Below are 72,089 nucleotides of genomic sequence, written 5' to 3'. Positions count from 1 at the left end.
CTCATGCCATGCTCAATGAAAAAGACTTGCCAGATTTTTATTGGGCTGAAGCAGTTGCTACAGTAGTCTACATAATGAACAGGACTCCCACTGCAACAATACATGGAATGACTCCAGAGGAGAGGTATACTGGTAGGAAACTAGATATTTCTCATTTGAAAATTTTTTGTTGCATTGCCTATGTACATGTGCCACATGAGTTGAGATCCAAGTTGGATCCAAAAGCTGAGATGTGCATCTTTATTGGTTACTCTCTGCAGCAAAAAGGGTATAGATGTTAAACCCTTCTACTCGCAAGTTTACAGTGAGCAGAGATGTTGTTTTTTATGAGATGAGTAGCTGGTATAAACCAGTAAATGTGATTGATGATGTAGATGCACAAAATTGTAATGCTGCACAAAATTCTCAGCAACAGTCACAAAATATTAGTGGACCTGGAGCATCCTCTAGCAGTGGTTCACATTCTTCACCATGGACAAGCAGATTGAGATCAGGAGAATCTTCTCAAAGCAATGCAGATAGTGGTATGCAGGTATCACGAAAAGGAAAAGAGAAGGTTGATCAGCCCATGTTTGATGTGAATGCAGGTCACTCTTATGTGGATGGTGAAGCCAGTGGCTCAGAACAGAGCATTTGTTACACCTGGAGTAAGGAAGACCATGGATGTTTTGAGAGCACCTGGGAGTGAACCTACTTTGCGCAGGTTTACGAGAGCTAGGTATCCTGTGGATAGGCTGAAATATGATGGATTTACAGCCATTCACTATGCATATATGGTCAAAGTGATACAGGAACCAGAACCCACTTCTTTTGAGCAAGTCATGGGAAAAGAAAAATGGGAGAAAGCCATGGATGAAGAAATGGATGCCTTGGAAGCAAATGCTACATGGGAATTGGTACCTTTGCCTAAAGGTAAAAATGCAATTGGCTGTAAGTGGGTTTATAAGGTGAAACACAATGCAGATGGTTCTGTGAACAGATACAAGGCAAGATTAGTAGTCAAGGGGTATGCACAAACATATGGCATTGACTATGAAGAAACATTCAGTCCGGTTGCAAGGATGGCAACCGTAAGAGCAGTCATTGCTATGGCTGCATCAAAGGGATGGTCTTTACATCAGATGGATGTAAAGAATGCCTTCTTGCATGGTGATTTGCAAGAAGAGGTCTATATGGAGCAGCCACCAGGTTATGTGCATGTTGTTCATCCTGAGTTTGTTTGCAGGTTGAAAAAAGCCTTGTATGGCTTGAAGCAAGCACCTAGAGCATGGTCTGACAAGATAGGACAGTATCTTGTCACTATTGGCTTTCAGATTTCCAAGGCAGATTTCTCACTTTATGTGAGAAAAACAGAGAAAGGTATTATGCTACTTGTCATTTATGTTGATGATTTGATTATGACAGGTGACAGTGATGAAGATATGCTTCATGTGAAAATGCTATTGAAGCAGAAGTTTGAGATGAAGGATTTGGGAGAGCTACGTTATTTCTTGGGTGTTGAGGTGATTAGATCACCAAGTGGGATACAGCACTTGCAAAGGCAGTATGGATTTGACATGCTGTCCAAATATGGGATGACAGGCTGTAAGCCTATTTCAGTTCCTTTGGAGCAGAATGTGAAGCTGAGCACAGATGCAGGTGAGCTTCTAGAAGACCCTACTATGTACAAACGCATAGTAGGAAGTTTGATTTATATGACTATTACCAGGCCAGATTTGAGCTATGCTGTTGGATTGGTAAGTCAGTTTATGCAGGCTCCAAGGAAGCCACATTTGGATGCGGCTAGACGCATACTCAGGTATGTGAAGTCCACATTGCAGTATGGACTATTTTATGAGACTGGGATTCAGATACAGTTGCATGGATACACTAATGCTGATTGGGCTGGTAGTATTTCTGATAGACGATCTATCAGTGGATATGTGTTCTCTTTTGGGAGTGCTGCAGTCACTTGGAGCAGCAAGAAACAGCCTACAGTTGCCTTGTCGAGCACAGAGGCTGAGTACAGGGGTGCAGCAATGGCTGCATGTGAGGTAGCTTGGTTGCATAAGCTACTTTATGATATGCATCTGTCTACAGATGGGCCAGTTATCATTTATTGTGACAACATGAGTAGTATACACTTGGCAAATAACCCAGTCTATCATGCTAGAACAAAGCACATTGAGGTGCATTATCGCTATGTGTGAGAGAGGGTTTTACTAGGTCTTATTGATCTAGTTTATGTCAGCACAGAGGATTAGGTAGCTGACATATTCACGAAGGCATTGGGCGCAGAGAAGCTGTGCAAGTTCAGAGACCTGCTTGGTGTGCAGGAATTGGGATTGAGCTCGAGGGGGAGTGTTGAGATATCGAGCTCCACTCGTGATACGCCAGGGCGACCGTTGTGTATTTATGTCACCGACTTGTCAGTTGCAGACGCGATTGGTACACCGCCCATGAATAATAGCTACATGATAGCTATCCTTATCTACTCTAGTTCATGGCTCAGTTAGTATGCCACCTTAGTTAGTTGAGTTTGGTTTGAGACCCATATATAGGGTTCTTCTATTTCTTTGTACTAGAGTTCTTTTGGCTTACACAACTAAGAAGACAAAAATTGTTTTCAGCCTCCACCCTTGTGTGTATTCCCCCATTGTGCAAGCAAGAAAGCTTCAAGTGAGACTCCTTCCTTCTCTCCCACAATCTTGACAGACCTCTCCAAAAGGCCTCAATGTCTCCTTGAGAAAAGAAAATAGTAAAATCGCACCATTAATTGTGAAAGCGCTCACGAACCCTTGTAGAAGAGTACCAGGCTCACTCCTGTGCAAATTGTATGCACTAGTTGGGAATGGGATAAGTTAGAATGGTAGGAAATAGGAAAAGAGGACCTAGAGGCTAATGGCCGGCCGTGCAAAAAGTGGGAATGACTGCCCAAAAAGTAGGGCATGTATATAAAGTTCAAAAGTGAATGAGAAGCTCATTCTTGTGTGTGGCCAAAGCTTCTTCTTCTTCTTGTCTTGTTCTTGCCTTCTTGCTTGTGCTTGAGTGAGGGATTGAGGGAGTGTGAGGGAGTGAGTGTGTGAGAGTGAGGAATCGTGGAGAGGAAGCTCCCCATCTTCTCTTCTTCCCTTCTCTTCTCTTCTCTCGTGCAGCTATGGAGGATGGAGCTTAACGGAGAGGGCTTGAGGTTGCTTGAGCTTGCCGCAAGGATCCTGGAGCTACGGGAGTGCAAGAGAGAGGAGGGAACTCGATTGAACATCAAGGTAAGCTCACTACACCCGTAAGGTAGGCATTGCGCGTTGGCTATGTGAGAGGTAGCCATGGCCACTCGGCTTGAAACGCATGATCAATAAGCAGCCTGTAGGTCTCGGGGTAGAGCTCCGTAGCTCCCCTCCATCCATCAACCCAACATTCTATTTGTTGTTGCCACCAACAATTGACTACCATAGTCTATCTTGGTTGCATACACACCATGTGAACTCCATAGGACATGTATCTTGCGATTGTATCTAGCCTCCCTAGACATTTCAACACCTTGTTTAGCTTGTATTCCCCAATTAAGTAGGGCTAATATTAATCTCTTGTTTGGATTCTATTTCACACTTAAACACAACAAATCATAACATGTTCCAACATTGCTATGTGGAATATAGTTTCCCTTTAGTTCTTACATTGTCCATGGCCACCAAGCCTAACTCCTTTAGCAATAGGACTCCATCAACCCCACCTCTGATTTCTTGGGTAGGCTGCATTCACATGTGTGGCCAAAGGTTTTGAACTAGAGTATGTGTATTCTCCTAGATCTATGAATTCTTTAAATTGTAAACTTTCCTACCATGCACCCAAATCACACCATTAACTCATCTGTATGTCATCCCTTAGTATGACCTAGAATAAAGTATTTTAAGTTGGCTACTACAAAAAGTTCAAACTTCCTTTTCAAGATGTGTTGTATAATCAACGTGGATGGAGCACAAGATGAGAAGATGCTTACAAAGTTCACGTTGTCTAGATCCTTGCAATAATGAACAATGTTGAGGTCCTCTTAAAAAAGCCAAAGGTGAAAATCATAGAATGACATGCTTAAGCTAGTACACTCCCAAGTGGCTTCTAGTTCAAACAAACACAACAAATCATACAATGTTCCAGCATTGCTATGCGGGTTACAATTTCCCTTTGGTTCCTATTTTGTCTATGGCTAAAACCTAGCTCCTTTACTAGTAGGACTCGATTAACCCCAACTTTCTTGGTCAAGAACCTAAGCACATTCCCTATCACCCTTATTTTGTTATCGATGATTTGCCTTTTGAGCAGCAAAAGAGTTTAGGTTTGTAGCAACTCACAACATGTGAGGCATTTGAATGAGAGAGATTGTCAAGGGAGCATACATAAGCAGTGGTGCAAATTTGTCCCTATATTCATTTTAACTTGATTCCTATTGATTCAATACATGAGCAACTTTCCATCATAGGCTTGCAATTTAGAGGGACATCATTGACCCTATTCTATCCGTCATGTATATGCATCAGTAACATAGTCAACATGACCTCTCTACTTGACAAATGTCTCTTGCTCTAGTGTAAAGACCAATCACGCAAGTATAATGATCAAATGTTAGCTCAATATCATACTATTCTTTATTTTCTTAAAATATTAATGGCCCTCATTGAAAAGGTTGGCATAACTACATTTGGTTATAGAATAGGTTAAAGTCATAGAATCTAGGATAGTGCCTCACTCTTGCATATCCTCATAACACAATTTAGCCATATTAACCTCATGACTTTTTCCATAAGTCTTTATCATTGCAATCCATGACATAAAATCTTGAAACAATAGTCTATTGAAAACTTCACATGCATCTTTCACATAGCCACATTTTCCATACTTGTCTATAAGCATATCCCTCACAACATGCTCCTTATCTAGTCCTATTCTTGTTGCAATGTGAGCATGGATTTGTTGACCTGTCCCAAGACCTCTTACTATGGCATATACTTTTCAAGCATTAGATAAAAATGGCCAAATCCATTAAGAGCAGAAAAGAAGAGTGGGTTGCCTCTTACCCATTGCCTCTTACCCACCCAGCCTCCAAACCTCACTAAGATAGCTAATTTATTAAAATTATTAAAAAAGACTTCCAAAAGCTACTTTGACTTTAATTCATTATATACATATAAGCATGTGACAAAGGGGGTCCATGCTTGCAAGCTTTTAAGATCCAAATGACACCATGATATGGACAATGACTTGTGTACAAGGGTGAGGTGTCCTCTAATGATGGTGATAGATCCCAAATCTTGGTGATGCAGGTGGAACCCAAGTGTAGTTGGAGGTTAGTCCTTTGAAAAAATATATGCACCCACTCAACCCCTAGGTGTAATCTATTTCCATCTTCACTAAGATAACCCATCCCTTTTACCCTTTACATTGACATCCCTCCTAAGAACTTGTTTCCCCATTTGTTAGAGTTATCATAAACGAGAAGCAATGTAGCATACCTAGTGCTTGAAGAGTAAACTCAAAGTGATAAGATGTAGGGTTTAAGCTATGGGTAAGGCTCTTGATAGGGGTTTTGGCCAAATTTTATGGTAGAAATCCGGTTTGTAAAAAACTCGAATCATTAGTCCTCCCCTTAGGCTAGAGGCATTCATGCCTCTAGCTTACTAATGATGGTCCAATAGAGCAGGGAGGACTGCACCCCCTCATTGGTGGCTGTTTGTCAAATGAATGCTCTAAAGTGTCCCTAATTCTTTGAAAATAAGGCTTGAGTTTCCATCCATTTACCCTTGTCTTGTGAACCCTCCCATCTATGTCACCTAGCTTATAGGTGCCATTTGGATAACTCCTTATGACCATGAATGGCCCTTCCCACTTAAATACAAGTTTAGCATCCTTTCTGTTATCAAAGTGGTTATCATAGCATAGCACAAGTGATCCTTCCCTTATGTGCTTGCTAGCTAGCTTCTTATTAAATGTCTTCCTCCTCTCTTCATCAGCCTGCATAGAATAGTATTGGACTGTTGCTTCTCCTGTCTAACTCCAACCTCTCTAGATCCAAGATCCTTCCCTCTAACTTCTTATCTTGATTTTTCTCTCGACTAGCTACTAAAACACATAAGCTCGCCGGTTCTACTTCTATAGGAAGCAAATTCTCTTGGCCATAAACGAGGTGAAATGGAGTATAGCCAAGTGAGGTTCTGAATGAAGTCCTGTAGGCCCAAAGAGCTGCACTCAATTTTTTACCCCAGTGCTTGGGGTGCATGTGTACTTGCTTGGTAATTATCTTACAAATCAGCCCATTCACCTTTTTGAACAAACTATTACACTATGGGTAGTAGGGAGTAGAATGCCTGCGTTGGATTTTTAGCCTTTCCATTAGCTCCCCCACTAGATTAGCCCTAAAACCAGGACCCCAGTCAGATATAATTTCTAAAGGTGTGCCAAGCCTACAACAAATTTTTTCAAACACAAATTTTCCCACTTCTTGGGCTATGATCCTATTAGTTACTAAAGCCTCAGCCCACCTCATCATGTAGTCCACACCCATTATGATGTATTTCTTGCAAGACTGAGTTCGTGGGAGTGGCCCTATTGCATAAATCCCCCATTTCTCAAATGGGGCCATATGTAGTTATGGGATTTTGTTCCTCATGCATTAGCTTCCTTGGTCCTCGGTCTTTTGGCAAGCATCACAAGTGCGGCACCAATGTTGCACATCTCGATGCAGACTAGGCCACACAAAACCGGCTTGGAGAATCTTTCTGCTGGTTATTTCTTGAGCAAAATGTCTGCCACAAACCCCCTCATGGAAGCTCTTAATTACAACCATAATCTCCTTTGCTGTTAGCACCCTTCTAAGCATTGCATCCTTTCCTTTGAAATACAACACATCATTTATTAAGTGGTATTTAGTGGCCTTAGTAGCCAGCCACCTTTTCTCACTCTTACTCATATGTGTAGGTGCCTCACCATGCTCAAGAAAATAAAGCAAATCTTATAGTTGAAACTTACCCTGAAACAAGGGGAGCTTTACTGCAATGATGCCGACCATTACCTCTTTCAATTTTTTAGCCTGCTAGAGCATCTGCATCGCCATTTGTGCACCTTGGCACAAAATAGATTTGGGCTTTCTGTAGCTTCCTCATGAGAGTTTTAGCTTCTCTCATTTTCATGGCTAAGTTATCATTTTTACAAGCCCAGATTCCTTTCATTTGCTTAACAATTAGCATAGAATCCCCAAAAACATTAAGTCGAGTAACACCATGTGAGAGACACCGCCTCAAACTTAAAAGCAAGGCTTGATATTCTGCCTCATTGTTAGAATGGACATCCTCCAAGCTGATACCTTCTCCATAAAGTTTGTCACCTTCAGGACTGAACACCACTATTCTTGCTACCGTTCTGTCTTTAATACGCTTGTAGGCCCCATCAAAGTAGAGGGTAGGCCATGGGCATTCTCCACCTGTGGCTGGTCCTCAAGAGGAGGTGTCCCCTCTTTTATCTTTCCCTTCTCTTTTTCCTTCTTTTGATGGCATCTATGGGTCAACAAATTAGCTAGGCAAGCCCGAGTAGAGTCCTCCACCTTGAAGGTGTAGTTAAACTCTTGGAGTTCTATCACCCACTTAGCGATTTTGGTTGAAACATCCATGTGCTGTAAGGCATAGGAAAAATACTATTCTGTCATGATCACTGTGAATGGCCTAGGGAGAAGATAAGGACAAAACTTACTTACAACAAACATTAGATACAAAACCATCACCTCCACCATCTTGTATCCTCGTTCTGATGTTGTCATTACTCTGCTAGAAAAGTAAACCGGCCTCATCAAGCAAGTTTTAGCATCCTTTTGTATTAGTGTTGCCCCTAGAGCATCTTCCCCAAAACTTGGGTTGACAAAAAACTCTTGATACCAGCAAGACTGTAAAATTATGGAAAGGGTGCTGAGAGGCTTCTTCACCTCATAAAAGCACATTTTGCTTTCGTCACTCCACAGGAGCTCCTCAGAGTGGGTCAACTATTGCAATGGAAACACTAATTGGGAGAGGAGATGAATGAACCACCCCATATTTCACCTTCTGAATGAAAGAGGTTAGTTGCTTCACAGAAGATGGTGACGGCACCGCCAATAGGGCCTTAATTTTGTTTGGATCTGCTTCAATGCCCCTCTCACTTACGACATGCCCTAACAAAGTTACACTACTTTCACCAATATGACACTGATCATGGTTTAGCTGCCCCCCATTTGTGTGAGGCAGTTAAAACCTTCCTCCACCTTCCCTAGATGTAGAGCCTTAGAACTATAAATACAAAAATCATCAATAAAGACCTTGATAGACTTACCAAAAAATGGCTAGAAGACATAATTCATGAATCATTGGAAGGTAGCTGAGGCATTTGTTAATCCAAATGGCATTAGTTTGTAAGAAAAACACCCCCAAGGTGTGATGAAGGTGATCTTCTGTTGATCCTCCTTAGCTATTCAGATCTAAAAATAACTTGAATACCCATCACAAACAATGTATCTCTCATACCCGGCCACCTCGTTGAGTATTTCATCCTAAAAGGGAAGAGGAAAGTGATCTCTCTTTGTTGTAGCATTTAGCGACTTGTAGTCCACACAAATACGCCATTTGCCATTCTTCTTGGGTATCACCACTACATGTGAAACCCACTCTGAGTCCCCTACTAGATAGATGAAGCCTGCCTTCAAAAGTTGCTCCACCTCAGTGAGAGTAGAGTGTTTTGTTGAATTACTCCCAACCGTCGTAGCTATTGCACCACTGGCCTTGCTCCATCTTTTAGATTAATGTGATGTTGTACTGCCGTCACACCTTTGATGTATTCATAATCAGAAATAAAATGTGTAGAGTGTTTTATCACCACTTCCATGTAGGCTGCCTTCTCCTCAGCTGATAGATCCTTAGCCAATATTTTTTCTAACCCCTCCTTCTCAACCTTTGGAAGATGCTACATAATTTCACTACTAGAAGGCCCTTTCAATGTAATACCCATCACTTCTAGAGAATTTTCTTCCTCATCATTAGAAGACTTGCCCCCTATCGTAGATGACCAATCCTCGTTGGAACTCCATTCATTAGCGGTGGTCTCTAACGCAAGATCCTCCTGTCGGCCCTCCTTCGTGTTGTAGATAGTGCTCTTCCATTTTTTTTGCAGCCCTTTTTGTGGCCTTAGCTCTAAATCCCCTATCTTCCAATCTTGTCTAGCTTTCATTCCCATTAGCCATGGTCGCCCAAGAATGATATGATAGCCGTCCCTTGTCATTGGCATCAGTGTCAAGCTTCAATTGCACTCCGCACACCTCTACCTTAACTTTATTTATAACTCCCAAATAATTTACTACTACATTGTTAGCCTTTTTGGCCCCAAATTCAGTAGTTTCACTTACCTCTAATCCCAAACAATGCATCAACTTTTTCGTCATGACACAAATCTCTGCACCTCCATCCACATATGTCTTTGATACTCTCTACCCATTGATTTCGGCTTCCACTAGAGGCACAATATCTTTCATCTTTCTAGCTTGATTGCATTCATCTGTCTATTCTTCATGGGTCTAATGCTTACCATCTTTGACCATTGCCGTCGCACTATTGGAGATAGATGCAATAATTGTGGCCATGAAATTTTTGACCCTTAATTCCTCACATCAGCAAGTAAATCATAAGCTCTAGTACCTTTACCCAGTGAAAAATCATCTAACTCAATGCATCAACATGAGTGAGCCCTCCTCTTTTTACTGCCGTATGTCTTTGAAGCCTCAGAAGACTTTTCCTCTTCTTCCATATTTTCAACCTCCTCTGGTGGTGTAGGCTCCATCTTCAATGATCATCCTAACGTCACGATTCTCTGGCAGGTGGACAGGCAAGGGCGGCATCTTTGCAAGTGGTCGAGGATGCTGGAGAACTTGAACCGGTGGTGGAGGCCCTGGATTCGATGGAACAAGCCTCTCTCTAGGTGGTGTCACTTTTTGTCCCCTCCTTCTTGGTTAGAATCCATTTCCTAGCAGACACCTAGGATGAGGGCAAAATTACATACCCTGGCCAGTCTCCCCACAATTATAGCAAACATACTCTCTTTCTTATCTCCTTGGGCCCCGATTGCCTTCATTTGCGAGGAGAGGAGGCCGTACTCCTTGCACTAAATTCAATGAAAGGCTTTCAAGTTGATTAGTAATCCATTGTAGGAGCTCTTGCTGTGGCATCTCTGGTTTTGATGGGGCCTCTGCTATTTCTCTAGGCCTTGGCATGGTTGGTAAAACCTACATGGGCTCAACTCCCCCCTTCAACTGGGCTTGATACTTCAATTTCCTACCTTTCTCCCTAGCACAAGTAACTGATTCTTCATAGGATGTGGAAAACTTGCCCTTGACCTTCTCCCTTAGTAGAGGGTAGAGTCTGACCAAAAAACGATCTTTCTTAAGGCAATCACATACTCTCTCTCCCTGGCTATGGAGACTGTTCATTTATCCCACAATTTTATAAACATGCCTTCATATGCTTGGTACTCCCCTGGTAAGGTTTGGCGAAGATCTAGGAGTTGTCTCCAAATATCTTCATGAAGCTTTGTATCTTGGTACTCGTGCAAGAGCGATCTTGAGATCCTCCCAATTACCCCTCGTAACCTCCATGAGGGATTGATACCACACTGGAGCATCACCCTTTAGAACTAAAGAAAAGGCCCGTACTTTGGTTGCTTCATCATCCCGGCCTATGATTAGGACTACCATTTCTAAGTCATCTAGAAAGTCTAGAGCTTTCTCTCCTTTATGCCCAAAAAAGCTTTGAAAAACCGTGATAGGAAGATGTTAATCTAGCTCAATACAAAACAAAGATGAACACATCTAGGCCCAAGTCATATCTTATTAAGGGTAGAATAAATGGGCTCACAGATACATTAATCTCAGCAAGACGACGAGGGCCCAATAAGTCTCTTATGATATTTTGGAACCTGAAGCTTTGTGCTAGCTATTATGTGCACGGTTTGCCTAGCAAGAGGACAGATAGGTTCATACAAGTCCCTATGGTCATGGGATACACTTAGAATAGAATGAATATGTGCACATTAAAGGAGATGCTATAATCCAAAAGAGAGAATATTATGGGGTCAAAGGACAACAAGATCTCTCTCAACCTCTCAACTCCAAAATAGAAGACCAACCTTTGTTGAAAATGTATCTTCCTACTAATGCACACATCCACCCTAATGTTTTGAACCGATTGAAAGTTATAGAAAATAGGATTATTCATTTATACATTAACTACAAATTTCCACTATAAACTTTCATGAAGCATATCATTGAAGCTCTAGCCTCTTAGATCCCACCATTCAAGAGATGCAAAGGATTTGCTCAACTTTGGTGTGCCCATCATCACCCTTGTAAAGTTCATAGGCTTCGATAGCTAACTTCTCAATTACTTTGAGCATTCTTGCTAGTAGGAGTTGAAGCGCATCACCATATGTAGCCTCTTGCCAACACCGCACATCATTGATGTGTAACTTCTCCTCCAAAAACTTGTTAATCCCCAAATTTGAAAGCATATTCACCACTTCAAGACGAGGCTCCTTAGGGATTGTCTTTACACTAGACACAAAGCACTCAAAACAATGCCTTGACCTAGAGACTTGATGAGAGTAAGATTTCTCTTGAATTAAAGAAGGGTATGTGTAATTAACTTGCTTGACCCGCATACGTGCCGTTTGCTATGATAAAGACTTTTCTTCTCTTGAGCTTATTTTAGAGACCATGGTGGTACTCTTGAGAAATGAATCCCTTGATGAATAGGGTTTGATGAAGATTCCTCCTTAGTGATCCCTTGACAAACACTCATTGAAGAAGAGGACAACTCCTTAGATATTTCTTCCTTCATAGAAATTGTAGAGCGTAACTTGAGAAGTCCTTAGTGAGGGCACCAAAATGAGAGTTGAAAAGATGAGTGGGTTTCTTCTTATCCACCTAGCCTCCAATCCTCACTAAGAGAGCTAAAAAAGGGCACCACCTAGCCAAAGGGAGGATGGGCTAGGACATCCCTTTCCTGAGTGAGTGGAAAGAACCAAAACACAACTTCACAAGTGAGAATTTGTAGCCCATCTTAAGATAAATGAAGATGATGGAAGGTTAAGAGAGGTGATGGCTCCTAATTTCTCCCATGAACATATATATAACATGAGGAAATAAGGATTCCCCACCAATATAGCATATAAAAATTCTTACTTAATAAGTTTAAGTATGAATGTAAATGGAAAATTAGAAGAGAGTACATATGATCTAGACACAATATGATCTAGACATCATATTAGAATATTAGAGAGAGGAAGAGAGATGAGAAAAGAGGGAGACAAGAGGGGAAGAGATAGATGAAGCTTGCCATTATGTATTCATGGAATGCTACATAAAAAAAGAGACTCACTCATAGCTTACCTAAAAGAGATGGACTAGCATAAGGGTGTTGCATAATATGCTCTTACTAGCTCCCCTTTGGCTTGGCAATCTAGAATGCTCTCATATGCTTGTGTTAACCTCAGTTCGAGATGGTAGAAACATGAAGCAAAAAGTAAAAAAATGATAGAAAAAGAGCAAAGGTACAAGGGTGGTCCCTAAAGCTAAGCTGAGGCAAAAAGCACAATTTTAAATGGAAGACGCCTCAAAAAACTCTAAAAACTCTTGTAAAGGAGCATTAGGCTTCCTCCTGTGCCATTTGTAAAAGAATGGACGGGTGTAGGCTTAAGGCATGAAGCAAGAAGAGAAAAATAGGAAAAAGGACATTGGCACAACGGTTAGTCATGTAAAAAGGGATGGGTGCCCATGGGATTTTGGGGTTTGTATATAAAGTTCAAAAAGTGAATGGAAGCTCATTCTTGTGTGTGGCCAAAAGTGGCTCTCCTCTTCTTCTTCTTCTTCTTCTTCTTGCTTGCTTGAGAGAGGGAGTGTGAGAGTGTGAGGAAGTAAGTGTGTGAGGGTGAGGGACCGTGGAGGAGAAGCTCTCCATCTTCTCTTCTCTTCTCGCGGAAATGGAGCTTGCAGCATGGAGCTTGAGGATGAAGCTCCCTTGAAGCTTGTACTTGGATCATGGAGCTATCAAAGTGCTCAGGACAGGAGGTAACTCGATCGGGCATGGAGGTAAGCTCACTACACCCATAGAGATGGATGGCGCATTGGCTATGTGAGAGGTAGCCATTAGTGCTCGGCTTGGAACTCTTGAAGTAATAAGTGGTCCATGGGTCTTGGCAGTTGAGCGAGAGCTCCCACATTTTGGTTCCTTTACCAAGACCAATGGATTCAAGATTGAGCACATGCACACCTCATATCGAGCATTGAAGTAAGGGATTCATCCTCAAACCGAAGCTTGAGATAGGTAGGAAGTTTGGGCTTTTGATCTTTGATACAAGTATTTTGGTTATTTTGGTTATTCGATGATTGGGAAAGAAGGAAAAATCATTTCAGTTATTTGATTTTGACTCTTGTTGCGGATTAAGAAATCAGATTGGAGAGACGTAGGGTTTACTGCCATAAAATAGGACAAAACATGCACAAATCGGGGTAAACAGGAAAAAAGAGTGGTTGGAATGATTAATGCTGGCAAGGGAGTGATTGGGGATAGCAAGACCTTGCTCGGGAAGGGGTTTAAGGGCCAGGAGACCATAGAAGAGCTCATCTTTCACCCTAGCAGTGAGAGAGAGTGTGTGTGTGAGAGGGAGAGAGTTTCCATTGGTGATTCAATTTGATATTGCCATTTAGGAGTTATTCGCATGCTTTAGGTATATCAAAACCTTCTTGCTATGTATTTATTGTGATATAGAAGTCGATGTGCCTCGTGATTGCTTGGATCATTGGATTCAACGAGATCATCCTCGGCACGGCAATCGACGCATGCGACTCGGCCCGTTGATTGAGTGGCTTTGTTTTGGGTCAAGTCCCAAAATCAACCTCGGCCCTCCTGCATTTAGCCATTTCGACCCATCCGAATAGACAACTCAACCCTCTTAACTTGGCCATTTCCACTTGGCCCGTCCAAGTCGGCCCACTTAGACCAACTTGATATTCGGCCCAACTTGGCACTCGGCCCCTCAGACCATTCGACCCACTAACCTAATTTGGCCCTCAGCCACGTCTATTCAGCCCATCCAAGCCCACCACTCGGCCCCTGTAATTCAGACGAGTTGGGCCAAGTCAAACTTTTGCAAATTTTGTGGAAGTTCGAGCTAAATCCCAATAGCGCCAACCTTTGTGAGCCATCCCAACACCCATAACTCGATTTTGGCACAAGGAATAGGAAAATTTGCAAGACATAGCTGCTTAGTAACTTGGTTATCGAGAGAGTCAACGCCTTAACAGTAGCTAGTGGAGGCATAGACCCCGAACAAACCTAACCGAGTAAGAGGCGCAGCAAGAAACCCTAAAATCTACCAAGAGAGCTAGAAATTGATCAAACAAGCCTATCAGGCCTAAGACGAGATGAGAGTGTGCAAGCCGCTTAGACACTTGCTCTTCGCACTCACCTTAACTTCCGGCACTTAAAGTACACCTAAGAACAGCTGAAAGCCTGATTGACCACAAGTGCACGGAAAAGAACACACTCACTAAGTGGAGGTAATTTGAGGATTGTATGCAATAATTAAGGAACTAACTCAAATAAAGAATGTGAAGGAACCCACTAATAAGAGAAGATCCCAAGACATAGATGGAAAATCGGAGCCCAGCATAGAGCTAAGCAAACAACAACAGAGACATGGATCTACCCAACCTCCTTAACCTTATATCGACTGCTTGGTGGAGCACGAGAACGCAACCATGTCAGAAGAAAGTTCAGACTGCAAGCAAAATGAGGAACTTAACTTAGGATTTTTCCAAAAGTGATCCAGCAGTTGGTGAGTAGCTATGATTCTCACGCTCGATATGAGCACCGTGGTAGGATAGTAGAAGCCATCATAGCTAACCTAGACAGAATGCAAAGATGCGAGAGATACAACGAGTGCTAAACCTAGCAGGCAGGAATCGAACTAACCATGAGAGAGCGCTAAAAGGAGACTTGACGCTAAGTGAGCTTCTCTCATGAAGCAATTGCTAGACAACACAGTAGCAAAACAAAGCGCTACAGCATTAGCTACATCACTACTAGTAGGGTTAGGGGTGAGCCAAGGCTCCAAGATCTAGGCTAAGATACCAATTGTCGCTAAGAAGCTTGATAAGTACCAGCCCCAAGACGATCCATATAGCTTTATAGAGTAGTTCTCGAGTAGGTCTGCAAGGCCAACGGTCTCACCGGCTTGACTCAACACTCTCAAGCATTCACGCTTTGCTAAGGCGACAAGGATCGAACTTGGTACACAAGTCTAGATGCGGCAAAGCGAGAAAACTTTGATGGACTCAAAAACCTCTTCATTAAGAGATTTTCCGAGCCTGGATACTCTAACAACCTACTAGTAAGACTTTTGAATGTCAAGCAGAAGGAAAAAGAGGACATCTGCGACTATGTGACCCACATAAGGAGTCTCTTCAAGAGAATCTCGATGGGAAAATGACCGTTGATCGAAAAAGGAGAAGTGTCGATGGTATTCATCAGTGGAATACGAAATGAGAAGCTTTATAAAGCCTTGGGAGGCAACTCGAGCTTGCAGTGAGATGCACTAGCTAGGGTGTTCGAATAGGCCATTTGAGTAGACGACCAATTGAAGGAGAGGAGCTCTAGGAACTTGAACCAAGAAGATACCAACTCTAGAAATTTGGAGAGAGCTTCAGCATCCAACAAGTGATCAGGAGTAAGTATCCAAGATAAGGGAAAGGCTGCGGACACCAACCAGGAATTGATTGCCATGAAAATGGAAATAGCCAAGATGTAGGAAATGCTAAGATGACAATGCGACCTCATGTCCAATGCGTGTACCATGGCGGGAACCACTTGCCAGCCGAGTGTCAAGACCCCAGGTCACAACCTTGTGCTAATTATGGTAGGTTTTGTCATGACGTTGCACATTGTAGATTTCCTAGAAGACTTTCGTATTCACAATTGTACGGTCAACCTTACCTAGTGAATAGGTCACAACAATTCTTCGAAAGGGGAGCCCCATTGGCCCTTCTTGCACCAAATGATGTTAAGCTAGTTGTTCCTAGAATGGATACAAATCCTACTAGAATACCCAGACCACCTGGTCCCTATGTGACACATGCACCAAGTGACACTATAATCCACTATGTGGAAGAGCCAAATGAGGAAGAGCCTTACGTATACCCTTACGTCTCACACAACAATGAGGGCAATGCAGTCCTTATGGACTATCGACCAGTACCAGTGATGGCGTTAGGTAGGGAACGAGGTAGAGGCCTAGGAGGGCAGACCCAAGATCCAATCGGACTTGCAATCACCCGGGACACATCTCATCATGCTGTCCTGAAAGGGAGAAATAAATAGAGACAAGGCTGACCTAAGGTGTCCTGAGTGTGGAATCACTCATCTCTTCATTGATTGCCCAAAGTGAAAACCATCCTTGAGTTCAGCTAACGTGCCATCAATCCCATTGGGGTTGTTCGGTGTCGAGAATCTTGATGGGGAGGCTACACCTATCCCATTGCATGTCATGACCCGTGCACAAACAAAGCAGGCCGACATGCCAAGTCCTAGCAATCTTGACGTAGCCTTGATAGGGAAGAAGAGCCATAGGCAAAGGAAGAAGAGACCCGAAGCTAAAGTCATGCTCAAGAGTGAGAGTGCCACAATGCTACTTGCTGAAAAGAAAGTCATTGATGCTAAGGCAAAGACATCAGCCCCAAAGACAGCTGAAAAGGGAAGTGCTAAGGTGGGGGGGTATCCCAACCTGAAGAACTAACTAGAGGCCATCGAGAAGGTGAAGGAGTGGGTAAAGGAGGCCCAGGAACACCTGAAAGATGCGAAGCCCATCTTAGAGGATGAGATCGAGGATCTCTCCAGCATTAGCATGCCAGTCTCACCCCCTCCACTGAAACTGAGAGATGCGGTTATGTCACAAGCAGTACCGCTTAGGCAAAGCCTTAATGCTATGGGCCAACAACCCAGTCATGGCCACTGGCCAGAACAATTTGGAACAGGAGAAACACGAGTAGCCAATGACCTCTTACCACTCTAGTGACCACCCTTGTGATGCTAAGCTTGGGAGATCTGCTTAGGCAGCATCCGACCCTATGGCAAGATTTGAAGCAGTGGGTTGAAGGGTCACAAGAGTAAGTTGCTGCAGACCTACAAGAACATGATGCAAAGACACAGATACCAAGTTTGATGTTGCACTCTATGCCTAAATCCTTGCATGTCAATGCTTTTTGGGAAGGCACCGAGATGCATGCGTTCTTGTCTTCGCCCTAGGTGACACAACAAGGAAAGGGATTGTAGACACAAGGGCGGGAGTTAGTATACTAAGCCACGTAGTGCTCCAGACTTGGGGGACTTGAGGCAATCCACCTATCGAGACTGCTAGGTTCAATGTCACATTAGCTAACAAAATGAAAGTGAAGCCATTTGGGGTACTAAAAAACTAGCTTGTGAAAATCGCCGAAGTCCCATTCTCAATTGACTTTATAGTCATGAAGGGAGTAGACTACGATATCCTATTGGGCCGGCCCTGAATGCACAATGCCAGAGAGATCGAAGATTGGGGGAATGTTCTCATCTTCTTAGGCAATAGAATAGAAGCCGTAAGGGTAGAAATGGACTCCTGGAAAACTGCAGCAACACCATCTCCACGATGCTTAAGGGTGATACCAGATCAAGAAATCCTAGGGGCCCCTAACTAAGTATATCCCATGTCCTAAAGATGAGCGAGACTGGATGCATGTCCTTGCTACCATCAACTTGCCGTTCTTGAACAATGAGGAGTACGAACAGGCCATTAAAATGATCAAGGAGTCCAAGGGTGCACCCTCAATACCAATCTGCATGATGGTAGGAAATCTTCGCAGAAGACTCAAACTGTCACTTTCCAAGTGTCAACCAACAGAAGGGAGCTCCAAGAGATTTTAGAGTATTTGATCGGCAAGCTAGCGGGCATTTCAATAGCAAATTTCAAGCCACTCCAAGATCTCTTAAATGAACCAAGGTGGTAATGGACCAGGGTGCATGACCTAAACCTCAAGTACAATTGGGCCCTAGTCCCTGATCAAACACACGAGACGTGCCAAGACATAGGAGACGATGAGCAGTTAGACGAAGATACTTCCGATGACAAATACAAGGACTGTCACTTCTTCAGTGAGATGAGAGTGAGGGTGAGATAGATACCATAGAATACGACACCGAAGGATGAGAGATAGAACATATACGGGCAGACTCCATGCCATAGAGAAAGAACACCTTCAGGATAGAGCAAAGGGTCATGCGCATGGATTGTGACCACGCTTGGTTGGAACATATAAGAGCCATAGATCTTGAACAAATAGGCCTAACCCAACCAAGTACCACGCTAGTGCTTAGAACAAAGTCACCCTCTGAGCCGTGACCATCGGGGGAGACTACCTCCTCTACTGAAGATGAGGAGTTCGATTCCGAGTCGAAAGTGAGTTCAGATAGCAACTCAGAAATATAGAGGCCTCCCAAGACTAGATGTACCAAGGGGGACCTGCCCATCCACCTAAGGCACAGATGGTTGAAAGAAAAAAGGGCAAAACAATCTAAGGACGCAAGAATGGATGAACAATGAAAACCACATGACCTCCCTAAGAGATTTACAAAGTTTAAAAAGGGTGATAGGGTAGCGATCCTACTAGGTGCCAAACATTAATTCCAAACAAGTGAACCCATCGAGGGACCTACCAAGGTCAAGGAGGTGAACCTAGCCTAGGAAGGGGAGATACCCCAACCTGTCTTTATTGTCGATGACCTAATAGAGGAAGAGGAGACAAGTCTCATTGCCCTCTTACGAGAGTATATAGACGTGTTTGCTTGGTCCTTAGAAGAACTCAAGGGGGTAGATCCAAGTGTAGTGACTCATAACATACCCATGATGCCAGATGCAACATCGACCAAAGCAACGACCATACCCTGTGAATCCAAAACATGCTCATGCGGTCAAGGAAGAGATCGACAAGCTAATGAGAGTGGGATTCATCTATGAAATTGAGCACACAAATTGGGTATCACCCATAGTCGTTATAATGAAGAAAAACGGAAAGATTAGGGTGTGCGTCAATTACAAGAAGGTGAATGCTACCACTAAGAGGGATAACTACCCATTGTTGTACACCGAGCACATGCTCAAGAGAGTGGCGAGGAAAGAGGCCTACAATTTTCTAGACGGCTTCTCTGGATACAATCAAGTGCAGGTGCATCCTAACGATAAGCATGAGACTACATTCGCCACTGAGTGGGGTGTCTTTGCCTACATAGTCATGCCCTTCGGGTTGACTAACACTCCAGCCACTTTTCAATGCCTTATGTGCACTATATTTAAAGACATACTTAGGAAAGAATTAGAAGTCCTTGTAGATGCCTTGTGTGTTCACTCGACCTCGAGAGAAAACTTAGACAGACTCTGAGTGATCTTTGAACAATGTCACCTATATCGTCTCTCTAAATCCCTTAAAGTGCAAGTTCTGGGTAAAGCACGGATGCATCCTAGGGCATGTGGTGTCGAAGAACGGCATTGCCCATAGACTTTTCAAAATTCAAGGTCATTCTTGATCTTTGTTAACCCCAACACGAAGAAAACAAAAGGAAATAAAGAAGATGCAGGGCAAAGGCAGAAAAAAGGTAGCTCGACTGAAGAAAGAAGAGGAGAAAAGGCCAAAAGCGCAAGGGCAACCTTAAAAGTCCAAGGCAGCTACAAAAGGGAAAAAGTGCATTTTAAAATACAAAGGCGCACCCTGAAACCTTATAAAAGAGTGCCAAGCAGTGGAAAATCCAGAAAGCTAAAATAAAAGACAAAGACAAAGACAAAGGCCAAGGCAAGAGAAATGGAAGGCAAAGGCGCACCAGGAACAATGCAAGACAAAACTTGTGTAAAAGAGCGCAAGCGCACCGCGATTTAATTCAAGGATCGTTGGGCTCTCACCCGTGCAATTTGTAAATATAGATGGGCGGCGGAAAGAAAGATAGGAAGATAGAAAGGAAAGGGAAAAAGGGCCTAGGCTATGGCCGGCCATGTAAAAAAAGGGAAGAGGGGAGGACTGCCCAAAAGGGATTGAGGGTTTTGTATATAAAGTTGAAAAGTGAATGAGAAGCTCATTCTTGTGTGTGGCCAAAAGTAGCTCTCTTCTTCTTCTTCTTCTTGCTTGCTTGAGCTTGTGCTTGAGACAGGGAGTGTGAGAGTGTGAGGAAGTGAGTGTGTGAGGGTGAGGGACCGTGGGGAGGAGAAGCTCTCCATCTTCTCTTCTCTTCTCTTCTCTTACTCACAGTGATGTGTCAAGATTGTGGGAGAGAAGGAAGGAGTCTCGCTTGAAGCTTTCTTGCTTGCACAATGGGGGAAGACACACAAGGGTGGAGGCTGAAAACAGTTTTCCTCTTCTTAGTTGTGTAAGCCAAAAGAACTCTCGTACAAAGAAATAGAAGAACCCTCTATATGGGTCTCAAACCAAACTCAACTAACTAAGGTGGCATACTAACTGAGCCACAAACTACAGTAGATAAGGATAGCTATCATGTAGCTATTATTCATGGGCGGTGTACCAACCGCGTCTGCAACTGACAAGTCGGTGACATAAATACACAACGGTCACCCTGGCGTATCACGAGTGGAGCTCGATATCTCAACACTCCCCCTCGAGCTCAATCCCAATTCCTGCACACCAAGCAGGTCTCTGAACTTGCGCAGCTTCTCTGCGCCCAATGCCTTCGTGAATATGTCAGCTACCTGATCCTCTGTGCTGACATAAACTAGATCAATAAGACCTAGTAAAACCCTCTCTCGCACATAGTGAAAATGCACCTCAATGTGCTTTGTTCTAGCATGATAGACTGGGTTATTTGCCAAGTGTATACTACTCATGTTGTCACAATAAATGACAACTGGCCCATCTGTAGACTGATGCATATCATAAAGTAGCTTATGCAACCAAGCTACCTCACATGCAGCCATTGCTGCACCCCTGTACTCAGCCTCTGTGCTCGACAAGGCAACTGTAGGCTGTTTCTTGCTGCTCCAAGTGACTGCAGCACTCCCAAAAGAGAATACATATCCACTGGTAGATCGTCTATCAGAAATACTACCAGCCCAATCAGCATCAGTGTATCCATGCAACTGTATCTGAACCCCAGTCTCATAAAATAGTCCATACTGCAATGTGGACTTCACATACCTAAGTATGCGTCTAGCCGCATCCAAATGTGGTTTCCTTGGAGCCTGCATAAACTGACTTACCAATCCAACAGCATAGCTCAAATCTGGCCTGGTAATAGTCATATAAATCAAACTTCCTACTATGCGTCTGTACATAGTAGGGTCTTCTAGAAGCTCACCTGCATCTGTGCTCAGCTTCACATTTTGCTCCAAAGGAACTGAAATAGGCTTACAACCTGTCATCCCATATTTGGACAGCATGTCCAATCCATACTGCCTCTGCAAGAGCTGTATCCCACTTGGTGATCTAATCACCTCAATGCCCAAGAAATAACGCAGCTCTCCCAAATCCTTCATCTCAAACTTCTGCTTCAATAGCATTTTCACATGAAGGATATCTTCATCACTATCACCTGTCATAATTAAATCATCAACATAAATGACAAGCAGCATAATACCTTTCTCTGTTTTTCTCACATAAAGTGAGAAATCTGCCTTGGAAATCTGAAAGCCAATAGTGACAAGATACTGTCCTATCTTGTCAGACCATGCTCTAGGTGCTTGCTTCAAGCCATACAAGGCTTTCTTCAACTTGCAAACAAACTCAGGATGAACAGCATGCACATAACCTGGTGGCTGCTCCATATAGACCTCTTCTTGCAAATCACCATGCAAGAAGGCATTCTTTACATCCATCTGATGTAAAGACCATCCCTTTGATGCAGCCATAGCAATGACTGCTCTTACGGTTGCCATCCTTGCAACCGGACTAAATGTTTCTTCATAGTCAATGCCATATGTTTGTGCATACCCCTTGACTACTAATCTTGCCTTGTATCTGTTCACAGAACCATCAGCATTGTGCTTCACCTTATAAACCCACTTACAGCCAATTGCATTCTTACCTTTAGGCAAAGGTACTAACTCCCATGTAGCATTTGCTTCCAAGGCATCCATTTCTTCATCCATGGCTTTCTCCCATTTTTCTTTTCCCATGGCTTGCTCAAAAGATGTGGGTTCTGGTTCCTGTATCACTTTAACCATATATGCATAGTGAATGGCTGTAAATCCATCATATTTCAGCCTATCCACAGGATACCTAGCTCTTGTAGACCTGCGCAAAGTAGGTTCACTCCCAGGTGCTCTCAAAACATCCCTGGTCTTCCTTACTCCAGGTGTAACAATAGAAGGAATACCCAACTCATCATCAATGCTCTGTTCTGAGCCACTGGATTCACCATCCACATAAGAGTGACCTGCATTCACATCAAACATGGGCTGATCAACCTTCTCTTTTCCTTTTCGTGATACCTGCATACCACTATCTGCATTGCTTTGAGAAGATTCTCCTGATCTCAATCTGCCTGTCCATGGTGAAGAATGTGAACCACTGCTAGAGGACACTCCAGGTCCACTAATATTTTGTGACTGCTGCTGTGAATTCTGTGTAGCATTACCATTTTGTGCATCTTCATCATCAATCACATTTACTGGTTTATACCAGCTACTCATCTCATCAAAAACAACATCTCTGCTCACTGTAAACTTACGAGTAGAAGGGTTATAGCATCTATACCCTTTTTGCTGCAGAGAGTAACCAATAAAGATGCACTTCTCAGCTTTTGGATCCAACTTGGATCTCAGCTCATCTGGCACATGTACATAGGCAATGCAACCAAAAATTTTCAAATGAGAAATATCTGGTTTCCTACCAGTATACCTCTCCTCTGGAGTCATTCCATGTATTGCTGCAGTGGGAGTCCTGTTCATTATGTAGACTGCTGTAGCAACTGCTTCAGCCCAATAAAAATCTGGCAAGTCTTTTTCATTGAGCATGGCACGAGATACCTCTCCAATATGCCTGTTTTTCCTTTCTGCAATTCCATTTTGTTGTGGGGTATAACTGCATGAATATTGCTGCTTTATGCCATGCTCCTGCAAGAACTTTGCAAACTCATTTGAGAGGTACTCTCCCCCTCCATCTGACCTTAGGCATTTTATCTGCAAGCCTGTTTCTTTTTCAACCATAGCTTTAAGAGTTTTGAAATGCCCAAAAACTTCACTTTTCTTTTTCATAAAATACACCCAAACTTTTCTGCTATAGTCATCAATAAAACTGACAAAATAATGACAGCCTCCAAGAGATGCAGCTTTAGTTGTCCACACATCAGAGTGAATTAATTCCAATGGCTTCTCACTCTCTTGAACATGTCTAGGAAATGGTTTCCTTGCCTGTTTTCCAAACTGACAGGCTTCACATACCTTATGCATTTCTGCAACCTTGAATTTGGGCAATCCTGCAACAATATTTTGGGCCTGCATTGATTTAAGTCGCTGTACATTAACATGACCAATGCGTTTATGCCAGATATCAATATCTGCAACTACACCGGTCCCATGTGCAAACATTGCTGCACTCAATTCAGACATGTCTGCATCCAATGTAAACATTCTGCCCTTCTTCTTTCCTTTTGCTATCAAGCGACCTTTATTTTTCATATCCTCAACAAAGCATCCATGAGGATTAAATCTGACCTGCAAGCCCTGTTCAACCATTTGACCAACTGAAACCAGATTCTTGGTGATATTCGGGACATGAAATACATCGGACAGGTATTTCTTTTTCCCACCCTGCATAGACAAGGGAATTTTTCCAATCTGCACAATAGGATGTGCAGTATCATCACCAGTCTCCACAAATCCTGGTTTTTCCATTTTCCTTGCATCCTCCATCCATTCTGCATGACCTGTCATGTGGTTTGATGCACCTGAGTCAACATACCATACATCATTGCTTTCTTCTGCACTTGTCATAGAATTGTTCATGTGCTGCACCATGAACAAATGCTCATTTCTGTCATCACCCTGTCTACTAGAAGATGCATAATTCCCTTGTTGCAGTTTTCCATTCATGATGTCATTCTGCTTTTTATAGCAGTCTTTAGCCATATGACCCATTTTACCACAGTAGTAGCATTCAACATTACTGTTTGCATTTTGGCCTCTTTGCCATCCACCACGACCTCTTTGGCTCCCCCTGCCTCTAGAGTTACCACGTCCTCCTCCATAGGACTGGTTTTCTTGAGTTTGCTGCATATTCTGATTTCTGCCACGGCCTCCAAATCGGCCTCCTCTACCTCTGCCTCTACCTCTTCCAGCATTTGAGTAGAAGACAGCTTCTTTTGATGTTCCTCCTGAAGAAGATGCACCACCATTTCTCTGTTCCTCAGAAATTAGAAGAGCAATCAACTCCTCAAAATCAGGAAATCTTTCACGAACTGAAATGGATGTCCGAAACTGTGCATAATCCTTTCCTAGACCATTCAAGGTCACGGAAACTAAATCATCATCTTCCACTGGCGACCCAATGGAAGCAAGTGCATCTGCAATCTTCTTCACCTTCATGTGGTAGTCGTTGATGCTCATACTTTCTCTTTGCACATTATGCAACTCTTGCTTGAGCTGCATTTTCCTGGCTTGCGTATTTGTGCTATACATTTTTGACAAAGTATCCCATGCCTCCTTTGGCGTACTTGCATCCTGAATATGCACAATCATAGAGTCTGAAATACTGATAGACAGCCAATACATAACTTTCCTGGCTCTCTCATGCCATGTTTTAAATGCCTGCATTTGTTGTTGATTGGGAACATCAGGAAGAACTGGTTCTTCTTCATTTCCTGCAACAAATTCCCAATATCCTTTTCCCATAAGGAAATTCGTCATTCTAAACTTCCATGCCTGGAAGTTGTTCTTGTCAAGCTTTTCAGTGACAATCTGTGAAAGAGAATCAGACGCCATTACAGAATACTGCAAGAAATTCTGTCACTGCAAAAAACACAGCTTCACCCTCACAAGGGCAAATCTGCAAAACTGGCGAAAGTGGTATTTGACCACACAGTCACTTCCTAGTGACGATTTTGCATAAACAGGAACCAAGGATGATTCTGAAACTCCCAATGTCTCTGCGCACAAGCATACGATGCAATTTCTACAGTAACTTTTCACCGACCTGTAGAACAGTGGCTGCACAGCATAAAACTGAGCCTTTTCCTGAGTGCGTGCAGAAAACTTCCGTCTGCAAAACAGGCCCCGAAATGGCCTCAAATCAAAAAAACAAGGTCGCCTAGGGCTAAAGCCCTTTCCCGCAGCATATACTGCCCTCTTGCTTCACCGCGAAGGGCGTCTCAACCTGAGACAATGCACTCCTGCAATTTCCGGCTGTGCTACCTGCAGAGATCTGCTCCCAAAACAGAAAATGAAAGCAACACTGCTCCTCTTACCAGACCACCGCGAGCTTGGCTTGCTTTCTTGAGCTCCTTACCACGAACAAGGATCTGATACCATGTCAAGATTGTGGGAGAGAAGGAAGGAGTCTCACTTGAAGCTTTCTTGCTTGCACAAATGGGGGAAGACACACAAGGGTGGAGGCTGAAAACAGTTTTCCTCTTCTTAGTTGTGTAAGCCAAAAGAACTCAAGTACAAAGAAAATAGAAAAACCCTATGTATGGGTCTCAAACCAAACTCAACTAACTAAGGTGGCATACTAACTGAGCCACAAACTAGAGTAGATAAGGATAGCTATCATGTAGCTATTATTCATCGGCGGTGTACCAACCGCGTCTGCAACTGACAAGTCGGTGACATAAATACTCAACGGTCACCCTGGCGTATCACGAGTGGAGCTCGATATCTCAACACAATCTGCAACCAGTTTGCAGATAAACCTTGTGTTTATTCGCTAGTAAACACCTTTGAACTTACAGATCTAAAATCTGTAACCTGTGTACCTATATACGGCAGACATAGCTGAAATTGCAGGATACCTTGAACTGCTATCTGCAACCTTGCGAGTCTAAAATGGGGCTTGAAATGACCCCGGATGACCAAAATCTTAGATTGCAGTGAGATCTGGCGTGCGCGAAGAGCACTGTGTATCTGAGATTTTTGCGCACACCAGATCTCACTGCAATCTGAGATTTTTGCTCTGTCCTGCTTCCGATGTCTCCACAGGCACTGTCCAAGAGAAGAAGTAGAGAATGGAAGAGCTTCTTACCCATTGCTTGCTTGCTCGAATTCTTGGCTCCTCTCCTTCACTTTAGCCTTCAAAACGAGCCTCAATCAGTGGTGCAGCTCTGATACCATGTCAAGAATCGTGTGGTGGGGGGGCTTGCTTGAGCTGCGGCACCAAACACACACAGAATGCACAAGGAGAAGCTCACTCAAGAGACAAGAAGAGAGATGGAGGCCAAAACGCTTTCTTGCCTAGTTTCTTCTTCTTCTTCCACACTCTTTTCAATGTACACAAAGTATAGAAAAGATACAACATAAAGGAAAGTGGCCTACTAAGTCAAACAATGCATAACCGACTACACTAGTCGACTGGCGCTATAACTATGCCAGCTGCTGTAAATAGGTGTAACAACCTGAATATAATAAGTAATGAGTCAGTGGCCATACATGCTAAGTGTAGACGTGTGGACCCATCTAACCAGGTGATCCATCATTAATGTCTGCATGTGTTGAGCTTGTCATCTCAACAAAGCCTAAATAAGTAAGCAAGTGCCTCTTGGATAGCTCAATAGGAAGCACCATAAAATGGAATATCCCAAGTAGAGTCTACATGTACTCTTTGGAATATTCTCCAAAGCAATCAAACTTTAAGGATAACTACACTTCACCTCTAGCTTGCTAAACATCATTGAGCTTGTTATCGATCCAATTTCTCATCCATTTGTGACAAGTTAAACTTACATTTGTTGATGAGTCCATTTAGGGACCTTTGGTCCACACATAAGCAAAATCCCATGCATATTTTTTCTAAACAATGTTGGAGCATCAAATGGCCAGAGTTGACTCAAATCAATCCCCACTCCAAAAGGTCATCAATCTACACTCAAATCTCCTTAAGCTACTTCATGATCATTGGATAGGGTGCCTTTGAGGGAGATTTCACTCTTGGAACTAACTCAATGTTGAAATCCATCGTGATGGGGGTGGGCTCACATGGTAACTCATCCAAGAAAAGAGAGTCAAACTCTTGCAACGATGACAAGCATGCCTCATCCATATCTCCTTGTTGTGAAGAAGAAAAGCTCATTTGCAAGCTCTCACACATATACCATCATAGCATGACCAACCTTGTGAGCTACTTGTCTTTCTTGGAGATAAGAAATAATCACTATTGGGCTCAAGTCATTGAAGGTGCAATAGTGCTATGCAAGGTCCCCACCACCTACCAAGTCCAATCCTAAATAAGGATCTTAAATAGGGATGGAGTCTACATGATGACCTGCCAAACCAATGTCATCACATGGCCACAACTGCCCTAAAATCATGTCAAGGTTGAGGAGAGGTTTCAAGAAACAATCGGATTTCAATGTCATGACATGAAACTTAGAAACATAGAATAAGAATGAAATAATGAATTATAAGTACTGAATTGTGTTGAAAAAATGGAGTAAGCCTTAGAATGAGGCAAGTGCTTTCAAGGTTCTAGGCTTAGTCTTCCATTTCCATGTGTACACTCTAGTGCACAACTCCATTCTTTGAGCCAAGTCTCCTATTCTCAATCAGCCTTTAGATCTCTTATACTTTCACTTTGATTTTGTAAGGTTGCTAGCCAACTTATCTGGCATTATATTATTCCAAAAGTAGAGTTTTAAAAAGAAAGAAAGATACAAAATGAGAAATGCACGAAAAAAAAAGGCAAGAGAGAAAAAAAAGGAAAGAAAATTGATCCATGCAGCACTACACCACACCTAGGGGTCCTCAAGTTACGTACGTCTAGTGGCTTCTGTCTGTTGGCTCCATCTCTAACCCAAGGTGCATCAAGGTCAAGACAACATACCTAGGGAGCCTTGGCTTGCCTTGGTTAGACTCGTCTCCTTCACTCATTTGCAAATTTTTCATTCCACTTCATTTATCTTAGTGCTACTCACTCAACTTCAAAGCAAAAAGGAAAAGTTACTTCACATAAAAAGGGACTAGTTTCATCCACTCCTCCTCGTGTTCAGTGGACTATGTGCTTCAAGAGATTATTGGATTGGACTCCTCCTTTTGTCCATCTCCCAACAAGTTCTCTTTGATAACTTTATTTTCCCTCAACAACAATGGCACTTTCTCACATCTTCCCCAATGTAAGATTCCTTTGCTAGCACTCATCAAGAGAAGAACCCATGGCGCAGTCTTCTAACTATATATTAGAATATGTATGCACATGCACTCATATAATATTTTCATCATAACCTATTCACGGTTTTGGGTCCTCAAGTGTGGGATAATACTTTAGGCTTGCTTGAAGTTTGACCCATCTCCCAATTCCACTTGCACGCGCACAAATCACTACATGAGTAAGTTAGACACGCCCCTTAAGGAGAGCCCAAGTTGGCTTATAGGAATTTCATAAACGATTATTTGAAGGACTAAAGAACCATCAATATCGGTGGCCTTTGCATCCTCATCCTTCCATGTTTCATTTCAATCTTCTAATATGCCAGTAGTGATTATTCATGCGGATATCATCTTCCATCAATTACCACATCTTTTTGGATGTCATCGACAACATGCATAGGAGCCCCTTGTTCTTTCATAGCAATTCTTCACATCAGTAGGCATATCACTCTCATCATCGATAGTTATTTATTAGCAGCCTTTATTTCTCTCCATCACATTTACTTTATTTGGAATATTCCCAACATTCCACATGTATCTTTGACATGAGTGTCATTTTGTGAAGGCTAAAGTCAAAGAAGGTTAAAGAAAAGTCAAAGTGCAAGTGCCAAGTACTATTTTTCTGTGGATATTTATATTTTTGGAGCCTCGTTATATTATTTTGGACACTTGTATATTAAGGACATCATCAAATTATCATGGACGTATTATTTTGTGGGAGTTGATACACATTGTATTTATCATCAACAATTATTTTTGTTGTACTTACAACTATTGCATGGATTATGCACATGTATTTGTGATTAGATTAGCATAGACTTGGTCTATTTATACTAAGTTACAAGCATGCTATAAGGATTGACCAGCCTAAATTCCATAAAGTGGGTAGGATGCCCAAAAGAGAGCGCAAACCCTAATTCACAGTGGTGGAAATCCTAAAATGCAAAAGAGATACAAACCCTAATTCATAGTGGTGGAAACCCTAAAACGCAAAAGGGGCACACACCCTAGCCTTAAAATAGTGTGCCATCTAAGAGAGATGACCTAACACTAACCTTAATTTGTGTCTATATAAGGGTGGGAGGTCTGAATTGTATTGACCCTTTTGATGCATCCATGTTGTGGAAGCTCTATCAGTGCAACTATTGAAGCTTTATATTCTCTTCTTCTATTCTATTATCTTGCCTCCATTGTTGAGTAAATGAGAGGGAGAGAGTGAGAGGTATGTTAAGCAAGGGACTGAAGGAGGTGAAGCTCTTCATTGTCTTCTTTATTTTCTCTCTTTTTCTACTACTTCTCGACTTGTTGATGTGCTTAGTGGTGGATGTAAAGGAGCAATGTTATTGGATCATGTTGATTGTGGTCATGGAACTATCTTTGAGCCTTCAAGCTTTTGGACTACAATGAAAAAATGTATTCTGGTGAGTTCACTATACCTCGAAGCTAGTCTTGTGTTCTTATTTTCTTGGTTTGGAGAGAAGGATGCTTGGTTAGTTAGAGTGGAGTGTTAAGAGACTAGGTGAGAGATTATCACTGAAGTGAGTTGCAACTTTTGAAATAATAGAAGTCCATCAAATGTCCCGATTGTTGGTGTGTTTAGCTCAATAGCTTTATGTCTATGCAACTCTTACTAAGTGAAAGGGAGAGACGGATCGAAGCTTGGAGTCGAGAGCTATGGCGGGAGAGCAAGAGCAAGAAAGAGAGAGACAAGAAATGGGAACTCCAACAGTCACAATGTGTGAAAGGGAGAGACAGAAGCTTGGACTCGAGAGCTATGGCGGGAGAGCAAGAGCACGAAAGAGAGAGACAAGAAATGGGAACTCCAACAGTCACAATGTGTGACCGGGTCTTCCTTTATTCAAACTGTCACTAAAAGAATAAAGAATAAAGTGACGGTGATGGGCGCCCACCACCTGCAATGTGCAGTGGTGGTGACTATCAGTGTAGTAATACATGGGCGGCTAGGTAGAGGCACCTTTACCCCCAACAACCTCCCACTTAAAGGTGAATCTACCCTAGTGAGGAGTGAAAAGAAAAAGAAAAAAAGACAATACAACATGTACACATGTACAACAGGATGAGGAAAGACGTCATCTCATCCCACGCCCATCAACCTCCTGAGGAAGGCAAAGTGCTCTATAGAGAGGCTTTTCATGAGCAGATCTGCAGGATTCTGGTCAGTTGAGATCTTGACAAGATCAACAGACTTGTCCTCAATGACCCCACGTATGAAGTGATACCTCACCTCAATGTGTTTCGTCTTCGCATGGAAGACCGGATTCGGATTCTTGGCTAATTGAATAGCACTCATTGAATCCGAATGCAGTGTAGGGATAGCATTAATACCAAGGTCAGCAACCAAGAGACCCAACCAAATGGCCTCCTTGCAAGCCTTAGTGTGGCTGCAACATACTCGACCTCTATAGTAGAAAGGGTCGTGCATTTCTGCACCCTAGACATCCAAGAAACAGCACCTCCAGCATAGGTGAATACATAGCCAGAAGTGGACTTCCTACTATCTGTATGTCCTGCATAATCAGAGTCAGTGTACCCCACGACTCCTGTATCCTGGCTACCATAGCATATGCACATATCTACAGTGCCCTTCAGGTACCTCATGATACCCTTCATGGCATCCCAATGCTTCTTGCCAAGTGTAGCCATATAGCGTGCCACAACACCAACTGCAAAGGCAATATCTGGATGAGTGGCTATCATGGCATACATAAGACTGCCCACTGCGGATGCATAGGGAATCTTGGCTATCTCGGCACTCTACTCATCTGTCTGCGGACAATCAGCCTGTGATACCTTCACATAAGAAGGCAATGGGGACAGCCAATAGGCTTTACGTTCCTGCATGAGGAAGCGCTCAAGGACTTTATGAATGTACTCCCTCTGTGACAAGTAGAGGAGTCACTGATGCCTGTCGTGTCTAATGCGCATACCAAGTATGTGAGCGGCCTGTCCTAGATCTTTCATCTCAAATCTCTTCTTGAGCTAAGCCCTAAGAGCATCTAGGTCATCATGAGCTTTCCCTGCTACTATCAGAATGTCATCCACATAGAGTACCAAAATCAATAAAGAACCATCATGGGCTTTCTTCGTGTAAAGACACGGATCCATAGCACTCTTGCTGTAGCCATGTGATTGCATAAAGGCATCAAACTTATGATACCACTCCCTAGGTGCCTGTTTCAAGCCATAAAGATTTTTCTTCAATTTGCACACTAGGTGCTCCCTGCCAGGTTCTGCAAAGCCCTTAGGCTGCTCCATATAAATCTCATCATGCAAGTCTCCATGTAAGAAAGCCATCTTGACATCCATCTGGTATAAATCCAAGTCAAGCTGAGCAACTAAAGCCAAGATTAAGCGCAGGGTGGTCATCTTAACCACAAGAGAAAAGACCTCATCAAAGTCCACACCGTGCTCCTACTTAAAACCCGTTGCTACCAATCGAGCCTTGTATGCCGACTTGGGGTGTCCAGGGGTACTTTTCAGCTTGTACACCCACTTGCATGGCAAAGCCTTCTTGCACGTAGGCAAGGAAACCAAATCCCAAGTGTCATTCTTATGCAAGGAGTCTATCTCAGACTACATAGCCCTCTCCCATGAGTGACTGTCACCCCTACACATAGCCTCATCATAAGTAAAAGGCTGTCATGCATCTGTAACCAAGACATAATGCATCGAGGGCTGAAATCTATCAGGTGGACGTCTGTCTCTGGTAGACCGTCTCACGACAGGCTCTGCTGCGTGCCCAATGCCCTAACCATGAGCATCTGCTACAGCTGTAGGCTGTCCAACTAGCTGTGCGGGAGCTCTCACCTCCTCCTGAAATATGACCCTGCGGATCTCAACAACTCTTTCAGGCTGCCTATGCATCTTGTCTTCATGGAAGACTACATCATGACTGCGGATGACTTTCTACGCCTGCGGATCCCAGAGATGGTAACCCATCTCGCCTGCATCCCCATAACCAAGGAAAATGCATTTTACACTTTTAGGATCCAGCTTACTTCTCTTGTCCCTGGGCACATGGCAAAATGCCTCACATCCAAAGACACGGAGATGCGCATAAGAGGGAGGTTTTCCAGTCCATACCTCCTCTGCAACCTGGAAATCCAAACCACTAGAAGGTGATCTGTTTATGACATGCACAGCTGTACTCACTGCCTCAGCCCAAAAGCTCTATGGTAGGCCTTCGTGGCTAAGCATACTACGAACACGCTCCTGGATGGTTCTATTCATCCGCTTAGCCAAACCATTATGGAAGGGGGTGTAGGGGGCGGTCAACTGACGCTTAATACCCCTCTCATCACATAACTACTCAAAAGCACGTGAGACATACTCACCCCCATTATCTGTCCTTAGGCATTTTAGCCTATACCCAGACTGGTTCTCAACCAATGCAAGCCATCTCTGAAACACATCCCAGACATCGAATTTCAGCTTAATGGGATAAGCCCAAACTTTCTGTGAAAAATCATCTATGGAAGTAGCAAAATACTTTGCACCACCCATAGATTGACAAGGCATGGACCCACAGACATCTGAATGTACCAATGCCAAGGGCTCACTCATGCGTGGCCTACCAGACTTCTTATGTGTAGACCTAGTCTGCCTGCCATAAAGATAGTGCTCACATGAATCAAAACATGCATAATCAAGGGGCGGTAAGTACTGCAAACCATAAAGCATTTTCATTTCCTTCAAAGACATATGGCCCAAACGAGCATGCCAAGGAGATACATATGGGATAGAACCCACAGACAAAATATGATCAAGGGAAGAAGCTGATACGATCAAGGGATAGGGGCTGCCAGCCTTGGCACCTCTCGCAATCACAAGTCTGCCACGAGTGATCTTCCATGTAGAGTCTCCAAAACATACATGATATCCTACATCATCAAGCTGTCCAGCTGACATGAGACTGCTTGTCAAAGCAAGTACATGACGTACATCCTGCATAACAAAACTGCTACCAGAAGGAAACTGCAGCCTAACATCACCAATGCCCACAATATCAAAAGAGCTGTCATCACCCAAGCGCACAGATTCCGAAACAGTACGATATGAATGAAACCACTCTCGACAAGGTGTCACATGAAAGGACGCACCTGAGTCCAAGAGCCAACAATGTGCATACATAGAGTGTATCTTTGTCATCTACGAAGCACTAGAAGAAGCTGCTAGGATATAATCATCATCATCAATATCCTCAGGCTGCATAACATTGATCTCTTTAATTTTAACACTGGACTTTGCAGGCACTATGCTGTGATCAGAAGACTTATCCTACACTTTGTCTTTCCCCTTATCTTTGTGCCTTTCATTGCGCAGTTCATGGCATTGTGACCTAATATGGCCCTTTTTCCCACAATGGTGACAAGTAACATCTGCATTCTTGCCACGGGATTTGCTACGTGACTTCCCACAAGACTTGGACAGAGATTTCTCAGAATCCCATCCATGGCCACTACCACTGACATGCTTTCAATATCCATCATTCCTGCCTCTAACTATCATAGCATGGACACACGAGAGGCATCCAAATTATTACGGTTAACCTCTTCCTGCAGAAGAGCACTCTCAACATCAGATAATTTCAAGGTAGCAGTAGAGGCACATAATGCAATGTGGAATACACCCCATGACTCATTAAGAGTACCAAGCAAGAAAAGAGGAGTGACATCCTCTCCAAAAGTGATGTCCTGCGAAGTTAAGTTCTTGAGTATAGCATGGAACTGGCTCAAGTGAGCAAACATAGTCACATTCTCCTTCATGCGCAGATCCATAAGCTGCTTCAGCCAATACATCTGACTCGCTGGACTTTTCTTGTCATAGAGATTCTTGATCTTATCCCGCAACTGCCATGCACTCTGTCTTCCTCAAAGACATTGTAATGAACCTGTTCTGTGAGAGATAAGACAATAGTGGACTTGCATAACTCATCAAGCTCAAGCCATTCCTCATTTGGCATAGTTGCAGGCGGATGCCCGCTCAACCTCAAAGGTTTGATCTGTGATTTCTACACCAACACCTACCAAATATGGCTCTTTCAATAAGAGTAATTCATACCATCAAGCTTAGTGATGTTGAAAATAGTATGATCAGTGGACGAACTCGCTATAATGCAGGCTGGAAGACTGTAGACAATTCAAAATTGTTTGCTGTTTACTACAAAAAATGACCAAAAAAATCACCAAAATCGAGGAAAAATGACGAGAAAAGTGAAACCAAAGCTATTGCCCACCAAGTACTAATGAAAGTACATCATTTCAGAATGTTTCAGCATGAAAAATCCATGTCATACATATATGCTTGCTGTAATAAATTTCAGATTTCAGTAAAAGAGAGCTAACAGTACCAAAATAGGATCCCAAGGCAATCAAATACAACCAAGACCAAAGCCGGCATCATGCGGGCATAGCATAAGCATATGACGATCGATAAGCATGAATCCAACACCCAAGTATGTCATACAAACATCCGCCACTGAGTAGGCACACCCCAGTCAACATGGCAAAGTGTTCTTGCCACTACCAAAACTTAACACAAGTAGGTGTCAGTTCACAAAGATACGGATCCAAAACTAAGACTCAGCTCATAAGCATACAGTGAACCAAGAATGCTCAATGCATAAAAGTACCGCCTCTGATAAGCATTCAAGAATGCTCCCACTGGCACAAAAGCCATATGTACGAGCTCAAGAGGTCAAGCCAAGGCAAGACATGGTGCCAATGACATAAGTCAAAGACAATACATCAATAGTACATCCCAAACATGTAGGCGGTAGAGCATTCGTATATAGCAGCCATAAGCATGTAGGACATCAAATACATTCCAATCCAAACACTAACAAGCCAAGTAACATCCAAGACTACTCCAGATAATCCAAAATGCATCCAAGGTAGAGCTTCAATGAGCACTCAAGCTCAACGTATGCAGAGGGTAATCAACCGTGACATGAGCATCAAGCCATAGGCAATGGATATGCATAAACCCAAGGAGCATCACTGTCAAAGCATATACCACTGTCAAGCACGAACCATGTCAATGAGTGCATAATGTCAAAGCTCTTCCAAAAGCATCCAGAATGAAATCCAAGCTCTAAGTCGTACCCCAAAGATCAATACTTCATGGCATATATCCAAGACATAGGCCGGAACCAATAGGCGTAACCCAAAGCATGTAGAATAGCTTCAGTCCGCTTTTATTACAGCATGAAATGACTGTCAAAAACTGAGAAATTTCAGTCCCAAATCAGTGCCAAATGGTTGCCAAAAAATAGGCATACATTCTCTTAACATGTAGGCATCATACGGGACCAACCGGGCATCAAATGATAATCCCGGGCAAGCATAAGCATCAAATGTTACTGTAGCATTGTTATAAACTGTCTGTGGACTGTTATGACAGTCCCAAAACAATGCTAAATCAGCCCAGAAGAAATGTCAATGCTTAGCCTTCAATACCAAGCATCAAAGCATGTGCAAATGCCTCAAATGAAGCCTATGGAAGTGCCCAATGGCTTGGAGCTTGAGGAGGACCAGTGTGAAGCAGATGTAGATCAGCCTGGAAAGAGGCACAAACAGCATGCTCCTATTCTGGGGGGCTTGTAGCCCACGTGGCACAACTGGGGTGGAGTAGGGGGTTCAAGTAGGTGCCCAAGGGGGCACACACCAAGCCTCAAGGGTTCTTGAGCAGGAGCAATGCAGATATGAAGCAATGAAGCTTCAATGGTGGCTACCCCAAACTGTTCACAGCCTGTGTGACCTGAGAACTGAAGTAAACCCTGAAGAAAATAATCAAATACCCCTTATGTAATGCCCTAAAGGTGTCCAACAATGCCGGGAAGGTGCTTGGGAAGCCAGGGAGTGACGAGAGCTCGAAGGAGTCGAATATGGCTGCCGAGAAGGAGACCCAATGCGAGTAGGGAGTTGATGGGAAGTTGAGAATGCCACGAACCAAGCTCAAGATTCGGGAAGCCGAGCTCTGATACCAGTTGAAAGGGAGAGATGGATCGAAGCTTGGACTCGAGAGCTATGGCAGGAGAGCAAGAGCAAGAAAGAGAGAGACAAGAAATGGGAACTCCAACAGTCACAATGTGTGATCGGGCCTTCCTTTATTCAAACTGTCACTAAAAGAATAAAGAACAAAGCGATGGTGACGGCCGCCCGCCACCTGCAGTGTGTAGTGGCGGTGACTGTCGGTGTAGTAATACATGGGCGGCTAGGGGGAGACACCTTTACCCCCAACACTAAGGCCAGTAGAGTTGAATCAATGACACCAATCAAAACTCAGATATGACTACACTATCTTGGCTTATCAAATGGTAGCACATGTGAATGATTTTTGTGCAGAGGGAGAAAAATGTAGTCCCTAAGAGCTATTGATGATTAAGAGGAAACTACTTTAATGATGACAACGACACAGAGTGACCAGCATCATGAATGTAGATCTTAACAAGGGCATAAATAATGATAGCTCTTCAAGAAAGGGTTGGGAGACTGTGAAGTTATTAAAAAGGCCAACCTACCTAAATGCAACTTTATGAAGTCTCTAAAATTGGTTACAATCACAAACTAGATGTCTCTAGTTTTTAGATGGTCTCCAACAGACCAAAACACAGACATGACAGCTTATAAACAATGAAAATCTATTGATCAATTGCTATAGATTGAAAACACAAGTTTGTTTTGCATAGTAAGAAGGTCGTGAGCTAGAAAAAGTGGCCTTCAACTATAGAAAATGGTGTTACAATTAGGCATTTAGGTTAGCCCTAAAAGTGCAACTTGATGATGTGGGGCCTCGATAGAATTAGAGGAAGATGGATGAATTCTATGTGGCGGGAGAGAGAGAAAATAGTGGTAATAAGTAGGGCTTATTTAAAGGGAAAGTTGAGCATTTATCTTACTATGCATAACAGATGCCAAATAATATAGTAAAGCTTTTTTGGGCTATAATTTAGAGACTTAAATTTAGAACTCATGAAGCACAATTACTTGTTAATGCAATCCATGGTCAACATTCCCTCTTAGTCCAAAAAAGATACTCTAAGAGGAGATAGATATAATTTCTCCACCCATTTATGGTTGTTAAATGTACAACAAGTAAAAGCACAATAGGAATTTCCACTAAGAAGATTTAGGGGAAAGGTAATTGACAATGAAGAAACATCTACAATCCAAGAAAGAAAGGAACTACATGTCAGGACCTAAAACAAGCCCGACACTAGCTATATGCACTAGCCAGTCCTCTCTAACACTCACAAGGCAACCCTATGGGGCCTCGCAACTAGGAGCCTCTAAGGGACACACTCTACCCTAAATACTAATGTAGATATTATGTTTGTACTGGAACATAGTCCAAGGATTGCCTTTCCTTACTCCTCAGAGGGAGATCCCATATATATTGGTATAATGCACCAACGTAACACAAACATAAGAGGCAACATCGAGAGGATTGGCTCCTCGATGCGCTGCTCTAACATAAAGCACATACGAAAAATCTCCACTCTTGTATATTTGGAATGATCTAGGAGATTTCATATTCCCTTACCATGCTTTTTTCCAAGAAATTGTTCATCTACCCTATAGCTCGGGTTTCCTTACACACTCCACATAGATCAATATATGGCAAACAATTGTAATGCGTCCAGGTTTGATATAGTGTTAAGCTCAATGCAAGTGTAGATAACCATGTGCTCAAGCATTTTATCATTAGAAACCATCTAGGTGAAGTGCAAAAACAATCCTTTAATGATTTTCCAACTAGTCGTACTACGTGTTGCGTTGATAGAGACTAGCACCAAATTTCTTCATACTACTAGTCTCCTTAATTCAAACAATAATTTGTCCTACATGTTGTGCATAGACAAATAGATCAAATTTTGAATCCTTTTCAACAACTAACCACCTTCACAAACCCTCTTCCATCCTACCGGTTAGGTTTTGCATTCGTTGGGTAGGTGTAGGGTTCATTTTTATGTATTTTTTATATAAAATAGATAAAAACATACTATAACATAGAAACAAGGCTTGACTGAGGCTTAATCCTCATGCTCCAACCTTGTCATATACTCACAGGCATGAAATGTATTTTTCTCTAATTTTTTAGGTGCGAAAACTAAAATTTTCCAATGAAAACCCCAAATTCCATTATTTTTATAAAAATCGCAACTTGCAAGTTTTACATGTTTCACGAAAAATTATTATATCATCATATTTTTGGTTTTCTTTCATATTTAAGAGAGAATGCAACATGGAAAATCGAGAATAAACAAAATCAAACACTTTGTTCAATTATTTTCCATGAAACAAAAGAACCGCTCACTTACGCATAGAAACCGCGATTTCGAGGCTCGTATCTCATAGATGTGAGGCTGCTAACACACTCACTTAGACCGATCTATACCCTCCATTACTCCAACATCATCATTTTCTCTGGATTCGTCATCACAACCCTCCCCCTTCTCTCTTAAATTGATGCATATAAACAATTGTAAAGAGGAGAAAGGAAATAAATACTAGAAAAGCAAATTTTGAAATCCTCCATTAAAATCAGCAAGATCACAGTCATCTCCTCTCTCTCTCTCTCTCTCTCTCTCTCTCTCTCTCTCTCTCTCTCTCTCTCTCTCTCTCTCTCTCTCTCTCTCTCTCTCTCTCTCTCTCTCTCTCTCTCTCTCTCTCTCTAGAATGATCACGAATGAAAGCGGTATCGATGAGATTTTGAGAGACTGCAAAAAAGATTTGCACCCCCCCTGTTCATCAATTTTTTATTAGTTTGAGGCTTTGTTTATTAAGCCTAAGGTTATAACTCTTTAAAATAATTGGTTCAGCTTTTTGTGTTCATACTGTCCCGCAAGTGGATATTTCTATTTTGGGTGGAAAAATGGACTCGGATTTGAGATCTATTTGGACAACTGGCTCCGTGACATCGAAAACTATCAACTTGGCCTTCGTCGCGCACTTTCTAGCTCCCAGATCTAGTAGTTGCTTTATAACACCAAACCTTGCAAGGATTAAATGGGGAGTCAAATGACCTCCAATTGATGAACCAATACTTGTGTTGGATTCCTGACATCAATATGCATCAAATAAGAAACCTATAAGGAAGAACAATAGACCGATGCCATGTGGTTACATGTTCAATGAGGAAAGGAAAAGCAAGAAAATGACGTCTATATAAGTATCATATATATGCTTACGAGATACTTACTCATGATCCTAAAAGGTTTTTTAAGGATCAAAATTGATCCACTAAAATAGTATAAGTTTCCATTATTAAGTTCTAATAACTTAATCAAAAATTTGGGTGGATCTAAACACATGCAATGACTTATCTTGAGTGGTACAAATCATCCAAACCTAAAAGTATAAAAATGCAATACATTTTTCAAAAAATGGCATTCACAACTATTTTGAGAGGTTTACCCACACTGGTTTGTTGATCATGTATATTCACTTTGATTCAAGTACTTGGATGACCCTATTCATAGTTTGTATGTGAAATCTATGGTTGAAACAACTTGCATCTAAGCTTAGGATAGGACTGATGTATTAAAGAACCTATAACAATTACATGGTCTTCTTGGATGTATATTGTCCTAAAGATCAAGGAAAGGTTTTGTGAGGTCTTAAGGAGCTAATATCGGCTTTATGCATGATAATCTAATATATGTGGGTTGTATTGGTATTGGACTATTCTATGCTTGTTCGGGACTTCATTTTAGGGTACAAATACAATGTTTTATGCTTTATTCTTGTATGGCAAACATGAATCTTTTGGGTTGATTAAATTGAATATCTTTTGAGCCATAGTCTTAGAAATTGGGATTAATTGGGTCATAGTCCTAGTAATTGGGATTTCACTTAGCCATAGTCTCAGTGATATCATCTGAAACTGGATGTAGATATTGTATAGGGATTCAACAAAAGCTTCTTTATGAAAAATATGATTTACATTTAGGTTTCTTCTATTTCTTATGAATATGTTGGATTTTCCCTTGGAGCCCCAAGAGGAACACCAAGGAAAAGGGGATTCTACTGCAAGAAAATCTATCTTGTAACATCAACAAGCTTTTATTTCATTATTTTGATCATCAAAACAAAGAAAACAACAATTCTTCACGCAGCATCATAGTAGATATCTCCCACGGATTTGATAAAATCAACCATAATCTTCAACATCTTCATATAATCCTTCAATAAAACAAAGAACATAAAGGAATATGCCATTTTTGAATGGAAATCAATCACATAGTATTCATCTTCAATGTCTTTATAGTTCTTTCTCTCAATCTCTCATACATAGTTACACTATTTTGATAGAATTGACTATCTCTGGCTCTCTCTCTCTCTCTCTCTCTCTCTCTCTCTCTCTCTCTCTCTCTCTCTCTCTCTCTCTCTCTCAGATTGCACACAGACGAGCATGCATGCCACAGATACTCCAAGCACGTAGAGAAGGCTATAAGGCCTTCTATCGAGATGGCCGGATTTTTATAGATGGACGCCCCACCAAATAGGGGGGCGTGGCCTATGAGACGAGGCAGAGGACTGTACAGGAGACCCCGATACGTGTGGCAGTTTGGAACTGCAACGGCTCCCTATGGTCACGACCGGACAGACTTGAGGAGATTTTACCCGACCATGATGTTATATGCCTCACAGAGACACATGAGAGCCTAGAGAGAGGGCTCCCACGCATTACAGGATTTGAGTGGGTATCTGCATACCGGGCTACTACTAGGCAGAGCACATCTAGGGGCTCAGGAGGGGTGGCAGTTCTATTCCGTCAGGGGATACAGAGACATATCCAGTTAGTGAGACGAGATGAGGAGGCCAGTTACATATGGATCAGAGTGCAGATATCAGATGAGAGATGGATCTATATGGCAGTATGCTACTTTTCACCACGAGGGTCCAGATATGCTACTACGCAGGGTGATATTCAGGCCAGAGATTCCCCCTTCCCTTATTCACAGCTCTCAGAGGACATTATTCTGTATTCTAGTTTGGGTGAGGTCTTCCTTATAGGGGACTTCAACGGGCGCACACAGAGCCGACAGTGTGAGAGTTTTGATATGGAGCAGCCAGAGATCATGAGAGCATTAGACCCTGAGGAGTTGGGGATCAGTAGGGAGTCAGCAGATACTGGGCCAGATGCCACAGGGTATGGAGGGCATTTACTTGAGCTTGGTAGTAGACATCATCTCGTTATTTATAACGAGATGGCACGATGGCCATATTCAGGAGGTCTTACATGCTTCCCACATGGGGGGGGCGAGAGTACTGTAGATTATCTGCTCGGACCGATCGACGGGACGCATACTATCGAGTCCTTCGGCCTTGGGAGACTTCCACTCGCGAGTCGATCACACCTTTCTCAGTTTCTCACTCCTCACCTCATTACCATCACCACCTGCAGATATCATATCCCACATGCATACTACCATACACTTCACTCATGAGCTCTCACATGTTTACTCACAGCATTTGGAGGAGCACATCACGTCACTTGATCCATATGCACCCCTTGATACACTGACCACTGATATCACACGCATTCTGCATGATTCTGCTACACTCAGTTTTCCACATCACACATACACGCACCCCCCTCGGACCGGTACCATGCCACAGAACAGGTGGTATGATGATGAATGCAGAGATCTACATTGACAGCTACGCGATTTGGAGACCAGAGGAGAGATCACACACAGACAGGCGCAGAGACGCACGCACCGCTTGACCCGTCGTAAAAAGCGGGAATGGGAGGAGGAGAGATATTGGGATATATACCACTTTCTTATGAGCAGAGATTGTGCAGAGGCATGGAGGCAGATCAGAGAACCACGCTCACCCACACCGATACATGACCCTGCAGTATGGCATGGATACGCACAGAGTTTATATCATGTACCTGCACAGCCGCTGATACCCACACCATGTACATCGAGACCAGGTATTTCATCCTTTTTCACCACTAGTATGGTGAAACATGCTACCTCACGGTTACAGCATGGCCGCGCTCGAGACCAGTTTGATCTTCAGGCAGAGCATATTATATATGGCAGAGACACATTGGCTCCACTCATTGCTCACCTCTTCAACCGTGCATTGTCTGAGGTGTTCCCTGACTCGTGGACAGAGCACACCATTGTACCTATCCACAAGACAGGGGATCCTATGGATCCTAACACATATAGGACCATCATGATTGGGCCAGTTTTGTCCAAACTTTATGGCATGGTGATGGAGGAGGAGCTCAGCATGCTGGCAGAGAGAGAGTGCATGCGCACACCCGGATAGGCAGGGTTCAGACGGGCATTTTCTACCATAGATCACATCTTCACTCTCAGTTGTCTGATTGACCAGACACAAGTGAAGAAACAGAGATTGTATTGTTGCTTTTGTGGATTTCCGCAAAGCCTTTGACACGGTTCCGAGAGAGAGGCTTTTCAGACGCCTACTTGATCTAGGGGTGGATGATGACATGATGTGGGGTATTTATGCACTATATGAGCGGGTTACTGGCAGAGTCAGATGTCCGGGATGTATATCAGATCCCCTTGTGAGCACCATTGGTGTGAAGCAAGGATGCCCACTCTCACCGACTCTATTTGGGCTATACATTGATGAGATAGCAGAGTTTATTCAACAGCGAGCCGGTGGAGGTATAGATCTCAGTGGAGCCACAGTTCATATCTTACTATATGCAGATGACATTGTGTTGGTCTCAGACTCAGCTCAGGGATTACAACAGCATTTATTAGCATTGGATGATTTTTGCATACAGAGAGGCATGACAATGAACCTTGGTAAAACCAAGGTTCTTATATTCCATACATCAGCTCAGATACGCAGACAGAGTATTTTCATGGCAGCAGGAGGGAGTATTGAGGTCACTGGATCATATATATATTTGGGAATCACCTTTACAGCAGCTTCAGGGACTTTCTCGATGACACAGGCAGCTCCTGACCGCCTCACTAGAGGATACTCAGCATTGGCTCTTATGGAGCGACAGTGTCATCAGGCACATTTCCAGGAGCCCCGCACCAAGGGGTGGCTCTTTGATACTCTAGTCACTCCAGCATTGATGTATGGAGCAGCTATATGGGGGCCAGGCCTTGCCGATTATGTATGGACATCGATGGAGAGACCTCAGGTGATCATGATATCTAGATTGATTCGCAGCAAGGCCTCAGTCCCACATGACATTGTGCGAGCAGAGCTTGCCACACCGCCCATGCTAGTTGAGGCATTATTTCAGACAGTCTGCTTCCTACACAGATTTCAGGATATGGACAGAGATCGCATTGCATATAGAGCATATATGGCATCTCAGGAGATGGCTCGAGTGGAGGATACCACATCATGGTATGCACAGACTAGAGCTTGGCTTGACAGACATGGGCTGGACATTGATAGACTCCCACCTCTTCTATATGATACTCAGGCTCCCACTTACACCCTCTCTCTCTCTGAGAGGAACAGAGTCATCAGACAGGAGATATGGCATATTTATATACAGAGGACATGGATGAGCCCTCCACATCCACTGCCATCGAAGATGGCACATTATTATACACAGTTCTTGAGGATATCAGAGCAGGGATTCATAGAGATTCCGAGATATATGTAGATCTATATGCCACATCGATTGAGAGTTCTTATTGGACAGCTCAGGGTATCATCACATCAGCTCTTATGATTGAGAGTGGCAGAGCCAGTGGCATCCCGCGGGAGGAGAGGATATGCCCCCTTTGCAGATCAGAGGTGGAGAGTGAGGAGCATTTTGTTCTCAGATGCCCGGCATACTCAGAGTTGAGATCTAGATACACATTGAGCAGCTCACTTCAGGGATGTATGACTGATATGGATCAGAGATCATTTGGCCGTTTTCTGGGAGAGGCATGGCACATCAAAGAGTAGAGCACACAGCGGGTCCCAGTTAGAGAGGGGCCCACCCAGACGACTATTACACAGTTCTTTCAGACAGACAGAGTGAGAGCTACTGTACCAGCCTCCAGCCAGACCTCCGGGCTCACACTACAGCAGGCTGAGGACCAGCATACCCGACGCTGCACGAGGATCCGTGGGTTTCGGACCCCACAGCCACACCGACAGGAGATCCGGAGAATTCTTAATCTACATCGACAGCAAACTGAGATCCGACGATACTCGACACATTGGATCTTAGATCTCCAGTTTGCTCTTTCTCCACCGCCGATGTACCACATCCTACATCTAGGAGGGATCACCTGCTATTAGCGACTTCGACGACTGCTACTACATCCCAGGATAGTATATCTCCCTGCATCTGTTACATATACACATCGCACCACTTTATCACAGCTGACAGTTGTTCCCCTATCACAGCCGACATTTGTTCCCCTTTTGTAGCCATTATCTGGAGTACCAGAGCTACATACGCACATACACATACATGACACTTATCACACTCACAGCACCGTATTTTCAGTTTCCAGTTTTTAGCTTTTCATTCAGCACTTTTATTTTGGATAGCTGAACCTCATCAGTTGTATCACAGTTTGTCTCATAGGCCAGTTTTGGTCTTTAGAAGACGTTAATATAATTTTCTCTCTCTCTCTCTCTCTCTCTCTCTCTCTCTCTCTCTCTCTCTCTCTCTCTCTCTCTCTCTCTCTCTCTCTCTCTCTCTCTCTCTCTCTCTCAATAGTACATCATATCCTCACTACAATACTCTTATAATAACTCTCAATAATCCTTCTTAGGTCGTGGATGCACCTCCTAAGAGGTATGTCTAATATGAAGAGGCACCAGAGCCACTATCCTCACTACAATACTCTTATAATAACTCTCAATAATCCTTCTTAGGTCGTGGATGCACCTCCTAAGAGGTATGTCTAATATGAAGAGGCACCAGAGCCACTACAGTGTCTCTTCACAGCTCACTACTATCACTGTCACTCAGTCTTCAGCAGCTGCTTCTTCCATTTGTTTTAGCTCTTTTGAACTTAGATTCATCCTTTCCAAAAGTTAAAAAACTTTCCCAAAGTCACACATACTTTCTACATAACACTTACAGAAGGTCTACAGAACAGTACAGTACAGTACCAGAGCAGTTATAGAGCAGAGATAGAGCAGAGATAAAGGCTCTATAGAAGGTTTACAGAAGGTCATCAGAACCTCATAACTCATACTAAAACCATTCCAAACTATCAAAAACTATTCAATAAACTTTCAAAAGGTTTCAATCTTCATCAATCATCAATCCATGCTTCACACAAAAGAAAATCAGAACAAAATCGAAGCTATACAGAAGGTATACAGAACCAATCAAAACCTCAACAGAACCTATTAGAACATCATAGAGCTTCATATCTCCACTGAGAATCATCGTGAACTTCCAAAACATAATCAATATCATTCAAAAAACTCTCAAACACTTCCATTATCAACTATACATCACTCTAAATCCATAAAAAATCAATCATTCAGTCCTCAAAAACAACAAAAATCAGTCAAAATTTTAGTCTTTTTCCACTCTCAACATATCCTCACACTTAGAAAGGAAGCATCCTTGTGACCTAAGGAAAAGAAGAATATAAGTTCACTAAAGAGCTCAATTTTATCTTCGGTAGGATCTTCAATAATCTTGCCAAACCACGACCCCAACTTATAACCTGTATCTGATAGAAAATACTACTAAAGGAAAACTCCATTATTCATTAACTCATCTGATAATCATTTAAAAGCCATAACAATTTTGTAAAGGATATAAGAGGTTCTTCTTCAGCTTTCCACCATAGACGTTCCATCCATCATCACCATCAATAGTTTGAAAAGAGCTCTCAAACAAATTATTCTCAATTAGCATGAACTCATCACATACAATTATTACAACACACAAAAACACTAAACACAACCATCTGAATGACACCTCCAAAAAGAGAGATATATATCATTAAGAATCATCCAAAATACATTACGAAGGCATCAATGAAGGTGATCCCTTTTGAAGGCTTGGTGGTTTCGAAAACGATCCATGGAGAATGACTCATCCACAAATATCTTGGGAGGATTTTGAAAGAACTGCAGGCAGCACATCCTTTCTAGCAAAACAAGGTATCTGCTAGGTAGACATAGGGCATGAAAATATAGGACATCCAACTGTTGGGAATCAATGTTCACATTGACATTCATACAAAGCTTTGGAATGGCCTTTTGATCATTATGGGAATGCCTATGCATGTATGCTAGATACCAAGAAAAATGAGCTGTCAATCTCACTGAAGGATCTAGAGATTGTGAATATTGGTGAGCAAAATGAAGGTAATTCTAGTATACTTGACTGGCAGTACTCCAGTCCCCTAGAATTAATGGCCAGTTTTTCTGGGGTCCTGTGAGAGAATCAGTCGAGCTCCATCCTCTTCTTCTTAGAATCTGTTGATCAAATCCATCATATTCACTAACCAACTGAGGGGGTTGAGAAATAGAAGTGGCAGGAGATGGAAGTGGAATAAGTAAAAGAGGATGAAGAGATGGGTAGGCAAAGTCATAAAAGGAGGAATAAGATAAAGAATGAGTGGCTGAAAATTTAAGTGAATCAATTAGAAAAGGTGTCAATTGATAAACAGGAAAAGTAGAAGGTATATGGATAGATGGTGAAGGACATTGTGGAGAAGGGAAAAAAACTCTATCTTCGATAAAAGAACAATAGGTAAATATAGGAATTTGAGGAAAATCTTGAGGTTGGAAAAGAAGAGGTAAGATAGCTGCTAAGTTGGTTTGATAAAGGGAAAGATAAGTATCATAGCGCGAGCCATTTGTTGGTAGTACAATAGGCTAGGAATAGAGTGACCTAAGATAGATCTTCTCTGGTAGGCATAAAAAAAGGATGAATCAAATGGATGGTTTTTGAAAAGATAAGCTAAGAGATCCACCCTCAGTTGATTAGTGATATGCACATAAGTAGAAGCTGTATTCTAAAGTTGATTCAGGACCACAGAATCAATCATTGAATGCTATGAATTGTCAGGGCAAGTAGTCACTTTTGAGAATAACACTGGAACATGTCTGCTATCCGCAACTCCAAATAGTTGACATACAAAACAGCTTGCAAAACTACATCTCCCACATACCAGGCCAGATCTACATCATCTGAAATCAACAGTTCTCCTCGTAGATACATGTAAGACAACAACATGGTATCCATTGTCACTGAATCTTCAAAAACCATACGGACCACTTCTGTCACTAGCAAATCAGAAGACCAAGCCCCACTCCAACGATCCTCTGGAAGAGGAAGATCCATCGTTGAAAGCTTCATACAGAAGACTAACTTTTGCACAACTGATAGCGAACAAAGAAAGAATGGTTCGGAGGAACATACTCTTGAAAGTGCTCAAATGTAGACCATAACAAATCCATCCTAGACTGCAATCTTTCCACTTTATCTTGAAACAATGGGCACAATGTGGCCTGTCTCTAGAGAACTGCCAAGTCCTGCTTAGAGATAGAAGGAATAATAGAAACATTGGGGCTTGGAGGAACGGACCGTGACTGCGTTTATTGGTCTTGCAACTGCTTAATCTTGGAAGCTTGTGATTCTACTATATTGTGAGCAGTCTGTAAGGCGAACAATTTTGCATCTAAAAGAGTCTGAAACTCTTGAGCTTCTTTGGACACTTTCTCTTTCTCTTCCGAGACTCCAGTGACCTCTGACTGAGCTTCTGTTAACTAAATATTCAAAGAAGATATTTCTTCTTGCTGGGTCTCAATCATTTGGGTCTCCATCTGCTTAAACAGATCTGCAAGTGTGTCTTTAGCAGAGGCTAACTCTGAGGTTTCCTTATGCAACTGGTCTTTGGACTGCATCAGTTCTTCATAGAAAGAAGCATACAACAAGCTGTCACTAAAAGTTCAATCGAACTCTGGATGTCATTACAAAGGAATGAAATGGCATCTCCTGATACTAAACTATTCGGTGAAGAGACTGATATTTTCAAAGAACCCTCTCTATATACCCTGAATAAATTATTACATGTGAGGTAAGCAGGAAGGTCACTGCCAGAGGTAGCAGGAATTGTGACTAAAGGAATGACTGAAGGAGTTTTATCTGCCACACGCTTCAAGTGCTTCCGCTGAATGACCAATGGAGGAGAGGAATCAAGATCCTCTATATCAATAGGTTCTAACTCTTCTGAAGGTGGTGGGGAAGGTACCGAATCAGATGGAGGAGGTGGTAGCAAACCCTTCTTAAGATCTGAGTATGTCAAGAAAACATATAAGTAGGGACCATAGGTGACATTTGTGACATTCCCTCTGGTTACTTTGACAATATGTTGGTCCATCTTTGTAAGCAGGTAAGTACTCCAATCAATAGCCACCCCTTTTAACACCATCTTGGAAGCCGTGAAGAGTTCTTTGGACAAATAATGAGATGGTGTTTTGACAAGCATAAACCTGTCTTGGAGGAATTGGCAGACTAACTTCCAAAGAGGATTAGTGATCATGGAAAAAGATACTCCTGAAGTGTTTATCACTTTCTTGACATCCAGAATCTCCTTGGTCTACTTCTGTAATAACAGCTTGAAAATCTCATCATTGGAGAATAATTGTCTAGTTGTAACAAAGGGCTCTCCTTTGTAGGGAAGAGACAAAGCCTTCTTTAAACCTCGGGGTGTCAACACTATGGAAGCACCATGAACCAGGCTTGACTTCTTACTGTATGATGCAAGAAACTCATCACACAGGGATGGATCATCTGAAATCAATGGGAATGAAGCAGCCACGAAAGTCGCAAGTCCTGCTTTCGCTATAGGCTCAAAAGCCAGTAGGGAAGAATAATCCTTACTGATCAACGGGACATGCTGGATAGAAGGAGGAGCATGAGGCGCCATTCAGATGAAAAACACACACACCACAACACAGACAATAAAAAAGAATGCCTGCAAAATAACCAAAGGGCTATCAAAAAGAAATCAATCAAAAGAAGGACACACACACATACATAACTAACCAATTTACCACCCCAAACAATCCACATCCTAGGAAAAACTCGGCATAACCTCTACATATATGTGACCGAAAACTTCATGCGATGCAACAAGCAGCACCTAAAACCCTGTATCAGGCGAGAAAAAACTTCAAACCGCACCTATAATCGTAGCACATTAGCAAACCAGAATACCATAAAAATCTAATCAGGACCTGACCATAACCTTGACCAACAACTTCAGCTAAGAGGATTTTACGTGCCCATCCCACGAAGCGTGTTTATTAAAAAGAGGGGGGGAAAATGTAGTGAGGGGAAATTGTTTTAGTGAGGGGTTCATATTAAGAAATTATTAACAATGGGTGACATTTTATTAGGTTATAAACCTTAATAAGAAAACGGAATTTCCTTTTTAAAATTTTAATTGCAATTTATTAGGGTGAAGCGATGCTTTAACGAAACCTGAACTGCGATTCCCAAACTGGGGTCTCTAAATGTAAATTTATTAATTAGAAATTAATGGTGATGTGGAGCGCTTCTTTGCCAACGCATGCTTTTTTGTAACGGCTCATTCATTTTTAAATAAAAATTAAGGTGCCTCTGAAGCACACGTAGCGTGTGCAAAGTGAACGATTGGTTGACTTTTAATAATTAGAAACTGTGTGTTCAGTGCAAACGTGTGTGAAAAAGTGGGTGAATATAGTTCATTTTAGCAATTAATTGTGATTAAGGGATAATAAAAATGAATAATACTTTTAAAAAATAAATACCTGGTAGAGGTCTGTATGCAATAGACTGAAGGCGCACGAAGTAGTCCCCAAATGCAAGCTAGTAAAAAAAAACAAACACTACTAATTGGAAAAAATAAAGCACCTTAGTATTTTTGTATTATTTGGATTTTATTTTTATTTTTTATTTTATTTGTTTGTGGTTTTTTTCCATCTTGGAATTTTAGGTGTGTTTTTATTTTGTATAGTGTTTAGTTTGGTTTGTTTGTTTTTCTTTTAATTCTTTTTCATGTTTTTTAAAATATTTAAATTGAGATATAGGACACATGAATATATTGTGAAGTATAAGGGTGAAATTTCAACAATCCAACAAATGTCAGCAATGTGTTTGAATTTATCCATGATTTTTCAGTTGATTTTTGGAATTTAAAATGAATTTTCATGAGGTGAAGTATTAAAATTAGGGTTTTTGCTTCAAATAATATTTTAGCCATTTATGAAAGCATTTTCAATTGAGAAATTATTGGCAAAAGGGGCAAGGGAGTTTGTGAAATTTTCTGAATTTTTTTTGAATTTTTAATGATTTTTACTCATTTTACATGTATTTTTGAAGGAATTTTTAATTTTTTTAATTTTTTGATAATTTATTTTCTTGAATTTTCACTTTAAATTTTTCCAAATTATTTCAACAATATTGGAAAATTTTGAGATTTTTTTTTAATTTGAAATAAATTTTAAGTGTTTTATATTTATTTTTATGTGTTTTTATGTATTTTGCAAGTTTGGAAATTAAAGGCGGTACCCGAGCTGCGTGTGAACAACTGAGGATGACTGCATTTGAACAGCTGACTGCAACACACCACCGCACGAACAAACCAGAAGCGTGTCCTCGCGCGTGAACGCCTGCTAGCCACACCCGTACACCGAGAGCGGCCACACGGTGGGAAAACAACGGAGGAGAAGGGAGAAGGGGCAGAAACAAGGGCTGTAAGGGAGTAACCTATGCGAATTAGGTGACGGAGTATGAAAATTACGTTAGCTTAGTGTGGGAAAGTCAATTAAGTTAGTTTAGTTTGTTAAATCAATTAAGTTAGTTAGGTTAGTTTAGTTTGTTAAGGTAGGTGAGTTAGATTAGTTTGTTTAAGTAATGTTAGTTAGGTTAGTCTATGTAAGTGATGTTACTTAGGTTAGTCTGGTTAAGTGATGTTAGAAGAGGTTAGAACTAACCATGGGGGGAAGGGGAAGGCTGACGATGGCGGAGGAGGAGGAGGAGGAGGCGGCGCAACGGGCTAAGGAGAGAAGCAAGGAGGGAGACGAAGAATGGGCGAGGCGGGCGGTCGATGGCAACGGCCGAGGGCAGTGACCGAGGTGGGCGACAGGGGCAACGGCTACGGCGGTGGGCGGCGCGAAGGAGAGGAGGGAGGAGGAAGAGGGGGAGAAGATAGCTGGCGTAAGGGAGAGGGGAGAAGGCGACTGGCGACGAGGGAGAGGAAGACGGCTGCGATGAGGGAGAGGAAGACGGCTCCGACGAGGGAGAGGAAGACGGAGGACGCGCGGGAGCAAGTAAGCAGTTGTTTGTTTTTTGTTTTTTTTTAAATTTAATTTTTATTTTTCGATGTTGTTTGATTAAGTTAATTTGTGTTTTTTTTTTGTGTTTGGAAAAAAGAAAGTTTGTGGGTTTTATGATTAGTTTTTTCTTTTCTTTTTTTTTCGTTTAGGGATTGGATTGGGGTATTTGTTGGTTTTTATTCTTGGTGTTTTTTTTTTTGCTTTGCCCTTTTTTTTTCGTGTGTGTATTGTTGTTTTTGGTTTTTATTGATTATTCCTATTATTATATGTTTTTTTTTGTTTTTTTTAAATAAAATTTAATGTGGGTTGGTTGGTTGTTATGTGGGTTTAATTTGTGGGGTTTTCTTTCTTTTTTGAAAAATAATAAATTGGGTATGGGTATGCAAAAGGAACGCACCCCCCGCCCCGCGCATGCGGTTGTTATGTGGGTTTAATTTGTGGGGTTTTTTGTCTTTTTTTTATTAAAAAATTTTGGGTATGGATATGCAAAAGGAACGCACCCCCCGTCCCGCCCGCATGCGCGGGGCAGGGGTAAAAAAAATTTGCAATGATGGAATCAAACGGCATAGGGACAGCAATGCACGAACCACAGACGCCACAAGGGCGTCCCGAGGCGTGTAAAACCAAAAACAGGCACGTTCACGCGCGACACGAGAAACGCGGTCATATAGTAAAAAGGAAGAAAAATTAATAAAACCCAAACCGTTCCTCGGATTGAAAAATCGTAAAAAGAAAAAATGTGTCCCGAGACAAGGGGAAAATGATGGAAAAATGCAACACCAGGTCCGGGGCAAAATCAGGGTGTTCACATGGAAAAAACGCAAAAAACAAGCCCAAAAACACATACGTATATTAATATCAGAAAATCTGTGCATCGGAACGAAGTGTGGAAAGAAGAGAAATTGTGCATAACAATGTGTCCAACAACTTTATCACGGCAAAACATAGTTCCAAGCAAGATAGGACGTGTTCACATGGAAAAAACCCAAAAATGGGCCCGAAAATAGACTCGAAAATTAGTATGGGAAGAACCGTGCACCGGAATAGAGGACAGTAAAAATAAAAAATGTCATAAAGAAAGGGATTCACAGGGCTGGCATATCAAAACTCAGTTGGAAGGGAATTAGGAGGGGTTCACATGGAAAAAACACGAAAAACATATCTGAAAACACTCATAAAATTTAATAACTAAAAATCCGGCAGTCTCGGAAGAGGGAGGAGGAAAAAGGAAAAAGTGGGAAAAAGGTTGGTAGGATACGGTTGTTAAATCAAACTGGAATTTTGATGCAAATAGGGCAAGTCCACATGGAAAAATGTAAAAAATAAGCACGAAAATGGCCCAAAAACCCGCAAAAATTAATATCAGATGAATCGTGCATCAAATTTACATGAAGTAAAAAGAAAAAATATCAAGAGGAATGGTGAGGGCGGGGTTGGTAGATCAGATCTGAGTTCTGAAGCAAGGAAGGCGCGTTCATATGGAAAACCGTTCAATTTACGAGAATTGCTTCAAAAATTAATAACTTTAGAACCGTCTATCAGAACAGGGGTTGATAAAAAGGAAAAATGGGCAGTTCAAAGGGACGAACAGCACTATAAGATTGGATTGGGATTCCGGTGAATGTAGGGTGCGTTCACATGAAAGAGTGTGAAAACAAAGAATAAAGACAAACGGTCAAGGAACAACCCCAGGGACAGGGTTAAATAGAATGGAGGAGTGGAGAAGGGACCCCATCAGGGTAAAATGAAGTCACGGTGTAGATGCATGATCATAACAGGGTATATGCATGGGGGTATGCATCATAGATGCGCCGAGACGCGTCCCCATACTTAGAACCTTAGCAGGAAGGGTAAACCGAACATCAAGGACCTAGTACCACACATCAGACCCACCAGAACGTCCCCACACTTAAGACATAATCGTCACTGAGAAACAAAAGGTGTAGGATTAGAAAACTTAGACCATATTGTCGAGGAGGAATGTCGACTATCGAGGTTGCGTCTTGTATCGTTGTCGGTTGCAGGAGGTACCAAGGTGTTTGCACAGCACGCATCCTTCATCTGTCATGGCAGGGACCACGCAGCAGCACCCAAGGAGGTAACTGGTTGAAGGAATCGCAAGAAATTCGTCGATGACGAGGGATATTGCACTCAACTCACGATCACTCAAATGGAATAAAAGAACAGTCACTCGCCCCATTACTAGCATCATTCAAGTGAATAATGATAGAACCCATATCTCACACCCAATTTAGGAATTGACAAGGGGGTGGTGTTGGAGAGTATTCCAGGATGCACAATTGATGGTACATCAATGCGTCCAACCCGTATGGCATAGGTGTAAGTAGGAAGGCCAGGGAGCCTTGCAGTGCAGTGTACAGAACAGAATGACGAGTCCTATGCTGATGGCAGAAACCCATCCTGTGGGTACAGAGGGAAACGAAAATGTACCTGACTCCAATTGTCGTAACGTCCCTCAATCCTCACCTCTCAATAATTGATTGAAGAAACGCCAGTCACACTCAGCCCACCCTCTGTTTCATGCTCTGTTGAAAGATACAGAGGGCAGCCCATTCTTGAAACCCATTAATGTAATCCTCACTGTCACTTGTGTAGAGGTTGTATGCCTTGTGCGCTTTGATGGTGCAACTGTGCATCCCACCCTGTGCAAGAAGAAAGGCCAGGGAGACTTATGATGCAGTGCACAGGAACAAATCGTGCTTTGTGCATTGACACTCCGTTCACACATCTCACCTCTCATTTGATTTGAAGGGAAAAACTGGTCACTCACCCCACCCTCTATCTCACGCTCTGATAGATACAGAGGGCAACCCATACTCACATCCCCATCCTATTAGGATGAAAGCTCGCATCACTCAAGGGGTTGGTAATGAAGATCGTGTCGGCTGTGTTGTCATCAGGATCTTGAGGAGGAGGCGTACCCAGGGAGGCAGCCTACAAATCTCATATTTCAATAATTTGTAAGACAGGTCGTTTGTTAAGAAGGGCAGACTGACTGATATTGCAAAGACAGCGCACCAAGGGAGGTGGCTTCAAATTACTTGCTGAAAAGGTTCTGCTGGTGAGTCAGCTATCTTGAATTGCAGGGTGTTACCACCTTTTCCATAGTCAGCTTCCCGTCCAAGGGTGTTTCCACCTTTTCTTGGAATGAGGCCTATTATAACAGGGAATTTCTTTCTTTTCTCCCATAACAGTTTTGTTGTTTTTTTCTTCTTCTTCTTTTTGTTAAGAAGAGAATGGTAGAAATACCATATATCAGGACCAACCTTACCACCGTTGTTGGATCAGACGAGAAGAGAAGAAGGTCGGGTTGAGATGTATCTGTGAGGAGCTAGCAGAACGAGACCGCCTCATGAGGAGAATCATAAGGGCTATCAAAAGCACAACGAGAAGGATAGTACGATGCCCAAAAGGAGAAGGGTAGGTCAACTGTGATTACCAAGATCCCAAGGGAGGGAAGTACTTTTTCAGACGATAGCCATTGATCAGGAAAGCATCATTAAAGGCATCAACGGTCTGCACCTGAACAGAGCCGTTAGGATTGACATCAAGTACCTTGTACGAGCCCATCCACCGTTATTGAAGCTTGCTGGGAAACTTGCCAAATCTCGAATCATAGGCCAAGACAAGATCACCTTCTTTGAACTCCTTATGCTTGATGAAACTGTCATGATAGGCCTTGCGTCGCACTTGAGTAGTTTCCATCCACTGTAGGGCCATCCGCCGTATCTCATCCAAGCATTCCAAGTGCAGGAGACGGCGTTGTAGTGACTCATCATCTCCCAAGCGTTCTTTAACTACTACTCGCAAAGAGGGCAATTCCAGTTTAACAAGGAAGACGGCTTCTGTACCATAATCTAGCTAAAAAGAGGTTTGTGTTGTAGCTACCTTATGGGAGGTTCTATATGCCCAGAGGGCCTCTGTAAGTCGATCGTCCCAATCGTGACGATATGCGGCAATCGTTCTTGTCAATATCGAGCAAAGGATGCAATTGGTGACTTCAACTTGGCCGTTGGCTCTGGGTAATAGGGAGTGGACTTGCGATGGCGGATCTTATATAGCTATGTCAACTCCTCCATGATTTTGTTAACGAAATAAGTATCTTTGTCACTTACCAGCTCGAGGGGACTGCCAAAACATGTGATAATATTCTCGTACATGAACAGGGCTACGCTGTTACCATCGTCCCGTTTCAGAGCTTTAGCTTCACACCACTTTGTGACATAATCCGTACATACTAAGATGTATATGTTCTACTTCTGTCTGGTAGGTGGATCAATGGGATCCACAAAATCGATTCTCCACTTCTCGAACAGCTTTAGGGGAAGAATAGGTTGCAATGGCATGGCACTTGTTTTGGTGGGTTTCCCCATTCGCTGACAAGTATCACATCTCTTACAGTAATCGTATGCATCCTTGTGGAGGGTTGGCCACCAGTATTCTGCTAATAATAGAGCCTTCCTGGCTGTCGCTTCTCCTGGGAAGTGTCCACCACATGGTTCGTCATGGCATGCTTTCAATACTATGCCGATTTCATCCCCTGCAACACATCTTCGCAATACTTCATCTTTACTTCTCTTGTACAGTGCACCACCTAGTAAGATGTAGGGGCCTGATTCTAACAGAAGCTTCTTCTTCTCACGGCTTGAGATGCCATGAGGATACTGTTGAGTTACCAGAAGGTTGGCTATGTCTGCATACCAGGGACTAACTATTTCAACTAGAAACAAGGAAGCATCAGGAAGGTCTGGATCATCCTGTTCCTCTTCTGCTGTTTGAGGGATCTGTGAATGGCCAAGCTTAGTGACCACTTCAAAATCGAACTCTTGGAATAGGAGCAACCATCTCATCAGTCGTCCTTTAACATCTGCTTTGTTCATCAAGAAGGACAAGGCTTCATGATCCACGTAGAACTTGAAATGTGTTGACAATAAATAGTGTTGAAACTTCTCGAGTGCAAACACCATTGCTAAGCATTCAAGCTCTATCACTATGTAGTTCTGTTCCCTATAAGTGACCTTTCGACTTGCATAATAAATTTGTTAATCTAATTTAGAAGGGCCCTTTTGACATAAGACATCACCTAGCCCTTCAACGGATGCATCTGTGTGCACATGGAACTTCTTCATCTAGTCAGGAGGCTGCAAGATAGTGCTTGTATAAGGCATTGTTTTAGGGTATTAAAGGCCTCTTCACAGTCATCAGTCCAAAGAAAATCCACATCTTTCCTTAGGAGCTTATGCAGAGGGATATCCTTGGTTACAAAATGTGCAGGAAATCTTCTGTAGTAGCCCACATGGCCAAGAAATCCTCTCAATTGCTTGAGGTTTGTTGGTGCTGTCAAGGCAGCAATCTTTTCAATCTTCGCCGGGTCTGTTGCAATCCCTTGTGCAGAGGCAATATGGCCCAAAAGAACTCCTGATGAGACGCCAAAGACACATTTGTCAAGGTTGAGAGAAATCCCATACTCGTAGCATCTGTTAAAGCATTGCTCTAGGTGTCCCCAGTGCTCGCGGATTAAACTATAGACACAAAAGTCATCAAGATACACCTCAATGAAATCATAAAAATGATTCTGGAAGGCAGCCATCATTACTCGTTGGAAGGTGGCAGGAGCATTATAGAGCCCAAACGGCATCACTCTATAGGCATAGGACCCCATTCTGTGGTGGAGGTTGTTTTGGATTGGTCCTCTTCTACGATTTGGACTTGGTTATATCCGTCGAATCCATCCAAGAGGGAATACAGCTCATGGCCTGCCATTGTGTCCAATAGTTGGTCTGTAAAAGGGATAGGGAAATGATCCTTCTTCATCTTCGAATTGAGCTTTCGAAAGTCGACACATATTCAAAGTTTCTCGTTCTTCTTAGGTACTACCACTGTGGGCGAAACCCATTCAGTGTTAGCCACGAGATAAATGAACTCTGCTTCAAGAAGTTTCAATAATTCGGCTTTCACCAGAGTAGAGTAATTAGGATTCATTCGCCTTTGTCTTTGCCTTATAGGTTTGGCATCCGGCTCTAGGTCAATGTGATGCTGACATAATGTGGGATCAATCCCGTTCAGGTCTTTATATGACTAAGCAAACACGTCTAAGTTCTCTTTTAGTAGGTCTCGTAGGATCACTAATTCTTCTTCTGAAAGATTGAGACCCACTTTCAGGTGACGTTCGGTACCATCAGTATCCAAGAACATCACTTATCTTTCACCTTCCACTTCGCAGATAAATGTCCCACGGATAGCTTCTGGATAGAGATCTGACTCTTTCAAGGGAGTAGTGTCCTTATCTGATGTTCCACTAGAACCAGTGTCCTCCTTCTAAACAGATGACTCATTCATCTGTTGAGGTTGATGGAAGGGTATCAAAGCTTTGTCTGCTTCTGTTTGAGTGGTGATTTCTTCTGGACTTAGGGATTCATCTTTAGAGGATGCGTCTAAGAATGTCACATAGCACGGACCTTCTAAAGGTCGTGGCTCTGAGAGCTTTGGCTTCTGTTGACAAGGGGCATCATCATCATCTTTTCTTTGGACTGAATGGTCAGGGCGACAGGAGCCATTGATGAACTTAATTTTTATGATTTTAATCCATTGCTTATACAGATTCTGCATACTTTGTGGTCCATTGGTAAACCCAAATGAAACCATGGTCATTCCATTCAGCACCCTGAGATATTTGGCCTCTGAGGTCTCCGTAGGGACATCAACAAGATTATCCTCTATCAGAGGAAATTCTTCATCTACACTTTCATAACCTGCTTCATTTTCTTCCTCATTATTTTCATCCTCTTCCTTTGGAGACTATGTCTCTGCTTCTATAGAGGCTCTGTAGGAGAAGAACAGATCTTCTGCCTCAGCATCTGCTTCTGCTTCTATCACAGCTTCTGACTCTGCTTCTGCCTCTGGCTCTGGCTGTGTGTCTGTTGCTGTCTCTGCTCTGTCTCTGTGATTGTTACTGCTCTGTATCTGTTCTGCCTCTGCTCTTCTTTGCGACTGTCATGTAGCAGGGAGAGCAGCATATCCATGCTTCTATTTCACTATTAGAGGTGATTTCAGAAGTTAATTCTAGTTGAGGTAGAAGGTATTCTCCCATGGACAAGGATTTTGCTTCCCTTGGTAGTTGGCTTACAGTGCCCACTATTAGGGACTGTGCCTCTGTTTTCTTAGAAGAGATCTGCTTAACAGCCTCTTCATCTCCTGATGTACCATATGTTACCTCGTTGGAGGAGTTAATTATGACTTTAATGGATGTAGATCCATTGCCTTTTTGCGATCCATATAGCTTTAACACCACTTTGTTAGGTCCTCTGCCTAGGGTCAGGGTTCCTTTGAACCAATCCATCCTAGCTCTTGCTTCAAAAAGCTTAGGTCTTCCCAACAGCAGAGGATATGAGGTCCCATAAGAATTTGGTTTGACCACCAGGTATGTCAGTCAATAGTCTCTTCTTGCAAGGGTTGTTTTAACATATGGGAGGATGCCCAACGGTTTCATTCTGCTTTGGTCTGCCAATCTGATAAGCCACTGTATAGGTTGAATTCCTTGTAACCCTAAGTTATTCATTGTCACATCTGTCATTATGTTTACTGATGAGCCTCCATCAATCAATGCATCTGAAATAAAGCATCCTTCTATCCATACACTAATCTCTGGGGTTCTAGGATCTAGGAAGGCGTTAGCCATATCTACTTCCTTTACAGGCTCCAGGGCCTTATTGGTCTTGGTCGCTGTTGAAGGAGTGATCCTTAATCCACGTCTTCTTGTCAAGATGCTTTTCAATTTCTTTTGGCAGCTGGGAGATAGCATCCGTAACTACCGGAATGTTAAGTTTGGTTTAAAAGTGTCTAGGTCTTTTACCAAGTCATAATCTTTGATAGGATCCACAGGCTTCTCCAGTCGGCTAGGGAATGGGGCTACACCCATTTTCATCTTTCATTTTTCTTCTAGTAATTGCAGCATTGGCACTTCCTCTATTTCTAGAGGTTCTTCTGTATCATCTATCTCCTGGGCCTTTGATCCTGTTTTTTGGGACTGTCTCTGTGACTCTCTGTAGCACTACAGTGCTCTGTACTGCACTGTTCTGTCTTGTACTGCTTTGTCCCTCTGTGGCAGGTTGAACTTCATAGTCTTGGCAAGAGAATTATTTTCGTTCTAAACAATTGGTTCCTTTTTCTTAGTGTGCGTAATAGTAGCAACTTCCAACTCTACCAAATTGGAGGCAGACTCTTGTACCTTATGTTGGCTATCAGTGCCATTGGCCTTTACATGGGCTGGACTTGGACAGTCATTTGCAGTGTGGCCTTCTCCTTTGCATCGGCTGCACGAGGGCTTGTAATCCATAGATCATCTAGGGTTTGGACAATTTGGGGAGATATGTCCCTTTTCTCCACACCTGTAACATTCCACCTCTGATCTCTGACCACCGCAAGACTGTCGTCCTCTGTAACTTTGAGAGGCAAACCTCCTTGGACCAAAATTAGGACCAAATTCTCTAGGCTTTGGTCCAATATCTCGTATTGTCATTTTGGAATCTAGCAAGTTGAATCTTGCATTTTCATCCTTCTGTCTTCGTTCGTGCATGTCTTTCAGAGAGCAAATATCCTCTGTATGGTTCTTCCGCAAACAGTAAGAACAGAAGGCCCCATGAATGGTTGGTTTTTGAGTACATTCAGTGACTAAACATCCTGCTTGATGACACTTTCCACACCATGTATTAGAGTGCATCACATCTCTTCCAGCTCCCGTAGGAGCGGATATATTGGCGGTATTCACCTTCAGCATCTGTAGCTGCTCTGTAATCACATCCATAAGCTCTTTCAAAGAGCAGATATCCTCTGTATGGTTCTTCTGCAAACAGTAAGAACAGAAGGCCCTAGGAATGGTTGATTTTCAAGTACATTCTATGGCTAAATGTCCCTCTTGATGACACTTTTCACACCATGTATTAGAGTGCATCACAACTCTTCCAGCTCCCGTATGAATGGATATATTGGTGGTATTCACCTTCAACGTTTGTAGCTGCTCTGTAATCACATCCATAAGCCATTTCTTGATACTTGCAACTGAGTTGGATAAGTAGTCCTTCAGATTTTGTAATTACTCCATACACTGGTTGGGTCGATCCAGAAGGTCCTCTGTTTTGGCTCTGATTCAGAGCTCCTGCTGAGACTTGGGGTTGTTGATTCCAATTGGTAGGATTACACTGTTGTTGAGTCACCATTAGAGGAACTATTTGAGACCACTGTTGCTGTGGTTGAACCATCATTTGAGGCACTGTCGTCTATGGTGACCACAGTGGATTAGGTGCATTATATTGCGGCACTATTTGCATCTAGGGATAGGGATAGGGAATTGTCCCTGGGACTCCATTTGGTGGGTATACCATTCCTGGCATGGGAGGAGGTTTTAACAGCCTTGCTTCAACTTCGTCATACAATCTTGCACCTTCCACTACAGATTGCAGATTGACTGGTCTTCTCAATTCCACGAACTTGCGAACTTTTGGTCGTAGGCCTCTGAGGAACACTCCTTTCTGGATTCCTTTATCCAAATGATGGTTAGTCCATCTCTTCGGGATGGATTCCATTTGCGAAACATAAGCTTCTGCTCTTTCTCTAGAGGACTAACTTAGGTTTATGAACTCCTCTCGCATCCGCTCTTCAAAACCTTCACGCCTAAATTTAGTGAGGAATGCCAACTTCAGATCGTCCCATGTGCCAAAAGTTCCTACTGCTTGTCTCTGATACCATTGAAACGCCACACCCTTGAAAGTGGCGGGGAATATTGCTAACCAATGCTCAGGGGTTCTGGCATTGTTAGCCACACATACTACCATAAATTCTGCTACATGAAGATCAGGGTCTTCATTGTACTCTCCCTTAAAAACTGGCAATGGGACTACATTTGTTAGCCTATCATCAATATTTCTAGGATGGATCTGACTAGGAAGGGGACCTTGAGTTACCATGGGAACTTCTGTAAAGAGTGCTTTTAGGGCGTCAAAGGAAGCTTCTGCTGTGAGCTCATTCTCAGCTTTGATTTTTGCCTTCTCCCTTCTCACGTACTTCTAGACTCGTTCTAATGCTTGCCTCTTGATTGCGTCATTCATCAGGGGGTTGGCTCCAACTAGTTGGTCTGTACTCAACAGGATAGTATCAGAGAGGGCTTCAGTCTCTAGGGGATTCTCTGGCCAACATCTCCTCTACTTCCTTCTTTTCAACGTCTTTGAATTCGGCTTTCAAACCACTACACAGGGGGAGATATTCCTTTCTAAAAGTATCAAAACTCATTCTTCTTAGGATCGTTGTTATGCCATTATAATAATGCGAGCTTCTGAGGGTTTCAACAGTGTATGTTGTGAAAAACACTTTGTCTACCAACTTCCAATGGGTTGCTAATTGGGCAAACTTGTCAATGCACCAAGCATCTCACGTATCTTGTTGTTGAGCATCCACGAACAAATTTCAACTCTTTTTCTTCTTGTTTTCGTGAACTTCCATAGACCACAACTCCTGGAGCTTCTTCACGATCTCCCACCACTTGATGATGTCTGGAAACTTTTCAATGAATGCCAAATCTTCCATGGATGGTCATTCTCTCTGTTTCTGCTCTTCAGTTTGTTTCCAAACAATTTTCCACCAAGATGCAAGTTTCTGTTGCTTCAACAGGAAGAGGAAACAGTCCACCACATAGAGTATGCATCATGATGGTGATATGTTTCTGCCATTATGGGATGAACTTCTTGTGGAAAGTGGCTTTGATAATGAGAATCTCCAACTCTTCAGTGGAAAAAGAAACTTTGCAAACATCCATTGAATTCTCCTCTTCTTGGCAATGCCATTTCCTTCATTTTTCAGCCTCTTCTAATGCTTGTTGATGGCAAGTTTTCCTCGGTTGCGCACCAAAAACATGGAGCCCTAAGAGGAACACCAAGGAATAGGGGATTCTACTATAAGAAAATCTATCTTGTAACATCAACAAGCTTTTATTTCATTCTTTTGATCATCAAAACAAAGAAAACAACAATTCTTCACGCAGTATCATAGTAGATATCTCCCACGGATTTGATAAAATCAACCATAATCTTCAACATCTTCATAGAATCCTTCAACAGAATAAAGAACATAAAGGAATACACCATTTTTGAATGAAAATCAATCACATAGTATTCATCTTCAATGTCTTTATAGTTCTCTCTCTCAATCTCTCATATACAGTTACACTGTTTTGATAGAATCGACAATCTCTCTCTCTCTCTCTCTCTCTCTCTCTCTCTCTCTCAATAGTACATCATATCCTCACTACAATACTCTCAATAATCCTTCTTAGGTCATGGATGCACCTCCCAAGAGGTATGTCTAATATGAAGAGGCACTAGAGCCACTACAGTGTCTCTTCACAACTCACTACTATCACTGTCACTCAGTCGTCTCTTCAGTCTTCAGCAGTTGCTTCTTCTATTTGTTTTAGCTCTTTTTAACTTAGATTCATCCTTTCCAAAATCTAGAAAACTTTTCCAAAGTCACACATACTTTCTACAGAACACTTACAGAAGGTCTATAGAACAGTATAGTACAGTACCAGAGCAGTTACAGAGTAGAGACAGAGGCTCTACAGAAGGTTTACAGAAGGTCATCAAAACCTCATAACTCATACTAAAACCATTCCAAACTATCAAAAACTATTCAATAAACTTTCAAAAGATTTCAATCTTCGTCAATCATCAATCCATGCTTCATACATAAGAAAATCAAAAGAAAATCAGAACAAAACAGAAGCTATAACAAAGGTATACAGAACCTATCAGAACATCATAGAGCTTCATATCTCCACTGAGAATCATCATGAACTTCCAAAACATAATCAATATCATCCAAAACACTTCCATTATCAACCATACATCACTCTAAATCCATAAAAAATCAATCATTCAGTCCTCAAAAACAACAAAAATCAATCAAAAATTTAGTCTTTTTCCACTCTCAACATGCCTTTATCTTCTACACTATTTATCATCTCTCCTTTTGCTAGGACCTTTGTGGTTTTAGGTCAGACACAACAAATCTCTTGACATCTTTGGTAAACCCAAAGTGAAAGGTCTATGAAAGAGTTTTACAGGATGAGAGATGCTATAGGTTCTTTGGATCATGTAAGGTAGTTATTGCAGACCGGGGTAGGGGGTCATATGCAGATGTGATGTAGTTGTATCAAGTAATTATGGAAAATAAACTGGCGATAAAAGTACTTCAAGCAGTCATCTCAGTGAATTGAGTCCATATAATAGGGAATAAATATCTAAGTATCTTAGAACCTATTGCATGCATACGAAATTTTATGGTATTTCAAAACATCGTATAATGAAGTATTTTGACCAAATTGTGGTGAGTGAAATTGAGGAGCGTGTTTGAGATATAGAGCTAGAACATCATGCAATCTAGGAAAACTTTGAGCAAGCTCTTAAACAATAGTATTTTATGCATGATTGAGAGCGAAATGTTAATCTAGAGCAAGCCTTTGAAAGGTCTCAAGAATCAAATTTAGAGAAACTATTACAAGCATGAGTTGTAGTTAAAGGTTACATGACTTCAAGAAAACTTGTGAACAATATCAAAGGGGATGGTTTGCAAGGATATAGAAATGACTATGTATGTAGGATGAAGTTGAGGAACTCTTACATGAAATGCACAAGTTATTGTGAAAAGTAACATGACTTGAAGAAGATGCTTGGTAGTCTGAAGATGCAGATGTCTTATCTAGTGAGTTGCATGATGTTGCAAATGTGTTTTCAATAGATGTTTTGCCTAAAGGTGTGGAGGATACATTTCGTTATTAATACAAATAATAGGACAGTAAATATAATTGAGACAATGACAGTGCATGCTGATGATGCTTTGACAATGAGTGCAAATGATATCTTAACAAAGAATGCAAATGATGCTTTGATTGAGGATGCATTTGTGGAGGATTCAAATGTTACTTAATGTGTGTGAGCCAAAGAAAATGCCAAAGAAAATGCTTCTCAAGGTGTTTTCCTAGTACAAAAGATAAAGATATATGTCATGTAGTTGCTTCTTTATGAATGCTTGATACTAGGATCATATGCTTTTATATGCATGATGACAAGGCAAATGTGGATGTATGCTTTTCTATGAATGATGTTGGGAAAATTATGGATATTTTTTATGGACCAAAACCATTTTTTTAAGCTAATAGCAAAAGGGATGTGGAAAGCCTCAATGCTACCATATGAATTGGAAGCTATGGGATACTACAATGTTTTGATAAGGTACTACTACATTTGATCCTGGTGGATCTATATGGTTCTTGGAGTAAGATACAAATGGCTATATGTGATTTGGGTTTCATGAGCTTTCAATGCCCTATGATCTAAGAGGGAGTACTTGGGTTAATTGCATGCTTTTGTGGATGTCAAGTATATGGGTTTCATGAGCTTTCGGTGCCCTATGATCCAATAGGGATGTGGAAAGCCTCAATGCTACCATATCAATTGGAAGCTATGAGACACTACAAAGTTTTGAAAGGGTACTACTATATTTGATCCTAGTGGATCTATATAGTTCTTGGAGCAAGATACAGATGGCTACATGTGATTTGGGTTTCATGAGCTTTCAATGCCCTATGATCTAAGAGGGAGTACTTGGGTTAGTTACATGCTTTTGTGGATGTCAAGTACATGGGTTTCATGAGCTTTCGGTGCCCCTGTGTTCCAAGAGGGAATACTTGGGTTAGCTACATGCTTTTGTGGATGTCAAGTATTTGAGTTTATGATCTAGGAGAAAGCTATGTTGTTGTGACTGATACGAGGTGATTTTTTAGGTTTTGGTCCTAGAGCCATCCATATGTTGATATGCATGATTTTTTGTGAGATGGGTATTTGACCATTTGGACTCGATAGGCTGCATAGTGTGGCACATGTGAGAGGATGTGCACATTTGGATGAGATAGATGTTGTGTGGCTACACATTCAGTGAAGGAAAATCAAGTGAAGAACATTTAAAGAAGGATTTCAAATATATGCTTGCAAGATACTTACTCATGATTCTAACAAGTTTCTTTAAGGATCAAAACAAGTTCATCTTTGGGTAGATCTAAATACATGCAAGGACTTATCTTGAGTGCTATAATTGTCCAAGCCTCAATATATTAAAAAGCAATGTGTTTTCCAAAAAATGGTAATTATAGCTATTTTGAGAGAAATTTCATAAATTTTCTCATGTAGGCTTGTGGATTAGGTTAGTTTCTTTGATTTGAGTAATTGCAACCCTATTCAATGTTTGTATGTGAAAGTTATGGTGGAAACAAGTTGTAGGGCTATTGTCTTAAAGAATTTGTGACAATTATATGGTTTCCTTGGATGTATGCTATCCTAAAGATTGAGGAAATACTTTCTAATATTTTAAAGGGTCAATATTGCTCCAATACATGAGATTTTGATATATATGCAGTGTTTTGGTACTAGACTCTTGTATGCTTATTGTAGGCTTGATTTTGGGATACAAATACATTATTTTATGCTTGTATTAATAAATCTTTTAGGCTAAATAAATAATATTTGAAGCAAAACTACTAGCTCCATTGCCATACCAATAAGAATGTGGGGGCATGCTTGATCTTGAGCCTCGAGATAGAGAATACCAAAGAGAAGAATGATGACGACCATGGCCTAGACTAAGGTGTATGGATGGCTAGGGTATGAAGGGGGAAAATTGTAGTCCCTCGATGAAAAATGAGAATAGTGAGTGATCCCCTTTGAAATTGGAGGAAGAATATTCCCCTTTGAAGCCCCCTTTAAATCCCCCTTTGATGGAGATAAAAAATCTAAAAAACTCATGAATAACACCCTTTTATGAATCTAATGACAAAGGAATGACCATCAATAGTGCTGAAGGTGTCAGAGGATGTGATGGAATAGAGGCTAGACAACTCCCAAGGGTGCCCTCTAAAAACTGAGTGAGAAAGGGAGGGGAGGGAGGGATAGCATTGATCTACTCAAAAAGCAAGGGACTGCATCACATATGATCTCCTTGATGTCCTCATCAAAGTCGGTGTTTGTGGAAGCATACAAAGGAGGTGAAATGTGCAACTCTTATATGTAGAAATTACATGGCATAGCAGACAGAATCTGAGCAAGGAGTAGAGAACACATAGCAAATATGAGAAGAATAGAGACTGCTTTAATTTCAAATGGATAGATACGAAGATGATTCTCTCCACTCGTGCGCTTCCATTGTGAAGCTTAGATGGCGATCCAAACAGATGATAGGCGAAGAGCTTAAGGTTAGTTGGAAGAACTCTAACTGAGTGAAAGATAGATTGATGATGGCTTTAGAGGGGTCTTCCTTTTACAGCCCAAGAAGATAGTCTAGTCAACATGTTTGACCATATTATGAATCTTCCCTAGTCAACCACCAAGGAATATTCCAAATAATATTCCCTTTATCATTGATTAGGGGCCGTTGGCTCCCCTGAGATTCCCTAGCCAAGGGTTGTTTCCCACAGCCCTTGAATCCCAAAATAGGGCCCTGATAGTTCCCACACCTCGCAACTCCATGCATTGTGCCTCGAGTTACTACAACATAATTACTCTATCTAACCCAAAGGATAAATCCACAAAGGTCACCCTTTTTTTTCCATCTGGTCACATAGACCTCATTTGACATATAAGTCAGGACCCACCCATTGTCCATGCCCACACATGGCTTCTCCTCATCATAATGGGAGCCTTACAATGCACCTCCGCCTAACCGCCCATGTATTACTACATTGACAGTACCCGCCACTGCACACTGCCAATGGAGGAGGGCGTCCATCACCATCACTTTATTCTTTATTGTTTTAGTGACAGTTTGGATAAAGGAAGGCCTACTCACACATTGTGACTATTGGAGTTTCCATTTTGTGTCTCTCTCTTTCTTGTTGTTGCTCTCTCACCATAGCTCTACCAAGTAAGCTTTGATCCTTCTCGCCTTTCAACTAGTATCAAAGCATGGATTTATGACTACTCGAGCTTGGTTCATGACTCCTTCAGTTTCCTATTGATTACCTACACTCATTAAGTCTCCTTCCCGGCAACCATAGTCGACTCTCTCGAGCTCCAGTCACTCCCTGACTTCTTGAGCACCTTCCTGGCCCCTTTGGGCACTTTTAGGGCATTCCAACAAAGGTATTCATTCATCTTCTTCAAGATTTCATGTTGATTACAGGTCTACAAGTCTGAGAAGAAGAAGAGGGAAGTACCATTGTATTTTGCTGGCTCCATATCTTAACATAGGCCTTTGTGGGGCACCTTAGGCTTGTTGTTGCCTTCTTTGGCACCCCCTTGAGTTTCGTACCACCCTGATTAGCACAAAAATGTGAGCAGCAACCCCATATAGTCAGCCTGAATTTGCACCAATTTATGGCAGCCCTTGGATAGCTCATCGTAGTCATTGGCAGCCTCATTTGGGCATTATACACTTGGTTTATGCTTGGCATTTGATCCCGAGCCTTGGCATTGAGCATTGATGTGATCTACTTCAGGTTTGAGACTGTTATACATGGTTTATAGGGAGCCCACAACAGTGCTACATTAGCATTTTATGTATGGACCACCTTGGCATTGACATTGGTTGCTCGGTTGGGTCCCAAATGCTCCCCAAATGATAGGGGAATGTATGCTTATGATGTGAGATGCTTTTGGGGCTAAATTTTCTCAACCTTTTACTATTTTACACAATCCATAGGCAGCCCAAAATAGGGCAACCCCCTGTCATTACATTTTATGCTAATGCTACATGGTCATTTGATGCCTAATTGGTGCTTATAAATATGGGAAAGTATGCCTATGGTTTTGAGCTTGGATTAAGCCACTATTTGATTGGTTTTGGACATTTATTTGTGCTAGAATATTCAAGGCTAAAGCTCATTTGCTTATGTTTGGATATGCCTATTGGATTCGACTATGTCTTGGATGTATACATTGATGTAGTGACTCAAGGGGATCGATATAGAGCTTGGATTTACTCTCGAATCATTGGTTGAGCTTCAGCTCACTTCACATAGCATTTGAATCTCCATCTTTAATGTACTTATGGCATGTACTTTGCTAATGTCTAACTGGTCTTGACATGCTTGACTTATGTTATTCCTATACATGCTAGTTACATTGTCTTGGAGTTGATTGCTATTGCAACTTACTTGGGCTTTTGAATTCTCAGAGCTTACTTTGGCTATTTCTTAGCTTGCCAAAGTTACAGTTTGGATGTACTTGATGTCTATGGATGCTATAGAGCCTATATGCTCAGGATGTCTCATTAATGTTTGATCTTGGACACTTGTCACTGCTGCACTCGTACATGTTTTGTTCGAGCTTTCTTGCTTGACATTTATGGCTTTTGTGCCAGTGGGAGCATCTTGATATGCTTGATAGACATAGAGCAAGTGGATTTATGCTACTTAAGCATTCGGATACTTGAGACTGGGATCTTTACTTGGATGTTGCATCGTTGATATGCCATGGTCCTCACAGATGTACTTGGCTTATTCGCCCTACTACACAGGGGGTGTGCCGGCTTACTAACGGATTCATTTGACATGCTTGGGTGTTTGCTCGATGTTTGTATGATTGTCACATGTTGTTTTATGCCCGCTTGATGCTGGTTATGCTTTGACAATCAGTGATTGACTCGATGCATTCATTTTACCTACAGTTTGCTCTCATTGTACTTGGCTGTAATTTATTATAGCAAGCAGTTATGCATGGATTGTGATGTATTTTTCATGTTGAATCATCTTGATTTTATGTACTTTTGATGGTACTTGGTGGGCAACATCATTAGCTATCAGCTCGTGGTCATTTTACCTTGGTTTTGGTGGTATTTTGGCTGTTTACAGCAATTTACAGTAAGCAGCTTTGAACTGTCTACACCGTTTTGGATTGTAGTATGGCATCTTTTTCCACTGACAGTGCTATCTTCAACATCACTAAACTTGATGGTACGAATTATGCCTATTGGAAGAGCCAAGTTTGGCAGGTATTTGTGCAGAAATTGCTGACAAAACCACTAAGGCTGCATAGAGAGCAACCTGAAACTATGATTGATGACGAATGGATGGAACTTGATGAGTTATGCAAGTCCACCCTCATCTTGTCTCTCATTGAATAGGTGCATTACAATGTGGTTGAGGAAGCACAGAGTGCTTGGCAACTTTGGGATAAGATCAAGAACCTCGATGACAAGAAAATTCCAACAAGTTAGATGTATTGGCCAAATCAGCTTATGGACCTGCTCATGAAGGAGAATATGATGATATCTTCTCATTTGAGCCAGTTCCATGCTATTCTTAGGAATTTGACTTCGCAGGGCATTACCTTCAATGATGAGGTTACTCCATTGTTTTTGCTTGGGACTTTGAGTGAGTCATGGGATGTATTCCGCACTACCTTAGCCTTATGTGCTCCTACTACCACTTTGAAGTTGCCTGATGTAGAGAGTACTCTTCTGCAGAAAGAGATCAATCATAAGAACTTGGATGCCTCTCATGTGTCACATGTTTTGACTATTAAAGGTAGAGATTGTAATGGAAAGAATGGTCATGGCAGAGACTCATAGAAGTTTAGGTCTAAGTCGCATGGTAAGTCGCACAGCAAGTCTCATGGGAGAAATGCTAATGTGACATGTCACCATTGTGGCAAGAAGGGTCATATACACCCACAATGTCATGAGTTGTGCAATAAGAAGCGCAAAGAGAAGGGGAAAGACAACGTACAAGAAAATTCATCCGATCGTAGCATTGTGCCTACGAAATCCAGTGTGAAAATCAAGGAGATAAATGTCATGCACTGATGACTCCGATAGAGAGTACGTACTTGCAACTAGTTCTTATAATGCTACGCCGTTGATTGAGGTCACTCTATGTATGCGTAGTACTAGCTTTTGGATTCTGGTGCTTCTTTTCATGTTACACCATGCCATGAGTGGTTTCACTCCTATTGCACTGTCTCTGGTTCAGTTCACTTGGGTGATGACATGTCACTTGCTATTGTTAGCATTGGGGATGCACAACTGTAGTTCTCTACTCTGGCAGTACTTTTCTGGTACAAGATGTATGTCATGTACCTGCACTCACAGGTAATCTTATGTCAGCACGGTAGCTTGATGATGCTGGGTTTCATGTCTCTTTTGGGGATTCTGTCTAGAAGATCACGCGTGGCAGACTTGTGCTTACTAGAGGTGCCAAGGTTGGCAACCTCTATCCTCTTGTATTTGATGGATCCTCTGTTGATCATGTTTTGTCTATGGGTTCCATCCCACATGTATCTCTTTTGGCATGCCCGTTTGGGCCATATGTCCTTGAAGGGAATGAAAATGCTTTCTAGTTTGTAGTACTTACCGCCCCTGGACTATCCATGTTTTGATTCATGTGAGCGTTGTCTTTATGGTAGACTGACTAGGAATACACATAAGAAGTTTGGTAGGACACGCATGAGTAAACCCTTGGCATTGGTACATTCGGATGCCTGTGAGCCCATGTCATGTCAATCTATAAATGGTGCAAAGTATTTTGTGACGTTTATTGATGATTTTTTGTGTAAAGTCTGGGCTTATCCCATTAAGCTAAGTCAAATGTCTTGACTGTGTTTTAGAGATGGCTTGCATTAGTTGAGAACCGAACTAGGCATAGGTTGAAATGCCTTAAGACTGATAATGGGAGAGAATATGTATCACGTGCCTTTGAGTAGCTATGTGACGAAAGAGGTATTAAGCATCAATTGACCGCCCCCTATACCCCACCCCAAAATGGTTTGGTTGAGTGGATAAATAGAACCATCCAGGAGTGTGTACGCAGTATGCTTAACCATGCAGATCTACCATAGACCTTTTGAGTTGAGGCAGTTAGTACAACTATGCATATCATAAATAGATCACCTTCCAGTGGTTTGGATTTCCAGGTTGCAGAGGAGGTATGGACTAGGAAACCTTCGTCTTATGCGCATCTACGTGTCTTTGGATGTGAGGCATACTACCATGTGCCCAAGGACAAGAATAGTAAGCTAGATCCTAAGAGTGTCAAATGCATTTTCCTTGTCTATGGAGATGTAGGTGAATTAGGTTACCACCTTTGGGATCCGCAGGCACGAAAAGTCATATGCAGCCATGATGTAGTCTTCCATGAAGACAATATGTATCAGCAACTTAAGAAGGTGGTAGAGATACACAGGGTTATATTCCAGGAGAAGCCACATGCTCTTGCACAACCAATTGGACAGCCTGCAACAACAGTTGGTCACATGGCCAGGGTGTTGGACAGGATGTTGGACATGTAGCAGAGTCTATAGTGAGACGGTCTACTAGACATAGACGTCCGCATGATAG

General features: G+C 42.1%; 1 pseudogene; it reads left to right on the top strand.

The window, feature by feature from the left end:
* Positions 1-41,647: 41,647 nt before the first annotated feature.
* On the top strand, positions 41,648-64,694 carry LOC148008846 (uncharacterized; annotated as a pseudogene).
* Positions 64,695-72,089: the final 7,395 nt, after the last annotated feature.

The sequence above is a fragment of the Lygodium microphyllum genome, unplaced genomic scaffold, assembly GCF_053477565.2.
Source record: "Lygodium microphyllum isolate KBCC unplaced genomic scaffold, Lygodium_microphyllum_v1.1.10 scaffold_63, whole genome shotgun sequence".
Classification (NCBI taxonomy): Eukaryota; Viridiplantae; Streptophyta; class Polypodiopsida; order Schizaeales; family Lygodiaceae; genus Lygodium; species Lygodium microphyllum.
The sequence above is the reverse complement of the archived record's forward strand: the minus strand, read 5'-3'. Positions and strand labels throughout refer to the sequence as shown.